Below are 52,624 nucleotides of genomic sequence, written 5' to 3' on the forward strand. Positions count from 1 at the left end.
TTATGGATTCTTCTGTGAAGGCTCCCAGTGACAGCTCTTCTGCCCGAGCTGGGCAAAAGCAGCTCTTATACAGGGTTCAGGGGTGTTGGAAATCGTCCAATGCAAGGGTTAAGGGAAAGTCACCTGTAGTCTTACAGAGGGATAAGCAGGGGTCCGAAGGTGGAAGAGAGGGGCTTCTGAGGTCCGGTCACCTTGACTTGGCATTTCCCATCTTAGGCTGCTGAACTCCAGAGAAGTCTCGCAGGCTCTGGGCCTGCCACACGCCAGGATGTCTGCTCAGGGCCGGTGTCTGGGGGGGTTTGGGGTCCGTGGCTGGGTGCGGGGCCGTGGCTGGGGCCGCGGCTGCTGCGGCTCCTGGGGCTGCGGGGGCAGCGGGCGCTGCTGCAGGCGCTGCTGCCTCGGGGTGGGCTTGGACGGAGCCTGGGGCAGCTCCCGCGGGCACCTCTCGTGGTCCATGGGCAGAGTCTGCATCACTCGCTCCTCCTCTGCAACAACACAAGGACCCCACAGTCACACATCCGCCAAGGAGTCAGAAAGACGCGGAAATGGCCTCGGCCCAAGCGAGAAAAAGCCAAATGTTGGGTTTTAGATGCCGCTCTCACCATGATATTTTATGAAAAATCCCTTTGCCAGGATTTCTTCTCCTGGGAAGCTTCAGCTTCTCCCTGTTTTGCTGCTTTGGAATGTGATTTGGAGAAGTGTTTACCCAGCATGTGAATTGTTTTTAATTAATGACCAATCACAGCCAGCTGTGCCGGACTCTCTGAGTCTGTCACGGGTTTTTATTATCATTCTTCTCTAGCCTCCTGACGTATCTTTTCTCTATTCTTTTTTGTATAGTTTTATATGATATACTATAGTTTTAATGTATAATATAATATAATATAATATAATATAATATAATATAATATAATATAATATAATATAATATAATATAATATAATATAATATAATATAATATAATATAATATAATATAATATAATATAATATAATATAATATAATATAATATAATATAATATAATATAATATAATATAATATAATATCAGCCTTCTAAGAACTTGGAGTCAGCTTCTCATCTCTCACCTCGTCCCGGGGACCCACCCAGCACCACAACACCAGTGAACAGCAAAAATCACCTTTGCCTGCACCTTCCAGGCCAACACCAAAGCTTTTGGCTGCCTGGCAGATATCACGGTACCTGGAGCATTTGGGAGAGCTCTGCCCTGCCTGTTGGGGGAACCAGCTTTATCAAGGAGACATCAATGGACACCCCAGACTGAGCTGCTCTGTCCCCTTTCGGAGGCTACTGAAGGGAAAGCGAGGTCTAACCCCAGGAAGCAACATCAAAGCACTCTGCCCTGCCTTTGTGCTGGGGCTTCCAGACTCCTGGCAGGCAGAGATCCCTTTTGCCAGCATTAATTTTCACACACAAAGAAGTAAATTCATTCTGGCTGACTTCTGATCACTGACTCATTGTTTCTGAAATATCACTCATCTTAACTTAGGGATTGAGGGATTTACCTCTCGAGACACTGAGTTGGCCTTAAACTGACAGCAAACTGTTTCAGAGAGGCTAGACACTGTAAAATAATCACTAAAATATTAGTTTTCATTTTCTCAGGCTCATTTTCTTAGTTCCTGCTGAATCCAGGCCCAAGAACTGAGGCTATGGTGTCACTGCACAGCTGAGGCAGCAATCTGTACCACTCAAAAGAGAACAGCCACAATGTAAAATAATACTCAGGTGGCTTTCTCAAGGCACATATCAGAAAGTGAGACTGGCAATGCCAGCTGATCTGCACACATTCACCATATGCTAAAACCAGGTCATTGCTCATGTCAGGGCAGGGAAAATGCTCCTGACCACAGGGTTGCTGTCAGTGGGAAGCTCTAATATTTTACTTTGCTGGATAGCAAAACAAAGCCTCTTAAACACTTACCATAAACTACTGCATTCCTTTTTGCTTTCCTCCTTCTGATACAATAAATAACACAAATCACAAAGATGACAAAGAAGACTGCACCTCCTGCTATGCTTAAGATGAGGTAAAAGTCCATCTTGCCTAGTTAAGGGGATGAAAGAGGATGTTAGATATAAAGAAATCACTTGCACAACATCTACTTAGAATTCTGTATTTTCTTCCATTGACTTTAAAGGCAGACCAATAGACACCCCACCCTTTGCCTTTTACCTGCTGACAGGAGAAAGTTGCTGTTCCTTATTGTTGAGAATTTTGAGTGCTCCCTGATGGATTCAAGTTCTGCAGAAAACTGAAACCAGAGCATTCATGTGTGCCAGCTCACTGTATTTAAATTGCCACTTGTTTTAGGCAAAGTGTATTTTGCTTTTTCTGTGCCTGTTTCTCCCAGATGAGTGCAAGAGGAGTCAGGAGAGATTCACATATAATTGCACTTCCATGGAAAGCTGGCTGAGCTAAAGCCCACCTGAAATGCACCTTGCCTCCTAAGGTCAAAATTCAAGGTGATTGGCCTCAAATGCAAGAGCACAGAGGGCAGCAGGCTTAGAAACAGGTTTGACTCCAAGATGAGGGATTTTTAATCTACTGTGGAGCTGGCAGAGTCCTGCCACTACACAGAAAATTTGAGAGGTATTTAGTTTTGGTAGAAAGAGTAATGCTCCATGGTCTTAGGGGGTTTTTGGTATCTGAGAAATGCTATGTTTGTACCTAAAAGATCATTGGTATTTCTCTGTTAATGATGTGAGGAAAAAAAAAACAACACAAACTCTCCAACCCAATTCACCCTGTGATGAAAGAGTGTTTCTCAAGGGTGAGAAAAAGTGAAATCAAAATTGCCTAGATGATGGCCAGTGTCTGCCCATAGCAGCAGTGCAGGCAGACCTGTGCTTGCCTGGCTTGTGTCCTGGCGTGGGCAGCTTTGGCCAGCACTTCCTCAGCCAGACAAGGTGTTTGGGATGGTTTGCCTTGACTTAAACAGATCTAATCCAGCAGCACACTTTCATACCTGGCTCCAAAGTCAATGCCACGTCCTGCTTGCCCCTTCCCAGTGCTAACATCAATCATCAATGGGACTGTGCAGTCCATCAGGTCAGGCAGCAGCAAAAAAATGCATTGCTTGGCTATTTTTGAGATCAGGAGGATTATACAGGAGGCAACAGCTGCACAGGAGAGCAGTGGCCATCCTGTCCCACAGCTCTTCAGCCCTTCAGCCAGCCTCAGCAGACCTGGGATCACTTCAGTAAAGCCTTTATGCCTTAGGGCTCACTCCCTCCCTTCTCACACCATGGGCTGTCCTTCAGACATGGACTTTCCCTAAATTCACTGTGGCAGAAACAGGTGAAAATTGGAAACACTGAGCCAGCTCTTGTGAGAACCCCCTCCAACTCTCCACCAGCTCCAGCAGGAATCTGGAGTAAGAGAATGCTTCCAGCAGAGCACTCGTGGTTGGGTGGGATGAACCCAAGCCTGGCAAATTCAAGGACTTTTCCTCAGCACTGCACTGGAATTCTGAACTTTAAACACCACACCCAGTGTCATACCAGTGTGACCTGTCCTTTGTTTGTGCCTTAACTTGCAGAATTTTTATGTGGGAGGCTGACAACTGTGATGACTTCTTTTGCCTACTGAATCATTTTCAGCATGACTCTTCCCATTTAAAATGCAATCCTTTCAGTTCCTTTTGCTGCATCCGTGGTTAACTGAAGAGAAAAACCTTGGTACAGTTGAGCCATGCTTATCTGACCCATGTAACCCTGAATAAAAATCCTCCTGAACTTCCTTCCTGATCTCTAGGCCAAGCTGAAGAGCCCAAGCAGCTTATTTTTCCCCTTGTGAGAGGACTCAGCAGGCAACCACCACATGGATAGATGTGATCAGGGAGAGTAGAAAACCACAATGGATTTCCCCACAGGGGAAGGGGAGGAGCAAAACCCCTCTCACACCCCACTGCCCTCAGCAGTGGTCCACCCTGGCACACTCTGACAAAAGAGATTTCTTACCTGAGCAGTTAATTACTTTTTCAGCCATTTTTTCACTGATTTGGTTCTTAGCAACGCATCGGAACGTCCCAGAATTCCACCCGTGCCATTCCAGCACTGTGGCATTCTTTTGGATTTTTTTGCCATTGGGTTGAGTCAGTTCCATTATAAACACTTCATCCTTGGCCTTCTGTTTGGCTTCACACTTGACTGACACACTTTTATTCCTGCACTCAGTGATGAGGATTGGCTGGGGGACGGGTTCTGAAAAAGAAGGGAAGAAGAGAGAATTAACCCCAAATCAGCAGCTAATGAGACCACAGAAGAATGAAGAGCAAATTAGATCTCTACTGCAGAAGTAACGAGGCAATAATAAAGAAAAAGCAGAGCAGTAGCCTGCACAGTTGGCCCAGTAAAGCAGAGCTGGACACCAGGCAGGTGAGGAAGCTGAGTCTTCAGGTGGGTGGAAGGGATCCAGAGCCACAGCCACTCCACCTCTGGGCCCTGTGTTTTGGTGCAAGGGAAGTTGATCCTGTTCTCCTGTGCCCATCAGGGAGAGATTTTCTCTAAAGCAGGAAAAACTATGAAAAGCTCCTTATGATGCTCTGTGTGCTACCAGCAGCACTCAGCAGGCACAACAGCACAGCATGGAAGGCCATCAACCCAGAATGGAGAGCACAAAACAGACACTTCAGCTCTCAGTGTGGTTATGACAGAAAAAACTGATTTCTGTCGCTTCTTACGCCCTGCAAACAACTTGCTCCCTTTTGGTTCCAGTTTCTCTATCACTGGTGGCGCTGAAAGAGAGGGAAAACCTGCAGGGTTTTCTTCAAGTAAGGGCAACTGCCAGGGACAGCAAATGAAAAATAATTATTTCTGCCTTTAAGATCAGATTTTAAAAATGTCAGTGCCGCCTGTAGTTACAGGCTGAGTAAATCATGGAGATAATAAACTCTAAAGCAAATAAGGACTGCTCATAGCACATGCAGTCAAGGTTCACAGCACAACGTTCACAGCCACCCCTTCCTTGGTAAGCCCACTCCTCCTCTGCAAACTGGAACCCATTACTCAGGGAAACATCCCAGTGGGAAAAATTAGAGTCCAGGTGCTAGAGCTGTGTGAGGATAACATTGGGGCAATTTTATTTTTTTTTTTAACAACTGTTTGTCCAGCCCTAGTAACAAAGGGCCAGCCTGGCTGACAAATTATTCTAGCACCCCACAGTTACTGCAGGACTTCCAAAACAATGTGTCAGAGTAATGCAACCTCTGTGCTGCACAGCAGAGGAAATGATGCAGCACACAGCTGGGCTGGAGCATTAACCTTGACCTGAAATGAGGACACCCCAATGACAGCAGAGTGGCTTCAAACATGAGCAAGAAGCATCAGGCCCTGATGACTTCCTGAATCTGTTTACAGTAACAGCTCCCAAAGCAGTGAGACACCCTCACTGCTCAGCAGCCCCTCCGACTGGGGCCTCCCATTGCACAGGAACCCTGCTAAAACCATTCCAGCTGTCATTGCTGCCTCAGTAAGGCTTCATTTCTGCAAGCCCAGCTGGTGCCACAAACTCAAGATGCTGGCAAAGGTGTGCACAGGGACTGAAGGAGGACAGCACAAAGCTATCCCCTTACTGGGGAAAAAACCCATGCTGTCCTACAGCTTAGAGGTCTGGAGAGGCCACAGCAGCTGTTAAGGAGCAGAACAGCCATCCCCATCATCCCTACTCACCCCAAAACCCTTGGGCTGCTACTGCTCTGATCTCTTAGGACAAGATCCAGCACAGGAATGGAGGATGCCCTCATGCCTTGAGCCCAAGCAGCTGAAAGCCCGAGGTGTGTGCTTCACTGTGCTTCAAAGAGCACAGTCTTTATATTTGTTGTGTTGTGCTGTGCAAGGATGAGGGTGCAGGAGCCTTCTTCCGCAGCAAGTTCAGCTCCTACTGCAGTTTATCTCAGGGGGGGTGACTGCTGGCTATTTTGTATGTTAGAGCAAAAATGGAGTGGGATTCCATTGCCTGGATGAAGGCATTTAATGCCACCTGGACTCCTGAGCTCCCCTCGAGGGGCTGGCAACACAAGTTGCTCGGCTTGCTGGACCGCAGGCCAGAGAACAAAAGTCATAACTCAGAACCTCACAACTCAGTCATAACTCAGCAGCTCATGAAAGGGCACCAGAAATACCCCAAAACCCACAGTGCATCAGCCACAGCTGTACCTCACACAGGCTGCTGTGCTCCTAGCAGGGGTTTCTGGAAGCAGGATGCTGCTGGAGCCCAGTCCCCTCTCAGGGTCCCACCCCAGCTCAGGGTCTCAGCCCCGTTTGTGGTGCTGCAGGAGGGCTGAGCACCCTCACCTGCTGTCAGTGTGAACCTGCTCACAGCTGCTTTCTTGGGCACTGCTAGGAACCTGCTGGCTGACAAACAGGGGAGCCAGAAAGAAGCCAGGGATTTGAGGCCATCAATCAGAGCAAGAGAAGGGAGGAGAGAGGCAGGCTGCTGTCAATGGCAGGAAGACAAAGTTATGTCCCACAGAAATCCTCCCACTCTTAATCAGAAAGGAGGGCACTGAGTAGGAAAGGTTGTGGGAGAGATCAGACAACACCAAATCTTGATCAGCTCTCCTGAGCATGGCATGGGAAAGACAAAAACTCACCCTGAACAAAGAGCGTTACATTTTCTTCTGCCTTCAGCTTCCCATCCTTCTGATAAACCACCACTGTGTATCTCCCACTGTCCTCCTTCTTCAGGTGCTGGATTTGCAGAGTCCCATTTTGGAGGATGGCACACCTGCACTGCTCCTTGTTCGCAAAGTACCTGCCTTTGTTCTCTCTGATCTGAACCAGCCTTTGTCCCTCTTTCCTCCACGTGGCCTCGTAGATGCTCCCAGGAGCAGTGATGCTGAGGAGAGCCGTCTCATTCACTGGCTTGTAAATCCAGCTGGTGCTGGAGCCTGTGGAGGGAAGCACAGCCAGCCCCTCAGTTGTCCCCAGCAGCCACAGCAGTCACCCAGAAGGTTGATTTTTGCTATGCCACCTCCTTCCTGAGCTGCCTAAGCCTCTCTGCTTTACTGATGCCATCTTCTTCCCCTGCCCCAAAATATTTCTTGATTGTTCATTAGATAAATGCCAGCATCCAATTTAATTCTGAGAGGCAAGAAAGCTAAGAGCCCAGCTTTCAAAAGCTGAATTTATACCCTGGCTGACTCCCTTAGAGTGATTCTGGATGCCAAGATTCATGGCCTCCCATTCACTTTAACACGAACTTAGCCCTTCCTGAAAAGAAGGTCACTGCTGTGTTTTGCATATGGCACAGGCTGGTACCCAGAAAACTGCAAACAGCAAAAATAGTCACATCCCTGGACAGCAGAATCATTTCAGCAACCCCAGTGATAGCAATGATGATAATAACAGCAGCCCATGTCAAGCTGTGAGTGAGTGTAAGGCACTGAACTGTGGGCACACCCACAGCAGTGCCCCCCTCTCCCATCCCAGTTACTCTGCCCCACTGGAATGCATCCACTTGATTTTTCTAGCACAGGATCCTGATGGGGCAAGTGAGGCAGGAAGAAACAGCTACCAGCATCTGAGGGGCTGCTCATTACAAGAAAAGCAATTGCCAAAAAAACCCCAAAAATCTTTTCTCTTCCTTTGATTCCAGGTCCCTTCTCCAGAACAGTGAAGAGTAGGAGCTTCCCAAAGGTGGTGTCAGGACTGGGAAGCACCTGAGCATGGGGCTGCCAGAGGGGATATTCCCTAAACACCCACCACGTGTCCAGCAGTGGGGATGATGCGCTCCTGGAGCAGTGCCCAGGCGCTCTGCCCGCTCCCTCTGGGCTGCTCCCCTCCAGCCACTGCCCTTGCAGGCCCCATTTCTGGTGAGCCAGAATTTAGGAAACTTTGCTAGGAGGTCACTCCAAGCGAGGAACTGTCCCCACCCCCGTGGCAGGTGGACAAACCTGCAGGAGGAGGGCGAAATCTGCGTGCAAGCGTCAGGTGGGATAAGCTCGCTGGCACCTGAAGGTGCGTGCTCAGAGCCACAGCTTATTCAGTTTGTCATTTTCTTGTGTTCATTCCTCCTCAATTTACAGGGTGAAGCCAATCAGCAGGAGGAGATTTCCCTTCCCATCACCTCACGGAGCTGATTCTGCTCGAATTTTATGTATTTTAAGTACTTTTACCCCCACAGAGAGAAAAACCTGTGTTTATGCATATTTTTATTACAGTCCCTCACTCCTTGTATCTAGGATAATGATAAATGGCACCACAGAGGGGAAACTGAAACCCAGTGGCTATTTCATTAAACTAACAATATTAGAGATAATCAGAGAACTAAAATAGCATGCCTCTGCAACAAGAACATTAATGCTGTAGCGCTCCTGGCAATTCACCACCTCCAAAGAGAGGTTATTTTTCCAGCATTGCCTTTCTTGCAAGGTATTTGATATATCTAATGAAATGTCCTGAAATAAAGCTATCAACTAAACAAGCCTTGGAAGCAGCTATGCCCCACACAGATGACACTACACATTACACCCCAATATTTGATTTCTGATACTTGTTTCTGCTCAGTCATGAACAAGTATTTAGAGCTAGTAATAGGATTTCTTTGCATAACAGATACTACTTATATTTTCTCTCTGAAAGTAAAGAAAAAAGGTAATCTGAGTTTTCAAGGATAATTCAATGGCATCTCTGTGGACCAGAGACATCTCTAGGTATTGATCTGATCTCCATCGTCTTTCTAGTGGAAAGCTGAGTGTCCCACATGTATGATACTAAAAATCTGTTTTGCTAATGAAACAACACTTCTGATAAAAATGCCCACTAAAATGTGCTCCAAAGGGCAGAAAGGTTTTAACTGAGAGGCAACAGCTCACTCACAGTCACAAGAAAGAGTTAAAAGAAAAAGCTCCCATAGTAATTTTAGAGAAGGAAGGAAGTCTCTGAAACAATTTTCCATTCAAGGGAATAATCCTTATTTCTGCTGGGGAAGATGTTTTATAGATTGTGTACATAAAAAGAAGAAATCCTTATTTATCTATTAATTTTGTTCTTGAAGAAAAGCAAAGCATTAAACAGCCATACATACAAACTTAGTGGAATGAAACAGAGGGGAAAAAAATTATGCAGGCTTGTATTGTCACCAAGTCTTAAAACCTTCTCTAATCTATGAGTTAACACCTTAATTAAGTTTTTAGATTAATATTTTAAAAAATAATGAGAACAATAATATGGAAAATATAAAAAATATATGCAGTTGCTTGCTGTTTTCACATCTTAGACTTCAGCTCCACTCAAGACACTGAAATATATCACTCTGTTAATATTTATGGAAGAATATAAATTGTACTTTCAAAAGATTTGCACATCTTTGATAAGAAAAGGAAATTACATGCGATAATGCACAGTGAACTGGATCTCTAATGTAGTACAAGCTGCCTTGAGGGCAGAAAGCAAACTGTATGCTGACATTTCTCATTACACATGTGCCAAATTAAGGCTCATTAACTTAAAACCAAAACTCTTTACAGCTTATTATTATAACTGGAATAGGAAACTCAGGTCCTGCCCTCCCCCTGGCTGAAAATTAAATCAAATAATAATAGCAATAACCCAGATGTCTTCACTCATTGGAAAAGTGGAACAAGTTTCTTATCAGCAGCAGCCCACCAAGTTGTAAATGCTTTAAAATGCAATTTTAACATCAGCCCAAAAGAGCAAAAAACTGTAAGAAAAACTCACATTTTACACTGGGAAATAAAAGCAGCAAGCACTTGACTAGGAAAATCCTCCTAAAGTTCATTTTCAGGGTCAAAAAACATCCAGTGTTGCCTTGTCTAGTGACAGCTCCTGGCAGGTGAACAGACTTTCTGCTGTGAGCAAGCAGTGGTGGGACATGTCGGTGCAGCCTCTGTGCCCTCCTCCTCTCCTCCAGCACTTCTCATTTCTAGCAGGGGCGGAAACAAGCCTCAACTGGGTGCTTTGTCTGCATGGAGGCAACATGGAGACAACAAAGAAAATGGGCACTACGATGCAGGAATGCCCTGGAGGTTTGTCCCCCCAGCTGGAGGGCCAGATGGGGCCCTTGTCCTCCTCAGTGCTCACCTGAAGAGCTCAGCTCCAGCATCCACCTGAAAAACACCAATCACTTGGGTTTTTTAAGTTTTAAAAGTTTAATGATAGTAAAATGGTTATAAAAATAACAATACAATTAGAGTAATAATAATTTGGACAATTTGGATTAGGACAATATGAGACAACAGAAACAGAGAGTTGTGGATGTCCAGGTACCTTTTTCTGGGCTTTTCACAATCCACATGCCACCATCCTAGTGGGAGGGATGCAGTTTTGGGGTGGGGGAGTGATGGGAACCCCAATTCTCCCCCACAGCCTCAGCAGCAGCAAGGGGAGAGCAAGCCCAGGACCCCCAGTGAGGAGCAGGTGGCTGTTGGACAATGCTTGGAAAGGAGACCCACTTCCCTTGGAAAGCAGCAGGATCAGCTTGGCATCAACATCTGGTGTATGAGGGGCTGGCCAGAGCCACAAACGCTTCCTGCAGGCAGGGCCAGCCCCTGCAGCAAGCTGTGAGAGGGGTGAGCATGGAAGGGGGTGAGAACTCTGCCTTGATGTAGCCACAAACCAGCCCTGAAGCTGGCTGCTGTGGGAAAGAGGAAAGAAGCTGCAAGGGGCTAGGTCCAAAAACATGAGAGAAGCTAATGAAGCCCTTATCCCTGATTCCAATACGAAACAGATGGAGTGGTGAGGATTTTGAATCTTATCCTCATCACCATAATTCCTCTGCTTCAGTAGCCACCGAAATCTTCCAGCTTTTTGTCACAGACTTAGGCCAAGAAAGAAGACAGAAGAAAATCTGTGGCACCAGAAATGTACAAGAGTAGATAAATCTTGCTTGTTCATTCATGTCATTCTTCCTCCTTGAGGTTAAAGGAAGGTCTTGTAAGACCCTTCCCCTTCTCCAGCTTAATCATTTTTTACTGGTATTAATGAGGTTTAAAAAAGCACTCCTTGCAGGAAAACCTAGTTTTTCTTCCTTCTTTCTGCTATTGTTTCCTTCCAAAGAACACACAAAGGAGGCACGCACAAAAGGAGAGAGGAAGCAACAGCAGCAAGATCACATTTCTGTGCCTGACCTCCACCCTCTGTGGCAAGAACAAGCTGAGGGCAGGGGCTGCCACACTCAGGTATCTCCTCAGCCAAGCAAGCTGTGTCAAACTCCTGGACACATCTGCTTCCAGCCCAAGCACCTAAAGAAATTTGGGCAAAGGCGGCAACCCTGATTTCTCCTGTTTTTTGAAGGTTTTTTGCTGGGTCCATCAAACAGAGCAGAGGAAAGCCCAGCACGCTGAAACCACTGTCCATGCTCTGCTCAACTTTGTCTGTCTTCTTCTTCTTCAGGGAAACATCCCTCAAAGCCCCTGCCTGCTGCCAGGGTACCCCTGCATGTTGTCTGTTTGTCGGCATGTTCACCCTGCCAGCACACTGGGGTGGGGATTGTCATGGTACAAATGAAATGCAGAGGGGAAGATGTGTGCCTGTGTAAATGTGAGAGAGAAAAAACAGGTAAAGCTCCATAGTGGTAGAGCCAGGTGTAAAAGAATTCCCTGTATCCATACTGAAGGCCACTACTTCCAGTCAATCGGTTTGGCATGCTCACATGCCACACACAATCTTCTGAACTCACAGCTGAAATCGGTCAGACCAAAAGCCCCGATGGTCCAGCTCACCAAACATCCAGCTTGCTGTTGGAGCAACAGGTAGGCAGGAGCAAGAACCTGTTTGTAAAGGATGTAAAATGTCTGTTCGAAGGTGAGCAGTGAAGAAGCACTCGAGAGAAGGGCTGAGGGCTCAATGGCTGATGTCCCACGGTCACTGCACATCACAGAGGTGACACCAGGCCTTGGCATTCCTGCATTGGTGCACGGGCACAAAATCCACTTGCAAGACCTTGAGTAACAAAAGCCAAAAGCACAGCCAAACCTGCAAAAGGGGCACACCACTCACCTGCAGCAAGAGTTCCCCATGAGATCCTGGCATGTGTGTGGTCTGTCCCAAAAGCAGCCCCTTTTCTAACCAGCTGGAGAGAGACAAAGCAGCCCATTTCTATAAGCTCAGTCTTCCTGCCAGATGACAAATGGGGAAATGTCAATATTCTGCCAGCTTTACCCTTCTTCCCCTCTTGAAAAGCAAGGCAATGTCATGCTGCAGTCCTGACTGGGCTTTGATCCCCATTTTAGAAGAAGGACTTTTTGGCTGTTACGTGGAAGGAGGCACTCTATCTTGTTACACTGACATCCCAGCAGAAGGCACTGAGGAGAAGGTGCCTGAAGGTGTCTCTGGAAAGCACAGCAGCTCTGCCACAGAGGAACTCTGGAAGCCAGCATGTACCTCCAGAGATGTGGCACGGGGTAAACATCCCGAGAACAGCTCCAGCAGAGAGCACTGGCAGAGCAGCCCCTGCAGCAGCCAGGAATGCCCTCCAAGGTGGAGGGAGCGGTACAGACAGAGCTGTGGCTGGAGCTGTGTGTGGCCACAGCCCCAACACTGGCCCAAGCTCTGCTGGGCAGGGCAGGGTGAGCTGCAGATACCAGCTGTAGATAGCAGTGCTCTCACACTCTTCTCCTCACACAGGAAGTAACACCACTGGATTAAACAAAGCCAGCTAGAAAACGGGCAATGATAGAAAAGTGGATGTCTCCCAGCACAGCGCTGCTAGGGCTGTCCCTAGCATCAAGCCAAGGATGCTGGAGCCCTGTTTAGCCCATTGCACTGCTAGACATCCCCATCTCCTGCCACACAGGAGAGCAGAGGAGTGAGCACAGCCACGACAACGGGCTGTGTCTTTGCACACCTCTGCTCTCTCTCTGCAGCATTGTTTCCACTGCAGAAGCCACAAAGCGCTGCACTGGCACATTTGCTTTTGTGGCTTGCTCTTTCCTTTACACTTCTGCTCTTTGTAAGACAGCACACAGTTTCCTCGCAGGGAATGTAAGTATCATACTCACATTTCCTTCTAAAGGTGACAGAGTCCCCCACATCTGAAGGCAACATCTCAGGAGACAATGTGCAGCTGTTCGCAGCTCTAAGTTCTCAGCTTAGTGATGAGCCAATAAACATTCATGCCTGAGGCTTATTTTAAAAAAAAAATTGTTATAAAAAATATTATTATGTGATCTACTAGAAAAGGAAGACTACAAAACCTAGATTTGGAGCCCATCTGAGAGTTTGTACCATCTTCTCTGGTATGGAACTTTGGTTATAGTAAGTGGTATTTGCACGTGAGTCAGACATCCTGCACTGAGCATCACCCAAGACCTGCACGACACTAAATCTCTCTCCAGGCCTTTGATGAGGCACAGTGTGTGAGGAGAAGAGCAAATGTGATTTTAACTGGAGTGTCAGATAGGTCATATGAGGAGGTAAAAGCTTTGGGGAAGGGTAACTTTACTCTTGGGAGATCTCCTGAGTTTGCCCCCTGGCCTGCAAGGCTGGGCTCCATCTGGGTTGCCCTGGATGGCAGCTCAGGGCTTCCTGATGGCACGCTTCCCTCTGCTGTAGCTTGTCACAAAGCAGGAGGAATTGTGGGCAGTGGCAGGAGCAAGGAAGAAGCAAAGTCAGCCCTAGAAAGGGATGCTGCCCTGCACCATGAAATGCCAAGGAACTGCTGGCTTCTAGGTAGAGTTTTGGCCATTTGGTTGATGAAGGACACATCCTGCCTTCTCTTCACTTCTGCCTCACACAGGGCCAAGAAAGGAAAAACTCCAGCTTGAATCAAGTGGTGGAAATATGAAGAGCAATAACACAAAATAGAGCTTTAGCCAAGGGTTTGGCAGGGACGCTGACTCAGTGCTTCAGAGCTAACTGAGAGCCCTGAACTGTCTGGACACAATGGAAATCTTCCAGAAACAGTGACACACGCACATACACACACTACTGCTACAGAAAAAGTTGTCTGCACAAACTTTTTCATGCTTCTCTCAAGAAAAGTAAATTAACATTTTCAAACCATGACTCATGCAGAGTAGTCCTCACCTGATTATTTGAAGAAACATGATTTCCCTGTGCTGTCCATAATGTCACATAGAATCATAGAATATTCTGAGATGGAAGGGATCCACAAAGATTCACCTCCTGTCCCTGAACAGGACAGCCCCAAGAATCACACCCCAAGCCTAAAAGCATAGTCCAAACATTCTTCAGCTTCTTGTGCAAATTCTTCAGCTCAGACAGACTTGGAGTTGTGACCACTTCCCTGCTGAGCCCATCCCAGTGCCCCAAAATCCCCTGGGAGAAAGGCCTTTTCTGATATCCAACCTCAACCCCTCACCCCAGCACAGCTTCATGCCATTAAACCTTTACCCCAGGTGCTCTCCCTCAGACACAATTTCTTCTTTCTCAGCTGTAAGCACGTGTCAACAGCCAAACCTCACAAAAAACACCCTTCATTTCTGCTCTGGAGGAATATAATCCCCCTTAGACCAGGCAGTCTGTGGTTCACAGCAATGACTGAGGCTAGAGCAGATGGCAGCATCCCATCAGTTATCCTTGCAGATGGTGCATTTCAGTCTTGCTGATGATTTCCATCATCTATAATGGCCCTAGATTTAGGAGCTAACTTTCAGCATCTTGTTCTAGTAAATTCAGTGACATTACTGCTGCTGCAAAAGGTGTTGGCTTGCTGGCATGCTGCAATCAATCTGTCTCATAGCAGAAGCCAGATAAATGACCATAAAAGCCTCTCCTAGTCTTGGCAGTGGTAAATACACAAAGACCTGTATTAACTACAGCGTGCCCCTTCATCATGAGAGTGGATGGACTAGCTACCCAAGAAGGATAATAGAAGAACAGCTGCCCCTAGAAATATATCTAGGAAAGACAAGTTGTTGCTACCATCTAAGTGATCTTTTGGACAAGATCTGACACTCCCCAGAAGCCATCAGCTTAATAAATGCATGTACACCTGATGTTTTGCACAGTATTTTATTCCACTACAGTACTATAAATTCAGAGAGGAGTGAGGGACAGTTGGAATGGGCAGGTGGGAGGTTGAGAAGTGATGCAGGAGGCTGAGCACAAACAACTGGATAAAACATTTCAGTACTAGGTGCATTTATTCCTAGCAGTGGCCTTTAGATAGTTCCCAGAGACAAAGCAAAGTCTTCCCTTCAAATGCAAGACACTGTTGGCATTTTTCCTACTGGTGCAGCCCCTGGGGGGCCATGGATGTGGGCATAAAATTTCCCTCCTCCTAGAAGACCTTGCACAAGCCTTTCTGAAGCATCACTGTGGATCCTCAAAGTGTCTGTAGTTTATTTATTAGACAGTGGACCTGTGACAGCAAAACAAAAGGAGCACATGTGGCCTTATGCATACATATAAGGAGGTCTGGCTGTTACTACTGAAAAAAGAAGATGTAAATGTCTGTAACATCTGTAAATCTCTGTAAATGTCAGGAACATCTGAATGACCTGTCAGCACAGTCTTGCTGCTGCTCTCTGAAGCAAGAAAAGTGTCTTTCACACCACTTACACAGATGCCCTTCGCACCATCTATACCTGGGGCCATGAGATGCAATGAAAATTCAAGTCCTTTCCTACTCAGCGCAGATCCTGACAGCAGCTCAGTTTCTCCTGCTTCTTCTCTCATCCTAAGAGTTTCCTGTGCCCTGTGAACCTAGTTTTGGCCTCTCTGAGGTTTGTCTGTTCCTACATTTAAATGCATCACCTCCTGCCAGGTAGCAACATCAGTGTGCGGGGACAACAGAGTGGCAGGATGGGCTCAGCTCTGGGGCCAACACCCCACATCTGCAGCAGGAGCCACACCAGTGTTGGCAAAGAGCTTTTTCCACAGCAAAGGAAAGCACAGGCACAAAGCTGCCCATCTCTCTAAACATTTACGCCCCAGAGCTGCTGTTGCTTGCCAGGAAGAGCAACAGCTAAAGTGCTGTGTCATTGCATTTCTGAGAATTTCTGCTTTTTAAGATCTCAGTAAGGCAGGTGCAGGATGTTGTGTGTGATGCAGATGAGCACCTGCCCTGGTGACAACCTGTGGCTTTTCAGAGCATTTCTACCAGGGCAGTACTTGCAGCCCTTCTGTGGCACTCCTGGCAATCAGATGGTGTCACCATTCTTTCCAGCCATCCCCTTACACTTCCATCATGGGAGAGCAGCCTTTTTGTTCATTAATGTGTCTCGTGTTCCCTACATACATGGCTTTCAGCAACTCAGAGAAAATTTGCTGAACTTCAGCGGGCACTTTGCAGAGCAGGAAGTTTACTGTGCAGCCTCAATGGAAAGTTACTGTGCATGCCTTGTGCCCTCACAGATAGGATGCACTGGGTTAGAACCACAGCTGCCATGGTTATTTGTGTTATATTGGTATTCCTTTGAGCTCTTCAGCATCAGTAGTTCAGTATAAAAATGAGTATCTACTTTCCTCTTATGCTGAGGCTGTTTAACCATTGGGACTTTTTAAGATAGATAAAATTCATGGCAGTGTTGACTCCTCCTGATTTTCTCTCCAGCAAAGAAAGGATTTTTCATCTGCATCTGCTTCTTCAGAGAAAGCTATAAACAGATCTTTATACTAGCCAAATAGCAAAGCTTCAAACACTCAACAAAAGGCAGGGAAACAAAACTCCTTATCAGACACCAAATCATCTGGAAGAAGAAAAAAAGTCCCAAACTCTCAAGAGCTGGGCAGAAATGTGTACAAAGAGAAGCTGAAGCTGCACAGCTTTCCCTGTGACCTCCTATGGCAGCAAGAAGAATCCTGGCCCAATTTGTGCACAGGAAGGAAAGAGAGCTGGCACAATTTCCCCTGTATTCAGGATACCCAAAAGGCTGGATGGAGTCCTGCCTTTCCATCACCCTTCTTCCATCTCATCTAGCAAAACCCATACCAGAAAGCGACATCAACATAAAGATGCTGGAAAGGATTTGCTAGAACGAGGAGGTGGGGGAAGAAGAAAGGTTATTTCCTGTTTGCTGCTATCAGATTTGGGTTTACTCCCCTTCTTGGGCTTCTCAAAATTAGCACTGCACATTCCCTGCAAATGGCTCAGGAGAAAGACAGAGAGGAGGGAGGAGTCCCTGCAGCCCCAGGCAAAGCATCTCCCGAGGGGCTCAGTGGGGCTGTGATGTACCACCAGCAGAGGAGTGCATCTGTCTGGGGAGCACCATCCACGACAGAGCAGAGCAGACATGAGGAGAAAGCAACAGCAGCTGCAGCTTTCTGGAGAAAAACATTTTATACTGCCTGAAGAGTTTGCAGGATGATGGAGGACAGACCTTGCCTGAGACCCCTGCAGCATCCCCACCTATTTAAGGGAAGAAAAAGCATCTCTGCCTGCCATTACTCACCAGCACTTCTGTACCCTCAGTCATTAGGCCTGTGCCCTTTCTTTCTCTCTTCCCTTTGGATCCTGCACAGCACTCACTGAGTCTGTGTCATCACCCCCCTCCTCTCTCTGTCCTGTCACGGGTCATCCTGACACAGCAGGGACTGTCCCACCCAGCAGTGCTCCTGCTCCAGGCTCTGTGTGCCCCCTCGGGAAAGCCTCCACCAACTTCTCCAGCGGGCTCCAGGTGAATTGAGTTGACATTCACACACCTTCCTGAATGTGTCACCTGACACATCCCTGAATCCCACCCCTGCTGTCCCAAGTCATGCTGTCAATGGCACTACTGCAATTCTCTTCACGCAGACAAAAACACCATCCCAAGTTCTTTCTCTTTCTTTTTTTTTTTTTTTTGTATGTTTGAAGATACCTTGTTACATGACTTTTCGGTATCAAAAAAAAAAAAGCTTTTAAAACTGCTTCGCTCCTTAGTTTACGGAAAATATGTTTTGCCCTCAAAGAGGAAGTTGTATAAACCAAAGATGAGACAGCAGTGCTGGCTGGAGGATAGGCACCCAGCTGTATTTCTTTGTTCCATTTGCATGTGATATGGGAGTAGACAATCATTCTCTCCAATGCACTGCATTTGTAATTCCAAAAGATTTGCTGAAAACTGCCTCCAAGTAATTCTTGGCCTGTAATACATCTAGTTTCTGTAGTGTTAGATAATACTAAAACTATCAGTAGCCATCATCAGTTTTAAAAATTCTGCATAGAATTTCCAGTAGTAACTATATTTATATTAGCTATAAAACAGGCACTTTAGACTATAGCCCCATTCAGTATGTTATCATGGATATTGGCTAACTGTGACACGGAATATGCTAGCCAGAAAAATAGATCCATTTAAAAATGAGCTGACACTGGCCACCCATATTTTCTACCTCTGCAGATGGGAACTTTCCTTATGTTAGTGTTTGGCACAATGAGCAGACATCAGCTGTACATCAACTTGCAAGTGAAATAAATGATTTTATAAAGTCAGGTTCCTGCTGACCTCGTGGCTGATGGGAGAGTGGGGGAACCTCTGCTGCTTGGGGCTGAAATCCCACCTCAGGCAGGAAATATCTTCATGAAGGGACACTGATGCCATCAGCATGCATTAAAATATATATATAAAAAATTAACACCTGCCAGTAAGGACATGCAGTGATAGAACATGGGGCAAAGGCTTCAAACTGAAATAGAGTAAGTTTATATTGGGTATCAGGGAGAAATTCTTTTCTGTGAGGGTGCTGAGGCACAGGGAACTGTGGCTGCTCCACCCCTGGAAATGTTCAAGGCCAGGTTGGACAGGGATTTGAGCAACCTGGTCTAGTGGAAGGTGTCCCTGCCCAACAGAAGGGGTGTTGGAATTAAATGAACTTTAAGGTCCCTTCCAGCCCAAACCTTTCTATGCTTCTATGACTTGCTTGCTGAAAAAGTACAAATATCTGGAAGGGCTTAGGGCCTTCTAGATTCTCAGTAAAGACACCCCTGCTGTCTCCAGCCACATCCTCTGCCTGAGGAGATGAGTCATGTAATCTCACAGAAAGGAAATGCAACATTCACTCTGAACAAAACCCATGCAGGACACACTGGTTGTCAGAGGTCCCAGGCATTGGGCAGCCTGGCAGAAGGCACAAACAGTATCCAAACACTAATCCAAGCTTCTGCAATGACACATCACAGAATTCTGCTTCCACCTCAGACAGAAATGGGTGATGCTGCTGGTTTTGCCCACTTCTGTTACCAGTTCTGTGTGTTTACCTGTGGAAATCCGTGGGGCGTCTCACTCCTGCCTGCCTGCTGGTAATAATACCAGTTTGGATTTTACAGCACCCCCAGAATTTGCTGTTTCATTTTAAGAAATGGCTTTAAAGATGTCTGTCTGTGACCCTACCTGCTACAGGTTCATTATACATGAACCTCTTGTTTGCTTGTTTTGAAATGAGCTGCAATAATTCATAAAAAGTGACACGAACTTACCATGTTTACATGCCTAAAATCTAGAGGGTTTTTTTTCAACTACACAGAGATTTCTATCAGAAGTTCACACAACCACTGACCATTATCAGTTTTGTCTATCTGCCCTCAGACCCACCAGCTCCTACTCCAGTTGTTTCTGTAGAGCTGAGGGTGACAGGGAGGGCTGGCCCTGGTGTGCTGGGCTCTGAGGCAGCACCCCAAGGGCTACATGCACAACCACTGGGACATCAGGCACAGCAGCCTGTGGTAGAGGTTGGGAAACAAAGCACTGTTTCGTTACTGGGATGTAGGAGCTTTTCTGACATGAGAGTTTTGTGGGGATGAGTTCATCCTGAATGCTTAAAGAAATCTAAAGGGGTCCATTGTCTCTGCTCACCATTCTACAGCACATTTCTTGCTTGCTTTTGCTTTCACTTTGATCTCAAGTCAAGTGAGTTCATTCTCTGCTCTCCTTTTATATTCATAACCTCAATTAATTACAGGATGGAAAGATTACATATTGCATTTCATGTCGATTGCTGCTTAGCACATGCCACAAGCTAACTCCTCTCTTCCCACCATGAAAGACTGACAAGGATACAAATCCAAACCTCTACTCTGTACAGTGCTACAAACCACCGGTGGGAGGATATCACATCCCAAAACATCCACATTTCCCACAGAGCAGAGCTCCCCTCATCCTGCCAGCACTGGATCAGCAGGGAGGGGGAAGCTGCACTACTCCCAGCTCACTACCAGCGGCCAGAGGGATGATGTGGTGGTCAGTTCCCATCACCTGGAAAGCTTCCCAGAGGAAAGCAGAGCCACCTGGAGGCAGCCTGGCACCAAGGACTCTCTCAGCAGCCCAGAGAAGGCAGGACTGGCATGGCACAGCCTCAGCAAAGGCACCAGAAGCCCCAGAGAGGCAGCACAGGCACCTCCATTTCTGTTCAAATTCCTGATAGCACCACCCACATCCATGCCCTGTTCTCCTGACAGACCCAGGCTGGAAAGTGTCCCTGCTCTTTCCTGGCAGATGCAGGACCATGGTCAGACTGGAAAACACCTGGAAATTCAGGCAGATGGCTCCTCAGAGTGCTGGGTTCATAGACTGCAAGGCAGGACCCCCATGCCCAGACACACCAGTGTTCCAGGGATAAACCTCTTATGGTAAACTCCAGGGGTTTGACAGGATCATATCAGGACATTCCTTTTAACCACAATCTGGGCCCACTTGTCTAAGGGTGAGAACAAGCCACCTCCTCCTTGCCAAAGGTGCAATGCAGTCCAGCATCCCCTCTCACAGCTAAGGTGGTTTTAGCCACAAAAAAAACACAGATGGATAAAGATGGGTAAAACTAGACCATCCCCCTGCATCCCTGCCCTGCAGCTCACAGTTCAGGCACCAGAGCAGGGCTTGGTGAGCTCTTGGGGCACACAGATGTTCTTACACATCAACACACACATTCCAAAAGGGACAAGCTTGTGCCACTGTCCTACAGCCTCTTCTGGGGTGACTTACAGAAGAATGCCCTCAGGATCTCTGGCCACCGCAGTCAGCAATAACTTGTTACCACCTTTCCTTTATTTGTTTGTGTATAAATTTGAAAATAAGCCTGTACTTCCCTGTAAAAACCAGAAAGAAACAATTATTAAATAACAAAACTTCAACAGTTCTGAAACAAGGTAGAAAACAGATCTTTTTATTTGGAACAAAATGCATCACGGAGGGAAAGGAAAAAGAAAAAAAAAACCACCAGAAAGAGAACAATAGCAGGGCATGAACACATACAGTTAAAGGAAGAGCACAGGCTGCATCACTTCTCTCATGACCTCACAGTAACAGAACCTTTTGCCCCTTTGCTGAACGGCACTTTCAGTGGGAAAGGACAGAAAACCAGCCCTGGTTCAGTCTCTCTCACAAAGACCTCTTGCCTCCCTATGGGAAAAATCCTTCCAGGACTGCGATCATAGCAGTGGTGGTGTTCTCAGCTGCTGGGCACCCCCAGCCCTCCCAGGGCTGGCAGCAGGAAGGCAGCACTAGGATAATCTGGAGCTGGGATGCCCCAGCCCAGCAGGACGAGGCTGGCCCAGCTCTGTCACCCCCAGCACCCAAACAGTCGTCTCCAGTGCAGCTCAGAGCACTGATCAGCCTCTCAAGCATGTGCTGGAGTCGAGTGTCCCCTCCTGCCCCTGCCAGAAAGTGCAGCAGTGAAGCAATGCTGGCTGTGTCCTCCCATTGTGGTGACACTGGCACGGTGACACTCACTGCTGCTTCTGCACTGCCACCCAAGCACTCTGTGTCACTTCTCTTGTCATTCAACTCGCAGCCTCTGAGGAATGTTTATACTGAAGGGAGTTAGAACAGCACCGTAAGGAAAAGAATTATCACCTCCCTCTTGCTGTGGAAAACCTGATTCCTACGGCAGCCTTGAAGAGCAGAGACAGGCTGAAGCACCACCAGCACAGCACACAAGATCCAAACATCTTCTACAGAGAGGCACAGGACAAGGAAACAAGGAGAACAGTCACCTGTGGCTGGGTGTCACTGCTGCAGAGCCTTGGCAAGTACACAGAGATGAAGGACTCCCAGGTAAGCGCGCAGCCGCCCCTCCAGCTCCCTCCCCTGGGAGAGAAGCCCTCAGTTTAGCTTGGATTCTGCTGGGGTGCCCGCAGCCCTCGTTGGATGGCTTTCACCAGGCATACCTTAAATCCATTTCCAAGGGATTGACACTGTCTGCACAATACAAAACAGGGACGAAATGACAAGGGAGGAGAGGAATGCAGTACACACCTCCCCATCCCTTTTGTCCCAGTCTGTACCATCTCTGTTTTTACCACCATGCCTTTCTAGCCCAGCAGGCTAATTTTACACTAACAACCAATTCACCACCTCACTTGAACTACTAAAATTGTCTCATACAGCAAATACCTTGCTCTGGTAGCACATCCTGCAGCACTCCCTGCAGTCCCTGGCAGCTTTGCTGGGACTCAGCTGCTTGCTGCCTGAGACAGAATCCCTGCCCTCTCCTCACCACATTCTTCTTCCCTGCAGGTCTAGCCCAGCTGCTCCACAGGCACAGAACAGGACATGCCTAGCAGCAAGACTTACCTAAGAGATTCCCTAAATTGCTGCTGCCTGTGCAAAGAACACAGCCCTGAACAAGCCTACATGCACAAGCAGATGGCCAGCTTCATCAGCTTGCAGCAGCTAAACTATTACACTAAAGGCACTAATGCTTGCATTGATAAACAATCTCAGCCTTAAAATCAAGGTTTTTGCCAAAACTGCAGCCCCAAGCCCCGAACTGTTGCAGGCAAGCAAGCGAGTGTCAGCGCTGGCTTAGCTCGGGGGCAGCCCAAGCAGTCGGGTTCTGGTGGGAGGTAACCTGCACCCTCTGTCATTTGGGGCACCAAGCAAAGCCAGCACCACCCCAGGTCTGCACACAGCATCTGCAAAGGTCCAATTTCAAGCCCCCACCACTGCTCCTGCTCCAGGCAGCAAGAGGTGAGAGCCAGATCTGGAGCTCAGAGGAGTGGCTCAGGTAAGCAGCCAGGACAGCAGACACCCAGCTGAGACCTCCTTTGAGCTCCCTTGGCAGCGCCTGGGGAAAAACTGCCCTGAAGTCTCCCGAGAAAAGGCTTTCTCAGGAAATTTCAGGCAAGCCCTTGGCTTCTGCCTGGGACTGGCAGGCACCTCAACCTGCCTGTAGTGCCTGCCCCTGGCTGGCAAAGGCAGGCAAGGCATGGGGTGGGCAGGGAGCGGGAGGAGCCCTCTCATCCCAGGCTGTGCCCCGGGCTCCTCAGTTCAGCTGCAGCTCTGTTATCAGGCAAAGCATCAAAGAGCTGCCCCTTTTGTTTGTTGGTGAGCCTGTCAGGCCACGCCAGGCGTGTGCTTTTCTCAGTATTTTCCTTTTAAATGAGGTCAGAAGGTCTGACACCTCACTTCTTTCCCCTGCTAAAATTTTCCAGACACAGTGAGACTATGGGATGCAAAGGACAAGCGTCACAGGCTTCAGGGTGGAGGAGCAAGCATGTCAGATCAGTCATCAGTTGGATCTGGGAAACAGTCTGAGGTGTCTTCCTGGCTTTCCATATCAACTAGGACCTCAGCATCTGGCATCTCCTCAGCTTCTATCTGCACTGGTAAGTTTTCTTCTGCCAGTGCCTGGGGCTCAACGCCTTGACCAATCTGGGCAGCATCTGGAAAAAGGAGAAATGGTTTATAAGTGCCCACACTATGGCTCACCCTCGTGGAAATCCACCCCTGGTCCCTAATTAGGCTGCAGGCTGCCTAATCCACTCAGTCCCCTCACCCCAGGCATCTGCAAGTCAAATTTCAATTTCCTCTGTAACTACTCATTTACTGAGCTATGCATCATTCCTTAGGGCACTTTGGTATTGAAGCTCTCTGGCTTCCTAGTACCAAAGTACTTTAGTACCAAACCTTTAGTACCAAAATACTAAAGCCAAATCTATTCACTTCCATCTGAATAATTCAAGCTGGCTAACAGCACACATTTAGTTCTTGCCTACTTTCCACATGCATCTCTGCTTTTTACTTAATTGTAAAAAACTTAAATATGGACTACTTTTTAGTTAAACTTATAATATTTGAATTTTTTATTAAAAGCTCTACACTTGAAGTATATTAATATTAAACAATCAGCTGAAAGACCATTTTTTCCTCTTTCTTGCTCTGTGTTCATGAGTAGCATACAATATTTTGAAAGCAGAGCAAAGAGCATCCAAGGTTGGATATAAAGCACAGCAGAGCTACAGGAGGCTGTGCAGGGTGCAGTGAAGGACACCAGAAATGGAGAGAGCAGTGCTGAGACCAGGCTATGACCTATGTAAAGCTGCTCCAGTTCATGATGTCTCTACTAAACCTACTCCAGCTGATGATGGTGCATTACTAGGCAAGGTGTTGCCAGCACTTGTGTTTGGGAAGCAAAACTGAGGGAAACATAATGCAAAACGTGGAGTATTAATATCAAGCGCTTACAGAACAGGACATTTCTGGAGGGTTTTTTTTATCACTGTACTCTCTTGACCATATTGTGCTAAGGCTGTCGGGGTTTATGCTTGATTTCTTTGAAAAATTTAAAATGTGACCATATTCCCACTCTAGCCTCAATTTAAGAAAATACACAAGCCTCTGGCTTTGATGGGATTTAGCTGTGTTTACAGCTCAGCAGATTGGTTCCTGCTGTCCTGAAGATGGCTGCTTAAAAAACAGCACCATTTTTTATAAAATGCTACTGATGAGAAGGGGAGAAGGGTGAGAAAACTGCAGGACAACTGCTGAGTTTTTTTTGGGGGGGGGGAGGGGGGGGCAGGTTGCTGTTTCTGAGGTACGTGTCACCTCCATGCCCAGCAGCCACACACAGACACTGTGTCCCCCCTGAACAAGGTGTCTGGCCTCAGACAGGTCACTGGACTCCTGGACTCACCAGGCTTGGGAGGACGGTCAGCCTGCGCAGGCTGAGCCTCCACGCGGTCTCCATTGGGCGGGCTCTTCGTGCCTTCAGCGGACACCACCGACATTGTCAGCCCGTCATCCTTCTCCTCCTCTGTGAAGCCAAACCCAGAGATTTTGGAAGGAGGCCCCCACAGCCCCAGCAGGGCTGTGAGGCCAGACCCCAGCACATGTCTGTGTCCCCTCCTCAGGCAGCGCTGGCTCCGCTCCCAGAGCAGGAAGATGCCGAGAACGGAGGGTGGTCACTGCCAGCCTGGCCAGGCTGCCAGGATCACAGCTTGAGGTGGTCTGCAGGGGCAGGTTGCTCCCAGGGACTGGTGCTGACAGAGGACTGCCATCAGAAACCATTTGGGGATCACACCTGAATGAGGTTCCATTTTATTGCCCATGGGAGAGGTTTTGCTGTGGGTTTTTCTTCTGGCCAGGAGCAGAGTGAGGGCACAAGTGTGAAAGGAAAAGTGAGGTTTAATTCAAGACCCTGCTAGCCATAAAGGCTGCCTGTCAGCAAGCACACTTCTGCTCCAGCAGGTCAAGGGAGGACAGGCTGGAGGACAACCAGCCACCCAGCTGAGACCAGGTTACTCTAAGGCCATGTCAACCCCAGCCTGCACAAACACAGTCCTCTCCAAAATTCATGATGGGGGGGTCACAGCATTCCCCACTCACCTGATGGCACTGGGATGAACTTGTGTCTCCTCTTCATGCAGCAACATATGGCTGCAGGCAAAGCCACCAGCAGGAGAAGCGCACCCGCCGCGCAGCCTGCCAGGATGTAAATGAACCCCGGGTACCGCAGCAGGTCTGCAGGAAGGACACAGCATTGTTAGCTACCATGGTGGACAAGCTCCTTTCTCCCAGTGGGAGAAACCCTGCAGCCAGATGAGAGCTTGATGACATCACTGTTGCTTTATTTTGGATGAGGGCAGCTGGCACTGTGAGCTGTGGAGCTCTGTGATTTATGTCACATTGTCTAATTATGGCATGGAATCTTTCACTAAGAGGAGAGGCCTGTGTGCCCAAGCTCTGTGCATTCACTTCTGCCTGCTCTGATCACTGACATCTAAGGTAATCTGTAACTTTTAATCAAATTTAACAGAGAAGGTGGTGGTTTGAAAGATACATTTCAACAAGCTGTATGAAAAAGAGCAGCTGAGGAGGGAGACCTAAGGAAGCAGCTCCTTGTGGCATCAGCTCTCTTCACAGAGAGCAGCAGGCACAACTTCCCAAGGATTTTTCCTGGGAAGGCAGTGAGAAGTACTGAGATAAGAGGAGAAAACAATTCTTATCTCTGTTCACTGCTCCCATTTTTGCACATGTGGAATGTGCAATGGAGATTGTTTACCAAAAGCGATGTGATTAATTGGACACCGGTGAAAGCTGTTTGATTAGCCAATCGCTCAAGCTGTGTCCTGGCTGTCTCAGACAGTCACAGGTTTTTCACTAGGATAGTATAGTAGAGTATTCTTCAGCACTCTTTAGTACAGTTATAACATAGTATAGTTTAATAAAGCAATTGTTGAGCTTTCTGAATCATGGAGTCACAGCGCATTATTCCCTGGCTGGGGAATAATAATAATAATTCCCTGGCCTGCTTCCACTATATCTCCTGCTGAAGGAAAAGCTGCAGAGTCTACCCTTAGAGCTGGCATCAGAAAATCTCCTTAGCACAGTCATGTAATGACTGCACCAACCCCAGAGAAAGTCTCATCAGAGCCTGCACTGCCTCAAGCATCGAGACTGTGGCCACTCAAGCCAGAGCTGTGGGAAAAAATCCTTCTCCGGCTCTGCTGCTGCTCAGGGAAGAATTCCACCCTGTTCCCCTGCCCAGCCCGGAGAGCAGAACACGCAGCAGGAGCGAGGGCTGCAGATGGCTGAGCAGAAGGGCAGCACAAGTCACTGGTGATTATTTCCCAGCTCAGCAGCCCTTGCTCGGGGTTGCTGTGACGGGGCAGAGCCACGCGTTCGCTGCTGCTGAGCAGGCAGCTGGTCCAGGGCACGGCAGACTTGCACAAGACAGACCCATCCAGGCTTGCTCCTTCACTGAGATAATCTCCTCCAACCTGGGGCAGCCTCTAGGAAAACTCTTCTTGCCATATCCAAAAAAACCCCCACACAACTCCACTTTAACATAAATTCCTTAAAACTCCTTAGGTAAGCCCATGCCATTCCTTTCTGAATAATTTAACTGCTTTGCAGCAGCACACATGCCTGCACAGCACAGCACAGCAGCAACCAACAGGCTCATCTGGAGCTTATTTCAAGCCCTCAAAAGCACTAATTGTTCCATATCTCCAGAGACTAGGAAGAATTTTAAATGTTCTAGAATATACTACATGCCATCATACTCCACCTACTCACCGGGACTGTACAAACAACCGCGCACAGGTGCTCATGGTATTTTCAGAGTGCTTGTTCCAGTCTTTTTAAGAACAATTACCAAGTTCAAAAAAAATCCATATTCAAAATTAAAAACTTTCAGCGACTCAGAAATAATTTCCCTAATTATTTTACTTGATGAACGCTTAGAGAATATTGTGAAAATTATAAATAGAAGTTGGGAATTTTTTTCCCGAATCTTTTTTCTAAAAATTTGCCACTTGTTAAAAGGTCTTTTTGAGATAAAATATTGTGTTAAAAATAAGCAATAAACAAGTAATTAATCAATAAAAGTATTTTATATATGTTGACTTCTTAACTTCTGAATCCTGTGTGTTCAGAGCCCTGTGCTTGTTGCCTGGTAAGTTTACGGCATTTCTGCCAAATTGTTTTTTGGTTATTGAAAATTAATTTCATCAGCCAACAGGTTGCCCAAATGAATGTTTTTACATAGATCATATACCTACAGTGGAAAAACTAAATTCAGCCCTTTGCCTGGAGCAAACAATAACCCACAAAAATAATTAGTTAACCTTCAATTAAATTAAATGAACCCATTTCCCTCTTCAATTCCTTTCACTGGTATCCAGAATTGCTTTAATTCACTTTTTTCAAATGTGGTTGCATTTGATGACTAAAAAGTGGAATCGCTGCCACCTTCTTTCTTTCAGACCCTTCCAAATATGTGTCTGTGTGCATGTCCATCCCTAAAGAGATAGCACTAAATTCCCTCATGAGCTTTCCAAGGGGAAACAGGGAACAGATATCGCACCCAGAATCAACCACGGAGCCTGTTGATTTCTCACAGGGCTTGACTGAACTGCTCATGGATGTTCACATGGATGTGGAGATCCTCAGCCCCCAGTGCCTCGGCCAGCTTGGGTCTGACTGCACAGAACAGCCTCCAGCCAGTTTAACAAAATCCAGATCACTGCTCCACAGCCACAAATGCCAAATCTGCACAGGCTGGGCAGTGGTGCCAGAGGGAGCAGGCACAGACAGCCCACAGCACCTCTGCAGAATTCCACCACACTGGACACAGGGGCTAGATCGGGGGGGGGGGGGTGCTTTCACATCAACCACATGCCAACCCCTGAAGAAAAGACAGAATCTGCCATGGAGCTGGAGCGTCCCAGACAATTTCTAAAATGCTACAGCATAGTTTCTCTAGTGGCAAAAGTGATTAAATTAATTACAGCAAAATTTGTCAAAAACCTTATCGTTAAGTTATGCCTGTAGTCTTGAAAATCATCTTTGCTGCCAGAGAGTAGAAGAACCTTCACTACGGGAGGTGCAAATTAAACTATACCCAAGGATCCAGGTTTTCTGTCTCATTAAATTCTGGCCTTATTCAAGCAGAATACTCAGCATTTATGAATAGCTTGCAAGTGGAAAAAGTCTCAGCCTTCTCGCAGACTTACATGTCTGAGCAAGGATATGGAGGGGAAAAAACCCTACATTCCATAAGTAAGTGGCTTGTGTCTTTACCCACTTCTGAGGGATGGGGCTGATGGAGAGACATTTGTATAGATCAGAAAATCTTTTGTGCTTCTGATCTAGATAAGGGAAAAGAGATGAGGCAAAATCTCAAATGAGTCCAGAAGCAACAGGGCTGAAGTAGTGGAAGAGTTTTTATGGGGATGCACAGAAACTGGGAGGCATCTGGGTCATGGATGCATGTCAGGGTAGGAAGCAGCCTGTGCTTCTAAAGCAGCATAGAGGATTGGTGCACAGGAGGTGCAAATCTCCATCATCAAAAAGTAGGAAAAGAGACAGATCGAGATCCATCCTTGCTGCAGGGCTGGGTAAAAAGACCTGCTCAACAAACTTATCCCATCTGCAGCTGTAGGCTGTATCAGTCCAAGGCACAAGAGGGAGAAGGAAATCAAGGGGTCACTTTCTAAAGGCAGGATTTGGTAACTCTGGAAGGGAGATGCCAGAGGACAGAAGAATTTGTTATTTTGAGGACACCAACAACCCCTCAGTTTGCTGCTGCAAGAGACCAAAAATAAGATTTTCTGGGGATGCCATTACTCACCGTAGCTGCAAGACAGCGTAATGGGCCTGGTCCTCGTGACACTGTTCCCCTTCAAAATCTCACACACAAACTCTCCAGGCTCAGTTTTGCCCAGGTGAACCTTCTTCCCAGCATCCTTAATGCAAGCCCCCTCAGCTTTCAGGTGGGTGCCATTCAGCAGCCACCTAAAGACCAGGGTCTCGCTGCTGGTCACGTTGCAGGACAGCTCTGCAGTTCCATCAGGGAAGCACTGGATACCAATGGTCGGCTCTGGTCACACGCAGCATGGGGCAAGGGGAACAGGGAGGAAAGAGAGAGGTGAGGAGGGGACTCAGCAGCTGAACGGAAGCTTCCCTTCCCAGCAATCCCAGTAACCACATTTACTGTATGAAGGGAGCATAGAAACAAGTAACCAGACTCTTGAGTGTCTGCACTCCGCCCTGAAATGCTTAACAGTGCCCAACGCTGCTAGTGACTCTTGATCCCTGTTTTGGGGATGCCACCAAAATTGGTATGTTTTCATTTTCTTAACTGCCTCTGAAAAAAAAAAAACCACCAAAAAGCCCCTGGTCTGAGAGGGTGGTAAAAACATCCAAAGCATGTACCAGCCACAGCCCTCCTCTGTAATCAGCAGATAATCACAGCTTTGGAGGAGTCTCAGCCCTCCCCTCCACCAGAGGTTTGTACTTTTGCTGTCACGCTGCCCCTTCTTCCATTTTAGAGGGGAACTGGTGCAAATCATGGCCAACACGGACACGAACACAAGACACCTGCAGTTAGATACAACACCAAGACTGGGACATTTTAAAATAAATCAATGAATCATTAATCTTACTACATTTCCCTGAATTTCTCTCTTTAGTCTAATACAAGGAGCAAACCTATTTCCTATACTTGCCACTTTGCACATACAAACTAGATAGAGAACTGGGATGGTTTTAGGACAGCAGGAGTAACACTGAACACATGTATCCATGGAAATAAGCTCAGAAATCACTTTCTTCACTAGGACATCATCTTTAGTTAAAATTCCCTGCCGCCAGGAACATGTTGGCAGTGAAAGTTTTTCCCTGCCTTAGGGGTGGCAACAGAACAGAAGGAGGAGGCAAATGTTCCCAAAGCAAATCCACTGAAATGGAAGTTAAACCCAGGACACTTCTGCAGTCTTTGACTACTTCCAGTCTAAGCCCTTGTTCTTCACACCAAGGAGTCACATCTTTGACCTACTGTGCACAGCAGTTCCGCCTGTTTGCACCCAAAAGGTGTAAGGGTTCATTTGTCTTCACTGAGACCAGTTTGCTCAGACATTTCCATTACAGTTTTGTGCGCTTCCATTTATCTTAGAAGCCTGTGTGAGTGAAAGCCCTGCAAAAGGAACAGTGGTGATGAGGACCAGAGCAAGGCTCTCTGTCTGCCTGGAGCACTGCTCAGCAGGAGGACAAACCCTCCCAAGCCTTCTCCATATTAACCCAAGCAATGAGCTGGATCCTGTACAGAAGTGACTTTTTTCTGTCTTTGCTACCTGCAGATGGATGAGCGGGCACACAAGAGGGAGCAGGAATTCTGAGGCTACAAGGGACAGGAGGGAGACTGGCACGGCTCCCAGGGGCACCTATAGCTCCTGCAAGCTCAAGCAGTTTCCTTGGAAAAATTTCAAGGCATCAGGCTTCCAACAAGTTCAAAAGCTTTTTGTTGCTAAAAAGGCCACTTACCAAACACTTCCAGTGTAAAATTTCTGGCGGTGTTCTGAAAAACAAATCCGTATTTTCCTTCATCTTCTTTCTCCACACTCCTCAGCACCAGGGAGCCGTTCTCTAAGTTCAGCCATCTACCAGCAGAAGTGCCACACTTGGCCAACAAGGCATCATTTAGGACAGTTGTAGAGCATTTCTTATCCTCCTTGCTCATGCTGGAGAAGTTCTGCAGGCTTTGGATTTCCAGAGAAAAGACTGCTGAGTCGCCGCTGAGCGCACTAGTCTGGATGGCAGAGCCTGAAAGGAAAGCAAGTTTGCCATGTCCATCCATCCCCTCCTGGCTGCCTCCCAGGAAGGAAAATGCCCAGGTGAGACATAAGAAGGACAGACCCAACCCTAGGCACAAGCTGGATCACCAGTGATTGAAAAATTTGAGGATTTCTATAAGGTCCAACTTCCCCCACCTCAACAGCACAGGAATGGTGTGCACAGCATGCACAACATGGATACAAAAGGCTGAACAGCTGGTATTTTCTCTTCCTAAATTTAAGATGACCATCTACCAGCCCCCATCAGAGAGGAGAGACTGTGCAAAGAAAGGTCCTCAGGGCATCAGTGCCATGGACCTTGCACAGGGGGTAGCAGAAACTACAGCTGCAGGTGCACAGCTGCTTTTACCCAAAGAGTAAGGTCACAGTTTTAACTCGAATAGGTCTTGCACATTATTACATTGCTGTGTGTAAATCAGAGGTGGGTAAATGGCAGGGTGACAGCAGACTGGGGACTAACCCAAGGTCACACCGAGTGTTGGGAGCTGGATGGACCATGTCGCTCTCCAGCCAGCACTCTGTGTACAAGGACCTTACATTCCCCACTGAAAAGCTTCTCCAGACAAAGGACACTCAGAAAGTACAAGGTGGTTAGTTATTGTTACTTTACTCAAAAAATAATCTGTCTTTGGTCTGACTTCCCCTTTCATGCATTAGCAGCTACACTATTTGATGTCGCCCCAAACCTGGTAGCGTCCTTAAAAAGATCTTGGAGCAAAATTAAGGTGCCTGCTCATCTAGGCAAACCTGTGCCAACCCCAATAAAGAAAAATCCTACCTACCTTGAGTAACAGTTATTATCACCAGCAAGCAGAGCGGAGTCAAAGGAGAGCCGAAATCCATTTCAAAGAGCTCCTTGCATCATATGCTGAGGAGACGATCTGGCTACAGAGCTCGGTGAATTTAGTGCTCGGGAAATGATGTCAGAAGCAAGAGTGGGGGGAAAAAAAAAAAAAAGAAACTCCATAGTGGACAGATTGAATGATGTTTAAAAAGAGACCTGCAAGGTTTTGGGTGACTGAACTCGGGCTGAGCCAATGCAAGCCACAATGTGCTCTGCAAAGTCCCGCAGCTCAAAGGTAGCTGTGAGTGTGAGAACAGGGCTGAGAGGTGAGAGGACACAAAAATATCTCCTGGTCAGCTCACCGCATTTAGGAAGATGCTAATGGAGCAGGCAAAGGAGAAACACCTATTTCTTTCATCCTTTCCTAGTTTATCAAAGTACAGCATCCCCACCCAGGGAGAAAAAATTAGTCCAGTCAGATAAAGCATTGCACATGAAAACCAGCTGATTTATCTGCAATACTAAAAATGATCACTCCTTGACATCTCACCAGCAGGAAGGAGGTGTGGGACAAGGCTCTCCCTCTGTTCCCAAAGGCTGTGTTGCCAAAGTGAACTTTGCCAGGCTCTTTCACTGACTGAGTGGTACCTGCCATGCAGGAAAGGCTCCATACAGCCACCCCAGGCAGAGTAAAGCTTATGGGAAATTAAGTTCCATGGCAAAACTAAACTGAATGTAGCCCAGAAGCCACCCCAGCTCTGCTTAGAGTGCAGAGCTCAGAGAAGAGACTGAAAAGCCAACCCTGAAGAAACTCTGTGAACCAGTTATCTGGAGAGCCAGGTAGGGCCAGACACTTGGCACTTTTTGAGATGGGTTAAAGCACACTGGGCATTGCACCGAGTGCCACACAGACAACACAGGGACAGAAGGAACTGTCTCACTCACTGGAGGAAGTACACTGGTATAGCTTTAGAACCAACAGCTGGATGCTTCCAGATGCTTAGCAGATGTGCTGGGGAATAACTACAACAGGTGGGTTCAGGATGCAGCTGGGAATCTTATATTTTTGTTTCTCTGGTCACAGATATAGACACAGCCCCCTAAGGAAGCTCCATGCAGTGGGTTCACGTGTACACACACATTTCTGAGAAGTGGGTAAAACCCTTGCACTGTGGTCTGCACTATTTTTCAAACAATCTGGCTATGCTTGAAAAATTCCACATTTCAGCCAATGGTTTGGTCAATCTGACTTCTTATCAATGACAACTGCACCTCACCTGCTTCTCCCAGTGTCCCAGACTGAAAAGTTTGGTTCAAGGCTATCACAGCAATATGCTGTCTTTATCATATGTGCATAGGACAGGCCTAAATTGATCTAAGATGAGACAGAAATAGACCTCTCTGAGAAAAGCAGTGAAGTGAGTCTTCAGACACTCACAGCAGTGCAGAGGAAGGGAGAGAGAAAAAAGTATTTACAGTAAGAAACACTTTCATTTCCTTCTGTGCTGCTGAAATAACATGAAGAAAATCTCTCTCAAATACCACTGCAAGACTGGGGCTAACCATCTGCCTCGGATGTGCACATTCATCCTCGTTTCACCTTCATGCTTGAAGGGCAAGCTGGTAGAGCTTAGGGTTGCAGTGCTGTGGTGGAGACACGAGACAGAGCAGACAGCACGCGCAGGGTCACTTCCGAGCAGCGCCCCGAAATCTCAGAACCTCAGCAAAACAAGCTGCAAAAGGGGTCTGCACAAAGACTAATCCAGCAAAAGTTCACCTTCTCTTCCAGCCAAAGAAAGCAGAGCCCATTTGCAGTAAAATCCAAGAAAAATATGGCCCTTCTTCTGCCGCTCTGTTGTCACAGAAGTGACTCTGCACGACTGTGACATTGCGGCGTCCTGCATTTCGTCTCCCTCTCGGTGACTCCAGGGCAAATGAGTACATTTATGAGTTCAATATTCCTGACTGCAAGTGCCCCATACATCATACAGTATATGAAGTCCCATTAGGCTTCTTCTGTCCCTCACATCCTCACTAGCTAAAAAAAACCCCAGAAGGAATCACAGCCGGGATAAAGATGACAGCGCACACACAATCTCTGTTGCCATCAATCAGCAGCCTCTTTTAAGAGCAACACTCTCAAATTTCACTCATAATGAAACTGTTAGATGAGATCTGGCATTAATTTCTAGCATTGGCTAATGAGTGCTCTTGCAGCACCCTTGGCTAGGCAGAGAATTCAGTTCCCCTTTTTATATTAAGGCACAGAGTTTTGTGTGATTACTGCAGACAAAAAACACCTTGTAAGGCTTAACAGAAATCACAAGTAGAAAAAGGGGGGAGGGAAGGCGGACCAAATAAAAAATCCAAGAATTTGTGGTTAGAAGGTGAACTAAAACCTTTTTTACTTGGTGAGCTGCAAGCTCACAGGCTCATTTTGCCCCTTCACACTGAAGGCTTCATGAAAGTGGAATGGACATTCATTTCATAGATGGCATAAGGCCTTGATGGAGCATGGGAGATGGGAAAACCTGAGCTAGCAAGTAAAGCAGGAAATAACCCGTGAAATATTATGGGGAAATCTGTACATATCAACTCTGCATATCTCCCTTTGCACAGGCTGGTAAGCATAGGCAGCACACCCATTTTTACTGTCATTAATGTGTGTCAGCGCTCACTGGGGAAACACACAGGCCCAGATTCACTCAGAGGTAGCCAGCAGAGCTACATCCAGAAACTCAACAGATGCAAACAGAAAACAGGCCTGCAGCTCCAGCAGTGCACAGCTGCAGTGGCCCTTCTGTCCATCCATCCAAGGCAGGAACGGGGCACACACCAGAGGAATGCTTCTGCGTGGGGCAGCAGGACCCCAGAGACTGGTGGAGATTCATGTGAATTCTTCCTTTGGCACATTAAACTAGCCAGAGCTATGCTTATCTTCAAGACCTTTCTTGATCACAACAATAGAAATAGCAAGCGAAAATAAAAGCAAATGCTAATGTCAGAGCCTCAACTACAGATGATATCTCCATGACAAGGACTTTTAAAGAAACCCACAAATTAAGAAAAGGGACGTTGCAGAAATGGGCTGAGATCAGAAAGGCTCCAGACCTAACTATAGATGAGGTACATGTGGTTTTCTCCATCCTGTAGTACCTCTGGGGAAGGCACAGTCCAGCACTTGCAAGAGTCAAGGCCAGTAGGAATGCACTCTCTTCTTCAGAGCACCCATGGATATTTTCATCCTTCTCTTGCTAGGAGGTGGAAGGAATGTCCAACATCTTACAAACACATACAGCTCCCCTGACATGGCTCTCTCAGCCTGCCCCATGATGACAAGTGAAAAAGAAGAGCCCATATATGGACAAACTGCTAGAAATGACACCATTTATATTTAGCTGTGTGCAGGGTGAAATGCTTTGCATTTGCTTGAAAAAAAAAAAAAGAAAGAAAGAAAAAACCCCAAACCAAATGGTTTATCATTGCAGAGCTACTCAGACATATGGGTTCAATCCTGTCAGTACATGAGCAGCACTTAACTGCAGGAACACCTTCCTCTTCCTCCTCACTTTGTCTTGTCTCATTTTGAGGGGAAAGCAGACTTTGCTAAACCCCAACTTGGAAGATGAACTTGGGAGATTCCACTAATGTTGCCAGCTTCAAACTAATAATACAAGTATTACTTACAAAGGCAAAGAGATTTCACAGGCTAAAATTCCTGCAGGATTCACTGAACAGTCTGAGCATTTCATCTGCTGTGGTTAGGAGAAGGTTAATGCCAGGCTCACTTAAAAGAAAAATCTTCAAATACGGTGAAGAATGGGGACAAAAGCCACCAGAACAGCTTTACAACCACAAGATTGCAGGTGGTTGTGACAGGGATTCCCTATCTGTCACACTGTAGCACATGAATAACCTGAAGTGACAGTCAGAAGACTTGAAAAAGCAGCAAAAAACACACTTGGTGCTTTTTCCTGAAGATTTGCTACCATACACAAGAAACTGCAGCCACTGATACCTGCAGCAAATTAAAGGATTCAAGAGCTTTAAAAAGTTTCCTTTAAGCAGTAAAGAATATTCTTTGATTACAAAAAAACAACCAAAACCCCCGGGTCATTTAACTTTGTATTACTTACTAGAAGTGCCCAGAAAATGCAAACATTTAGGATAATGGCTGTCTTGACAGCAGACTGAAATTCATTGTAAAGGCACCAGAAGAGCATTGAAAAAAAAATTTAGGAGAGCCACAAAGTGAAAGAGGCTGAAAAATAGTGTTTTATAGGATCAAAGCTGGAAACACAGCTTCAGCATGCCAAGAAGGACTTAAAAGGCAGATTGAAAAGTCCTTGGTCATGACACTCTTTAACAAGGTAGTCTGGCTGGGGCCAAAACAGCAAAAAATTGAGGCCTTTTAAGACTAGATTAAATTTTTGCATACCCTGATATTGTGAAATGAGTAAGATTTTCTGAAAGTGCAAGCATGGAGGCACTTAGCCCATGAAATGAATGCCTGACCATGCTCTGAGAGCAAGCCCTGGAACCACAAATCCAGCTGACACCCCTGGTTCTTTCCTCTAGAACCCTCCTTGGAGAAAAAAAAAGATTTATTTTTATCTCATTAGAGACTGACATCTGTGCGCATTTATCAAACGTTTGGATCTCAGGGTCTCTCCAGAAATACAGGTCATAAAAAAAAGGCAACAAACTGGAATGCTTCTGCAGCCAAGATTGTGTTCATAGTATGAATATTCCAGCCACAGAACATTTGTGCTGGGCCAGTCTCATTTATTTGGCCTTTACACCTCACGTGCACTAAAGCAACAGGAATACAGGTAGAGCACGTGGTCATTTAAGTCTCTGCACAAATCTTTGTTGTCTTTAATGCTTCATTCTCTTTACTTTCTCTAATGATTGAGGATGGGACAGAGAACACAACTTTTCTCTATTCCTAAGTTGTAGGCTTAGACATACCTTGGAGAGGTTTTGTTCAGTCATGAGGTACCTCCCTGCCCTCTTCTGAAAAAAAACAATTTCCCAAATACCCTCCCTTTTCTTTAGAGAATTATAATTTGGCTGGGGAGACCTGATAGCTTTTAGCTGTCAAAGCAACTGGCATTACATGTGTGTTCCAATTTTCCCTATTTGTACTTGCCATTAGCACATCATCCACACTCTGTATTAATAAAAGTTATTGGTTAACTCTCCTCTAATTCTACCTAGGGTTTTTTTAAAATAAAGTTGACAATCCTGAAAAACCCTTGAGGAAATCCAGTCTACTTTTACTGTTTTCCTTTCCAGGTGAAGAACAAAATTATACTGAGATTCTGGATGCACCATTATACTGAAACAAGCTGGGCACAAATCAATTACTGCAAAACATTTTGCATTAGCCAGTATCATGTCTATAGTTGTTGAAGTATCAGGAACCAGAGTCCTGGACAAACCTACAAACTGATCTTCCATCCAAGCTTAATTTAGTTTTTTTTAATCAGTAAGACAGGGGAATTACAGGGAGACTCACAAGGGAGAAAATCCTCAATTATTTGTCTTATACCTTCCCTTGATTCCAGAGATAACAGGTACTATTTTAAGGTACTGCATTTTGAGCTGTACTGGATTAGCTGACCCTAATAACCCATGGGACACCTCTGAGTTCCTGGGGTACTTCTTTCCCCCTTCAGTCCCATAACCACCACGTTTTGGCACATTACCCACAACGTGAACACACAAATTCCTTGCGGTGAGCACTGCAACTGTGCCCAAGATTGTGTAACAAATACCTCCCCACCAAGTTTGCTAGTGCTGATTCCAACAGCAGGAAAAGAATCAGACTATGGATGTGTCTGTGCCATCATGTCCTGGGTACAAAGGCAGCTTTACCTTCTATTCATACATTTACTTTACCATTAATTGTTGATCCTTCATGGGAGGTGGTTAATGTCACATAAACTGTGCTGGTATCTATCAGACATGCCCTAGGTTTCATCTCCAATTTTTTAATCTATAATTGGCTCACTGAAGCCCCCCAAGGTGATTACTTTTGTATCTCCTTCCACTGCTAGGGCTTGGGGGTCTGGTCTGATCATTGTTCATTGCTTTCATTCAGCTCCCGATTGATTTGATTTTCGCTTTGTTGCTCTCATCGTTCCTGCCTCAGGATCACAGGACATTCTCTTTCCAGTGTCTTGGTTTTATTGCAGTAATCCTTTGGACTTCTCCAATTTAAATTTCCATTTCCCTTATTTCCATTATTACCCCTTTGTCCTCTGAAATTCCTGCCTTGCAGAGCAGCTGCTAACAAGCCAGCCTCCTCTTCCTGCTGTTTTCTCTTCTGCCTTATCTTAAACACATCCCTTACATTACACACAAATTTTGCAATAATTAACATCTCTTCCATGAGTTTCCCATGATAGCCCAGAAAACATTGGTTAAAATTATTAACATCTGGGATCTACAAATAAGGAGACAAGCAAAGACCCATTCTGCAGGGCTTCTGGGTTCATTCCACTGCCAAGTGAATGGCTTGTCAGCATTATTTTCCCTTTGTCTCATTAACCATTTCTTAAATCCTCTTCAGCAAAATCTTAAGGCACCTGATCCTGCCTTGGTCTGCTAATAGGAACTGTCTGGCTCTGCCCACGCAGCCCTACCATCCAGCAGACTGTTCTTTATTTTCCTGCATAATCAACACTTTCTCTTTACGGGGTAAACAGAGTTTCCAGTAACCATCAAACATCTGAACAAAAAGGGTCATATGCAGTAAAAATTCCCCCAATCACTTACTGAGCCTTTTACTCCAGACTCCTTCCTGGAGCCTGGGCATTTGCTGCTGCCAAACCACCAAATCTGCCAGACCAAATGGCACCATTGCTTCTGCCCCCACGGCCACAGAAGGAAGGGGGGCTTGCACAGCTGCTGAAGGGAAAGCAGAAGGTGCAGAAAGAGGAACAGAAGGAGTGATAGAGCAAATGGGATGCAAAGGAAACAGAGACACATCTGCAGCAGCTGTCTGAGCTCGTACGAAGAGCGGCGACTAAGGAGATGCCTTGGTTTTGTTCCCATTCTTTACCTTACCTTGTATGACTGGTTTGTATAATGGCCATTAGATCCATCATGCCACCAACTACTCCAAACATGCCAAAAATCAGTCTGAGCTGGGAAATGGTCTCCAATATTAGCATTAAACACATTATGCAGTCACAGATAGAACTGCACACTGATAGCCCCCTTTGGTCTCTGCTCCCAAATGCAGCCACAGCCAGACAGGTATCTCAACAAATCCAGAGTCCTTTTTCTTGACAACCCATGGCTACCCACCAATTTTGCTACAATTACTCCAGATTTCTAATAATGAAGTACATCTCACTAAGCCTTGTCTCATTTCCAAACAGAATGAATTACGAAGAATTAGAGAAATTCAACTTGCCACCACCTCACCTCTTTCTGGTTGGGTCCCAGCACACTCCCTGTGACAGAAGTAGATGAACTCACCTGTCCCACGGATCAGACACTGCCCATCAAATGCCACAGCCAAACAGTGGATGAGGGGGTTCCATCTGGGTTAAAAATCCTGCTGCAAAATTGATTTGAGATGTTTGTCAACCGAGGAAAAAAGAGACACAAGAACAGAACTACAAAGTGTTTATTTCATTATCATGAGACCCCTCCTTCATCAGAAGGGATTTTTAAGGAGTTCATATACAACTAGAAAAGAAAGACTAAGCATGGTCATCTGACAGCACACGGACACACTTTTGCCCTCTCCCCTCACTCTCAGGACCTTTACAGCATTTCCAGTCAGGCAGGTCTGCACTGCCTTTGCCACCCTGTGGTCAACACAGGCACAGCTCCAGACCTTCCCCTTCGACTGCCCAGCACAAGTTGTTCTTTATTAATCCCTCTCTTCAGAGCAACCTGCCAACATTCCACCTCATGGCTGTTACTACCTCAAAATTCAGCAAGGATACTGTGGTCAGTTTTGAAAATCTCAAAACTTAAGAAATCTCAAAATAACACAGCCACCCTTCAAATCCTCAAATCCTGGAGGGCTGCAGTAACTGAATTCTGCAGGAGAACAGCCATCAAACACCAGCAAGGACAGCTTGTGACCAGTACCTGCAGTTTTAAAGCATTTTCATCCAAACATCATTACAACTCCCCCTGCAAAGCACTCCCATAAGAGTCTAACTTGTTTTCCTTGTGTCCTCATTGATCAGTCTGGTGTTGGCAGGAAAATAATCAGTGTGGGGACTCACACCACGGTAGGGACAAAGTACAGGATGCTCCATAAGTAATTATGGAAATCTGAGCTGAGTAACATCCTCCATGAGGAAGTATGTTGTTTAAAGCAGAAAGCAAACAAAAATGTCTGTTCACAGCTGAAGCCAAGTTCCTACGGTTACTAGATTTGTCTATTTACTGAAAACGCAGAAAAAGTGTAAATTGAAACCTCAGTCTTTGCCACATTTCTCAAGCAGAACATTTGAATTTCACTTTGCTTTACCCACTACCTCCATCACGTCCTAGAACTGTAAAACAGCAGGAAAGGAGCCCAAGAGGACACATCTGCTCCCTGGACAGCCCAGCTCACACGCGATGCTCCAGTGTTGTAGTGCTCAGCAGCACTTCCATGCAGGAATCACTTCTGCCCACACCTCACACGGCCAGCCCAGGGTGCCAGCAGGGCCAGCTCCCTTGGCTTCCTGCAGATCACATCCTGGGGTTGAAGGGGGAGGCTCTGTCACTGGCCTCTGTAGAGCATCTGCCAGTGCCATGTTCCTGCATCCTGCCTAGTCTGAGATGGTCTAGAACAGCCCCAGAACTCTTCCCATGTCCCTTGTGGCACCAAAAGCATGAAGCCTTTGTCCAAGCCATTTCTGTGTTGTTTATTTTTTTCCAGACCCCCTGAAAGAAGTTTTTCAGCTTTGTCTCCGTTAGATTCAAGAATGCGGATTCACCAATAAGTTCTGTAATTCCTTTAAATGTTTATGCTCGTGAGGGAAGAAAAACGTATCTGCTCATTATTGGGATACATTCCACAGAGAGTGACCACAAGCAGGATTATTCCTTTTATCACTTGTTAATTGGAAATGTCCCTCCTTTACTATATTTATTTGAAACACTAGCCTGAAACCAATACAGAGAGATTCACTGTGAGTGCTTTAATACCTCACCTTGTAATAAAATAGGTGTTTTGGGTTTTTTTTTCATTTTAACAGCATTTCTTCCATCTCACATGCTTACACAGATTTTCTTCACCACAACAAGATGTGCAGGAGGGATATACAGAAAACCATATCTATTTGCTTTCTGAAATTTCCTACTACCTTGGAAGTACTGCCACACAGGTTGACAAATTATCAGCTGGGAGCCTGCACAGCCAGGGCTTGCTGTTGAGAGGGCAGCAGGTAACAAATGAGGTCCCTGAACAGTTCCCCCACCATGAGAAGGTCCATTTCCTTGTCAGCATTTTAGTTGGATTTGATTTAGAAAGAGAGAATCCTACTGGGAAGTCACAAGTCATAGCAAGAGTGTGTTTTGAATCAGTGTCCATCAGATATATTAATGCCTAGGGACACATCTAGAATATTGTCTTTGGCGCTGCAAAAAACTAAACCAGTCATTTTTAACAGCTTCCCTACAAAACTGGATCCTGACATTTGCAACAGCTGCTATGTCAGAGCAGAAACAAACACTATCCCTTTGTCATAAGTTGAATTTGGCATGTCTCAGTTACACAATTACTGTAGTCTGAATGAAAATAACTCCCATACAAATGATAATTGCTTGCTTCTAAAAATCTAACTGCTTCTGGGCCAAGATTATTTTGTTCTGACTAGCAAAGACTCTGCCCACATTGAAACCACCTGCCATAGGACATTTGAGTCCTTTAGCTATTTCAAAATAAGATAGGACACATTTCAAACAGCCTCCCATTGGTCTGTTCTGCCTTCTCATCCAAAGTAAATGGAAAAAAAAATTCCCTGGTTCCCATCTCCAGGAGCCAGAGTAAGAGCACTACCTAAAGGGCACAAAAACCAAGTCAGCCCACACAGCAGCATCACCAGAACCCACTTTCTACTTCATGTCCTTGTATTGCTCTGGCTTGAGTCAGAGATGGCAAATCCAAGCCACTGAAGCACAAAACAGGAGATTTCCTTTGACATCCAGGGCTACCAGGGGGGCAGGGCAGCCAGAGTGCTTGGCTGGGCACTGACAGCATCAAGGGAGCAGCCCAAGGAGGAAACTCAGTCCCACCCTCTACTCCAGCTGCAAAATGATGGAACCAGAGGGGAAGGTGACTGGGAAGACAAGGAGTCACCAGGGAGAGAGGCAAGTCCTGACTTTTGTGGCTCTCCAGCAGCCCTGAAATCACAGAGGGGGGGTGTTGAGACAGGGAAGCAGGAAGGCAGAACAAGGCACAACACTCAAACTTCTGTGCCAGGTAAAAAACAGTAACATCTCACAGGCCAGCATGCTCAGAAGAGGGAGAAGAGTCCTAATCAGTATTTTTTAGGTCCCAAAATCTCCACATTATTCCACTGTGCGTCAGATTTCATGAAGGCTAAGGCAGCTTTCAGTAAGCCTTGCTGGCCTGGGTTGACCTCAATATCTATGTTAACACATATTTTAAAAAATTTCTAGCTGGCAAAGTCAAGCACTGTATAGAGACAAAAAAAAAAACAAACAAGATGTGATGTGAAAAAATTTAAAATTAGCACCAAACAATTCAACAAGGAGGCTCAGCAAGAGCTCAGCACATTTAGGAGCTTAAATGTCTGGGTTTAAAAGTCTAACTGTAACATCTTGTTTTCAGTCTTGTAGCAGAAGTGTCAATGCTAATTGCAAGGATAACAAACCTTAAATCAAGAATATAACATGCAGGAGTCTCATTTAAATTATCACATGGGTTCAAAATGAACTGACATGAACTTTTGCCAGGAGAGGTTCACATTGAATATTTAAAAAAAAGAATTATACCAGAAGAGTGGACAGGCATTGGAATAAGCTGCCCAAGAAAGTGATGGAGTTGCCATCTCTGGAAGTCTTAGAGGCAACTGGATGTGGCACTTGGGAATATGGTTTAGGAGTGATTATGGTTGGTGCTGGGTAGAGAGTTGGACTGAATGATCTGAAAGGTCTCTTCCAACCTCAATGATTTTTTGGAGAACAGAGGCAGCAGCTGCCAACTTCAACATAAAATCTCTACATCATAACACAAACAAGTGTCTGATCCACACAGCCCAACACAGAAAGACCAGGACTGTAGAGTGAGAATGTCACCCACCACACACACACCTGGCACTCTCTTTGGAAGAGACAAAGCTGTGAGAGCTGTTGCACACGTGGCCACGTGCCATCCCCCATCCTCCTTCCCGAGCACACGGAGCCCCAGTGCCCCGTTAGGAAAAGAGGAATGTGCTGGCCAAGCTCGGCGTTCCTGTGCATCCAGCACTGAGCACCTTGTTCTTGGTGATAGCTGATCCAAAAATGCTGCTGCTCCAAGGTCAAAAAACAACAGCCACATGCTCTCCCATCTATCACGGACACAGCACTCTGAGTTCACGACACAGTACCAGGAAAAAAGTCACTAACAAACAGTTCAACACAATTACAGGCATCAGGCTGAAACTCTGGCGATGATGGGGGGTTGAGAACATCACCCGGGAGCTGGAATTTAAAAGTGAGAACTGGGATTCACTTCCAAATCCAGCTACTGAAGTGTATGGTGTCTAAATAAGCACTAAAGCCTGGCTTGTCCAGGTGCCACGCATTATGCACAGAAAGCCTTGTACCAGTCTTCCTCCTCAGTAGCTTCATAAAGCTTAAATGAGAAATTTCCTTTAGCTCCTGTCAAGATTTTTTATGAAATAAAGCCACAAAAGGCATAAACTGATGTTAAAAAGTATTACTGACAGCTAATGAACCAGCTATTTCTATTCCCTGCAAATGCTAAGACACAACTCTCAACTCATACTCAATTAATAATATCTAATAAGCCAACTCTGTCAAATTATATTTGTTTTATTATTATTATCTTGCTAGAGTTTATTACAGTGCTCCTTCAAACATTAAATCTTTAAGAGGAAGCTGTAAGCTTAATTAATTAATATTCTATTTTTAATTGCTTGCCTTTTTCATATTCCAAATACACTGACGTAATTCCATTAGCCGAGGCCTTTTATTTCCCAGTGGAATCCATTTCAAGCAGAAGCTGCTTAACAACAGCAAGTGCAGCATGCTTAAACACTTTAGGAACATAATTTTCTTTCAACCCAGCACTAAAATGTTGTTCTGGTCCTGCAGCTAATAAACCCACAAGCCTAAACCTCTAAGAGCACACCCACACCAAACCAGATTAGCACAAAAACATGCTGCTACTAGGGAACTGCTAGGAATTACATAAATTTTCTTACCTTCTAAAATAATAAGTGCACACAAAGCAGCCTGTAATGAATAATATTTAATATTTTTAATAATTGTTATAAAATAGTAATAATTATTAAATAATTTTTAAATAGGTAACACTTCAAAAGTGAGCTTTTCTTTGCGATTATGTATACATTTCTTCATGGGCTTGTTCGTCAGGTAACCTTCAAATCCCATTAACTTGGATCCAAGTATTCTTGCATGCTAATTATTTCCTTACTATCATCTGAGCAGATAATTTTTAGATAGAATAGCTGTTTCATTAAAAAACACCACCTGTAGTTTCATCAACTGCCAGCAGTGTCTGCTATGAACCTGTGGGTGAGTTTCCCTTTTTTCCAGGCCACAAGAGTGATGCTGGAGATTCACATCATCAGGGACGTTTTCAGAGCCAAAAGAAACCCAAAGGTGCAGCTGCAGACCAGCCAAGGAAGATTAATTGCTAGAGATGGACTTGCAGGTCTGGACTGGCAACTGCTCCTCTGGCCCTCAGCAAAAATCCCCTAACACTACCAAAGCTCCTGCTTGTGTCTGGTCTTTATCATCAAAAATGTGAACATGTCTCAGAAAAACCCCTACATTACAGCTACCTGCAGCACCAGGGCTTCCCCCAAGGAAACAAAATTCATGTAAAATAGTGTGACCTCACACAGAAACCCAAAGCAGTGCCATGCATCCTCCTCAGCTCCCCGTTTTGCCTCTGGATGTGACAAGCCATATGAAGCCACAGGAGACAGTGCAAAGCACTCCTTGACGTGCTAAGGGAGCATTTGAGAAGGAGCCAAACTCCTGCAAGTCTCTGGAGAAGCCCGTGGTTCCAGCACCTCTCTGCCAGCTGAGCAGTCACCTCAGGAAGTAAATTTATTCCCGGAGTTCACAGAATCTGATTTCCCAGCCTGACAGGCAGCCTGCAGGAGGAAGTTTCCCTTTGCAGTACATGCACTGCACCAAGGCTGCAACTTGAGCAGCAAATTGTTGTTTGCTGCCTGTGTTTGCTGCCTCCTGGTTTTGCACAAATCCCTCCCTTCAGCAAGGAACAAGGCAAACTGCACACAGGGCAGGGTTATCACTCAGGATGAGCACCAAAAACAGACAGAACTCCTGAGGAGGAGAACAGGCTGTCTCCCTGCTTGTCAAGCAATGCCTTGAACCCCAATTCAGCAAGATCACAGTGAGAAAAGAGCACACTTCCAAAAGCCTTAAAATGAAACAAATGTCAGCTGCCTCACAGTGACTATCCAAAAAAGCTGCTTGCTGTTGTTTACAGACACGCAGAAATGAGAGAAAAATCTCAAAGGCAACCATCTGAAAGATTTCAGCCTGACTAAAAATATGTGTTACCATCCAATCAAGTCAAGCACTTCTCACATGCTAACTTCACCAGAGCCTTCATAACTTTGATGGGATGTGTTTGACCACAGCTTTGTGGGTCTCTTTACTGCCTGATTTCTGCAAAAATGGAGACTGCTGTGAAAACCACAGCACTTGGAAAACAAACCACCTACAATTACATATTCATAAGGAAAGGGAGGGAAAAACCACAAACCAGCTCCTTTCAACACAAAAGCAACTAAATTAAATATTAAAACATCAAGAAACAAGCACAAAATCCAGCAAATACAAGATGTCTAAACCATGTGCAGCAACTGCAGAGACCTAAACGAACAGGGCAGCTTAATGAAACCAGATAAAAGCTCGATGTCTGTCAGTGCCTTTGGCAGCAAATGTCATTCAGCTTCCCAAGATCTCTGAAGGAGAGCAGCTACACCAATAATTAACATATTTTGCTGTAACAAGGATGGACAGAGTGCAGCCTCAGAGGCACCTTCCCAGTATCAATCCTTGCACAACAATCTGCACAAAGGCTCATGAAATGACCTCCACAAGCAGTGCTGGTCCCCAGAGGCACCAACCCATTCACCCTCCTGCAGATCTGCTGGCCATGGCACAGCTCCTCTGCCACGCTAAACTGGGGGTGTTCCTCATGTGGATAACAAGGCAGAACATTCATTAGGCAGCCAGTAAGAGGCTGAGCCTTTGCACAGCCCAAACCTATGGCAGTCTTATTTTCTGGAAAAATCCCTTGGCCCAGGATTTTGCTCCTGGGAAGCTCAGAAGCCTCAGAGAAAAAGGAAAACAATAATTATCTGATTTGCTTCTCCCGTGTTTTGCTGCTTTGGAATGTGTTTGGAGATTGTTTACCCACAGGTGGTTGTTTCATTGGTTTCATGTGAATTGTTTTGACTTATTGGCCAGTCAGGGTCAAGCTGTGTCAGGGCTCTGGAAAGAGTCAGGAGTTTTCATTTTTATCTTATTAGCATTCTGTAAGTATCCTTTCTGTATTCTTTAGTTTAGTTTAGTACAGTATTCTTTAATATAATATAGTATTGTAAAATAATGAATTAGCCTTCTGAGAACACGGAGTCAGATTCATCACTCCTTCCTGCCACAGGGCACCCTGCAAATACAATACAAACCAGCAGCAAGACCTGCTGAGCAATGCTAATTGGGGTTTTGGCTACAGCTTTGTACCAGCTTCAAAGTGGAAAGATGCTGCCTTGCAGCACCAGTCCTGCTAAAACCACTGTGCCCTTCATTATTCCCCTGCTCTGGAGAACTGTGTGCCTGCACAGGTGTGCAGGTGTTTGCAGGCAGCCATGCCTAAGCTTTTTGTTTTAAGCTCTGGTTGGATCTGTTGTTGGTTGGATCCTCAGGCAGGCATTGTAATTAGAGAAAGCTCAGGAGAAAAGCAGCTGAATAACTCCAGCCTCCCCTGGCAGGCCTGCTGAGCAAAACCTTCCCAGAGAAGTAGCCTCCAGTAGTCTCATAATCAGTGTTAATCATTTCTTCTGAGCACCCACGGAGCACTGGAGCCCAGATAATTTGCATGTGCCATTACCTTTGGGCAGATAAGGCTGGTGCAGGCAATTTCAGGTGCACAGATGCACCTGGAGCTTGTCAGCCCATGGGATCCCAGTGAAATGGAGCTGCAGCGGGACCCGAGGCCCCTCCCTCTTCACTTTGCATAATATGATTACCCTGATGAGACCGGGAAAATAAATATTTAAACAAATAACCATGCTAATATAGCTCAGTCCCTAGATCAGCCATAACCTAAAATCATTCAACAACACACTGCCTGAGGAAAAAAAGTGGGGAAAGACTGACCCCTTCAGTACAAGAATGTCTTATTCCCCAGATATCACACAGCTTTCTTAGCACACCCCAGGACGTTTGTGTGATTTTAAAAATTAAAAAAGCAGAGTTAAAATGATTAAAAACGAGTTTCAAGTTCTCTCTGGTGAAAAACAAATCAAATACAGATAACAAGCACCTCATTTGTGTTTCTCCTTCCAATTCTTCCACAATTGTACACAACATTTCCCTTCACCCACTCGGATGGGCTTCCCAATGCTGTCACCTGCCTGATAACAGCACTATATCAGAACTCCTCTGTTACTTCCCCAAAAACTGCTGGGAAAATGTATGCATACTGGCACTTCCTTTTGCCTAAGTTCTACTGCTCAGCATGATCTTTTTGAATGTTTTCTTCTAAATACCTAATCAATGCTCTGACACGGACTCTGCATCCCCAATGGAACTGATCTCCTAATTCATTTAGCACAAACAGAAAAGAATGAGAGAACTGACTCACAAATCACCAAGTACAATATTGTAATCTGTCTGGGTATTACAAATAAACTGGCAGACAACAGCAAACTTCATCAATGCCAGACTCAAGGGACAATTCCAGGCCATGATCTATGATGTTTGCCTTTCACTTGAGGGTGTTTCATCCACATTCCTTAAACAAGCCTTTTTTCCTCCCACAGGCAAGTGTCACTTATGTGAGGGAGACCACATTAGACTTCAAGCAGTCTGAAATGCCTCAGTGAAAAACAAGAGTGACAACCACAGTGTTTCACTGCAAAACTTACACATTTTAAGGGCACCTTACCCTTTGTATGTTGAGTTCTCCCTCTAGACCTCTAAGATTACATTTTGAGCTTAATTAAAACTAAGAAATCAGTAGGTAGCATTGTTTGCAGATACAAAAAGCTGGAGAAAGAAGTTTACTAGAATATCACGTTCAGATATTTACAAGGAAAGCACTATTAAAAACAAATGTGTAAAACTGTGACATAAATGACAATATAAGTTACAACATAAGAGAGCCCTGCTGCGGCCACCACATGAATAAAAAGGTGGGGGCACAACCTTTGGGCCAAGCAGCCAGGGCGCAGGTAAGCTGCACTTGCAAGGATCTCACAAAGGAAGCATCACCCAACAACTTGCCTTTCTTGTGGGCAGTCCTTCATCTTCAGGAGGATCTTCAGTGGGACTCAGCATGGCAATCCTTTCAACGCCTAACTGTGATTTCAGGGAAGAACTTCCTTCTGATATCCAATCTGAGCCTCCCCTGGTGCAACCTGGGGCCCATTTAACCAGCCAACTACTTAAACCTTGTCTGTCTTCTAAAGATGTAACAAAACTGAGCATCTCTTGAAAGACTTCTCAATGCAGTCTCCCTGGCTGCTTTTCTGGGGTTTCTCCAGCTCTCAGCCCTTAGCTGGTTTTGTAAAGGCGTGGCCATAAATCCAGGTAATTAGGCAATTAATGTGACTGTAATTGACAAGCTTCTCTGGGGATACAAACACAGCCCCCACTGACAAGATGCACCAGTGTGTTGGCCAGCTGTCCCAGGAGTCTTGGGAGCTGGCTCTGATAAATTCACACAGGTGTGTCCCCTTGTTCTTTGTTCTAGTCTTCAATAATTTTTTTCCAGTTATTCAAAACTGGGAATGCCTCTGCTACCCCTGGCTGATTCTCCTCCCCTAGCTGTTACACTCCTTTACGTCTACAAAGGATTTTTTCCTTGAATTTTACTTTAAAAAAAAATCACACAATGACAGCTGCTCTCTGTTCTGGGTGAGGGAAGGGTCCCTCTCAGATTCCTTACATTAACCCTCACACATGTCAGCTACAGACTGCTGGTATACAAGTGGGTACCTAAGAAAACCCCCAGTAATAAATGTCCTCAAGTCCATGGCACTTGCCAAAGTGCTGAACCTGGTGCACAAACATAACTGTGATTTTGCATTTCATATGTAATTGGCCAAACACAGAGGTCAATTTCTTCATAAAGGGAGCTCACCTCACCATTTGTAAACAAAACAGGGCATGAAAAACAGCAGGTCCACAGATGTGCACCCATTTCCATCACTTTTTATTTGGAAAATCTGTAGTTTATCCACTCTGGGTAAGCTTGAATCAAACCTGGCAAGAAGCCTGTGGCACCCCTCTGCTGCCCTCACCATGTGTCTGGAATCACTTTGATGGCCATCTCAGTCCCAGTCTGTCACGGGTACCCTTGAGGGTCCTGACAGAAAGCTCTTCTTTCTGCACCCATTTTTAAGGCTGCTACTAGATTCACCTCAATTTAAGAAGCTTAAAGCAGCAGTTCTTAATCAAACACTATATGAACACCTTAAGATGGAATCCTCTCATAGTATTGGCACCTGCTGTGGTGTAAAAAATGTGCATCTCCTCAAAAAACAGGGAAGGTGCCCTGAACTACCAAAAAAAAAAAATGGAACATGACATGGTGATGCTGCCCAGCTTTTGCTGATTTGCTTGTTCACTTTTTTTCAGAGGCACATGCCTAGGTTAAGGTAGCTGTGTTTCAGCATTGATACATCAACTGTTTGCTTTCCAGTTTTTCAATCAGTCTGGTGTCAGTTTGCTTGCTGCCCTTTTTTTCCCCCTTAAATGCCATGGAGATGTTGAGATCTTCAGATCCTGACTGGACATGGCCTTCAGCAGCCTGCTCTGGCTGACCCTGCTTCACCAGGGAGTTGGACTAGGGGGTGTCCAGGGCTGCCTTCCAACCTGCGAGCCTCCAACTCCAACATCATAAACCACTGGGAGAGGGGGAAGATTTAATACTTCACATCCAAACCAAGGGCTGCCATTATCAGCTTGGAAAGCACCTGACTTAACTTTCTGCAGTGTTAACAAGCAATCTTCTCCAGGCTACGAAATACTGCATGTATTGATGGAGCTGAAATGCTTGGAATAGTTTCTTGTCCAATGGGCATGAAGAAGAGTAAGACAGCAAACTGTTCTCCTTGTTTATTTCTCTTTTAGCAGCTCTTCAGAGCTTTGGTGCTCTCTGCATATAAGTGATTGATGCATCACTCCATGCCAAAAGTTTTTTCCGTGCAGGTGAAAATGGTTGATCAATACCTAAGTTTAAGAGACAATCTTCAGTGGGCAGCCACAATTCTTCAAATGCCTTCATTAAACTTACTTCTTTCTATTTAGATGGCAGATTTGCTCAGTGTAAATGAATTTCTATAAAAGCTGCTGGGTAGGTACGGTGCTCCTTTCAACACTGCAATACCAAGAGAAATGCAAAGGCTAAGACTAGCTAGAGCTTGCTGCAAAATGGGAAAAACAGTTCAGCACTTCTCCTTACTTTGTCATTCCCACCAGGGTTTTTCCATTGCTTTTCTCCAACATGGGAGTTTGGTCATTTCAATTATTTAAGCATAGAGATTTTTAAAATTGATATATTGGTCTTGTCAAAACAAAACCAAAAATAAAGGAAAGGTGATTGTTAAATCACTAGCCTGCTGAAGTTCAAAGTAATCAAAGACTGAAATTGCACTGGTGTTGTTAAAAAATGGAGCAAAGGCTTGATGTGGTGGCGTTCATGAACTATTACAGATATTTTGAAATGCAAGATTTTTTTTATACCTTCTGTCTAGATTCAGGCAATTTTATTTTAATAGTGATCTAGTAAGTGCTGGCTTGTCATTTACATCAACCTGGAGTTACTTTGTTTCTTTCCCTTCTCCTTGAAATACAGTCACATTACCCATTTTGTACATTTCATTGCTTTACACATTTTCAAGACAGCCAAATCTTTTTCTGAAGATTTCTCCCAAATTGCCAACTTTTAATTATTGAACTGTCTGCAGGATGGAGACAGCACAGTACAAAAGAGTTCTCACATTTCAAAATATCTGTAATAGTTCAGAAACTGCTGAAATAATACACAGAATGCTGATTGGAAGAAACCTCTGGAATCCAAACTCCTGCTCAAGGCAGGACTATCATCAGCACCAGATCAGGTTAGGCAGGACCATGTCACAGTCATATTTTCTGGAAAAATCCCTTGGCCCAAGATTTTGCTCCTGGGAAGCTGAGAAGCCTCAGAGAAAAAGGAAAACAAATTCTTACCTCATTTTCATTTGCTTCTCCTGTGTTGTGCTCACCTGTGGAATGTGTTTGGAGATTGTTTACCCACAGGTGGTTGCTTCATTGGTTTCATGTGAGTTGTTTTCACTCATTGGCCAATCAGGGCCAAGCTGTGTCAGGGCTCTGGAAAGAGTCACAAGTTTTCATTATTATCTTGTTAGCCTTCTGTAAGTATCCTTTCTGTATTCTTTAGTATAGTTTAGTACAGTATTCTTTAATGTAATACAGAATCATAAAATAATAAATTAGCCTTCAGAACATGGAGTCAGATTCCTCATTCCTTCCTGCCACAGGGCCCCCCGGAAATACAGTAGGGCTACACTCCAAAATCCTCCAGTGATGGAGATCCAGCATCCAGCTAGCTTCCCCTTTTGTCTTTTTGCATACATTCATACTTTGCCTGTGAGCACAGCAAGCTCCAACCCTGCACACTTCTAAGCAAATGTGCTGCATGGCACAAGCACGAGGAGGATACAGCAATGTGCCTGTCAGCTGTAGTGTTTTGTAAATTGATGGGGTTATGTTTTCCCTTTCGTTCTATTTCAGTATTCCCATTTTACTTTGTTGACGACTGTTTCTCCATCTGTACACAGCCACGGAGTCTAATGAGCCTGTATCAGTCATCACTTCTCCAACAGAAAAGGTCTTTAATGCAAATCGGTATTTTAACCTTAACAAACAAAGCCTCAGCAGGACAAGGCTGAACCCTGTTCATCTGCCTCTTACTGCAATTCCCATACACTTGGGGTACACAGTGACTAAGGTTGCTGACTAATTCGCATCATTTCTGCCCTGCTAACAATAGCTTGAAGTGAAAAAGCAATCTGGAGGCTTTCAGAGCATTTTTCTCTTTGCTACCATGAAAGATTCTCACATTCCTGAAAAAACACTCCTTTCTTTGCCATCCTGTGGGTCCTCAACTCGTGAC

General features: G+C 45.6%; 2 protein-coding genes across 2 annotated transcripts; both read right to left on the reverse strand.

Annotated features, from left to right (window-relative positions):
* Window positions 1-276: 276 nt before the first annotated feature.
* Window positions 277-9,764, reverse strand: CD2 (CD2 molecule; the record flags this gene model as incomplete). Its single annotated transcript, XM_084226756.1, has 5 exons — window positions 277-485; window positions 1,944-2,066; window positions 3,983-4,225; window positions 6,616-6,912; window positions 9,704-9,764. 5 exons carry the CDS (start codon window positions 9,762-9,764, stop codon window positions 277-279), a joined length of 933 nt encoding a protein of 310 aa, XP_084082882.1.
* A 13,603-nt stretch (window positions 9,765-23,367) lies between these two features.
* Window positions 23,368-32,344, reverse strand: LOC311151007 (uncharacterized protein; the record flags this gene model as incomplete). The annotated part of the gene is made up of 6 exons (XM_084201068.1): window positions 32,003-32,344; window positions 30,910-31,188; window positions 29,219-29,467; window positions 25,471-25,605; window positions 24,779-24,898; window positions 23,368-23,528 (listed from the first exon to the last, which is right to left on the reverse strand). Exons 1-6 carry the CDS (start codon window positions 32,061-32,063, stop codon window positions 23,368-23,370), a joined length of 1,005 nt encoding a protein of 334 aa, XP_084057194.1. The 5' UTR covers window positions 32,064-32,344.
* Between the last annotated feature and the right edge of the window lie 20,280 nt (window positions 32,345-52,624).

The sequence above is a fragment of the Fringilla coelebs genome (genome assembly GCF_963513975.1).
Source record: "Fringilla coelebs genome assembly, chromosome: 2".
Taxonomy (NCBI): domain Eukaryota; kingdom Metazoa; phylum Chordata; class Aves; order Passeriformes; family Fringillidae; genus Fringilla; species Fringilla coelebs.